General features: G+C 35.7%; 1 protein-coding gene across 3 annotated transcripts; it reads right to left on the minus strand.

Moving 5' to 3' along the window:
* Positions 1-5660: 5660 nt before the first annotated feature.
* LOC117204705 lies at positions 5661-46298 on the minus strand. 3 transcript variants are annotated; one of them, XM_033442342.1, is made up of 3 exons: positions 45947-46298; positions 10137-10225; positions 5661-6053 (listed from the first exon to the last, which is right to left on the minus strand). In XM_033442342.1, the coding sequence occupies exons 2-3, from the start codon at positions 10192-10194 to the stop codon at positions 5914-5916; spliced, it is 198 nt and encodes a 65-aa protein (XP_033298233.1). In that variant the 5' UTR covers positions 10195-10225; positions 45947-46298; the 3' UTR covers positions 5661-5913. The 3 variants fall into 3 exon arrangements, with proteins under 3 accessions (XP_033298233.1, XP_033298232.1, XP_033298231.1); XM_033442341.1 differs by lacking the exon at positions 45947-46298 and adding an exon at positions 16849-17022 and having other exon boundaries at positions 5661-6059; XM_033442340.1 differs by having other exon boundaries at positions 5662-6059.
* Positions 46299-72089: the final 25791 nt, after the last annotated feature.

Below are 72089 nucleotides of genomic sequence, written 5' to 3' on the forward strand. Positions count from 1 at the left end.
TCGATAATAAGAAAATGATTTTCTCGAAAGTTCTACTTTCGATGTTATTTTCGTGTCTCGTGTTCTTGAAACAGCTGAACTCGTACATGAGTCTATGCTATATATTCTGTACGTCCTAACGAACGATATTCACGAAGACACTATTGTACGCTAATGCAAACGCTTGCATTAGCTTATTCGTTAATTTCTATCCTAACAGGTTAATTTTCAAGTTCGTAAGTATGAGAAGTTGCAAGAACGTTGTTTCGGAGGAACGGATGACAGTAGATTGTGCGTCCAGTTTTCTTCGTTACCTTTGTTAGCGGAAAATTCGGTAATTATCACGAAGGTAATTATCTCGAAGCAAAAGGCGAACGTAATTAAATTTCTGAAGGTTTCCTCGACAGAAATATAAGCGTTTTGAACGAGTGGTAAATACAGATACCGACATATACCGACGCGGATGCTACCTTAGAATCGAAATTATCGTTCGTTGATGTCGCTTCTATGTGTTCCCAAAATTCAATCGTTTCAATCTTTTCGTCGATCGAACTTCGTTGAAAAATACCTTCGGTCTTCTGTCTTCTTCATCTTTCTTTTTTTCTCTTTTTTTTTTTTTTTAGCTATCGATAAACATTTAGACGTCGGTGCAGAAAGTATCGATTTGTCTGTGCTTTTGAAACCCGAACACCGATGATCGATCGTCGTTTTAATCCTCTTACATCGGAAGATACTCGATTTCACGCAGGATTAATCGAACGTTCGTAATTTATTATTACTTCGTATGAAATCAGCGATTTTGAAATCAGCTTCAGCGCCACGATTTATAGACGTTGTATTATCTTTTTTTTTTTTTATTATTAATTACCATCGTTTAACAACCATATCATCATCATGATACTTACGCAAATTAATATTTTCACGAATATGATTAAAGGAATGAAATGTGTGTAAAAATATATATCATCTGTTGAATGCTATCTAGGATGAATACTTGAGACGTTTTTCTACATTTTTACACGTTCTCTGCACTGCGCGTATTCTTTGATTTAAAGCATTTTTCCTAAACGCGTAAAAATTCGCAGCCTACTGGGTTGCTCGATAAATTCCTAACGTTTATGGCAGTAGGTGTATTACATTTCGTAATCTACGTATCTAATAAGATCGGAAGAGTGTTACACATTTGTCAAAATTAAGACTTTCCGGTGAAAACGACGTCTCTTCGAAAGAAATATTTCAAAGAAATAATCTTCGACAATATTCGCGTAACGTTAAGATATTTCTTTCGAAGTTACACGGTTCGCATCGGAGAGCTACTTTGGTAAATGTTACTTCTAGTTGGATCAATTAAACGCATCAGTCTATCAAGGGTCAAGCAGCGAAATAATGCGTAAACGTTGCGAAAGTTGCATTTACTGTACGATAAAACGCTAATTTCGTGCTAGTGTAGATACGATCTTCGAGTACTCTTTAAAATTCGCTACGAATTTCCCGAGCAGCCCAATAAAATTATACATGCCAGCAATTTATTTCGAACTTTTGATTTAATCTCGGATCGATCATCGTTGTTTCATACGCGCGTAAAAAAAGAATCGCGTATCGGCAGGTAGAGATTTTAATTTAAAGGAAGGAACGGTCGGTCGTGGTGTTTCTCGAAGCTTTAAAAAATCTCACGAAGGAATTTCACGATGCATTCAACGATTTAGCTGAAATTCTGCAGACAGATGGTACGTGGTATGCATAATGCATGTTCCGAGCGTAGGAAATGTTGTAGGAAGTTTGCTGTCGCAATTAGAATTCCAATCTGATATTCTAATAATCTAATAGTTTCACTCAGTTATCTCGAGTTAATAGAAACTTTCTTTTTATCTGTATTTCCGTTCAAAGTCAATTTCGATGTCAATCGTCCGAAAATATCTCAATTTGGATTCAAGTTGATCTATTGTTTCTTTAAATTTAAGAAACGCGAAGGAAATCTACGTAAAACCGATGCTTACGAAAACGAAACCTCGAACGAAGAGGTTGCATTCTACATTATCGACTTTTTCATTCATCACCATCAAGATTTATCCTTGTGCGACTGTACCGTTAATTACAAAACACATTGTATATCGTGCGAAAGAATAGTAAAGTAAAAGAAGAAAAAAGAACTCGACCGCTATTTATACGTGCAAGCGACCGAAATTGAGAGTGAAGTCTATTCCATCTTCTTAAATGCTTCTTATCGTTTTACCTGATATTAAAACTCTGGTAAACTACAGTTGATAAAGTGAATTTCTTATACCATTAAGCTTCTTCCACAAAGTCGAGCAACTTTCACGCGAAGAACTCTCTTCAATTTTGAATAATCAAAGAGCTAAGAAACTAGGAATATTTGGTCATCGAACATCGAACAGGATAAAAGCGTGGGGATATTTTCGTCGATCAACTGCACGTGATATTTAAATCAAATACATCGCGCACGCTGTACCAGTTACGCGTGAAATAGCCGAATCGATGATCCAAATCCTCCCTTTGACCACGAATCGACATTCGCGCGTTCGCAAATGAGCATTTTCCAGGTCTGAAATTTCCAGGGCCAACGGAGCTGAAAGGTAGCGGAATAAAAGCCCCGGAAACCAACGTTGCTGCAGCGACTGTCGCCGTTTGGCAAAGCTTTCTCAGTCGTAAATTTGACTGTCGCGTTCCTTGCCAAAAAAGGGGTTTGTCTAAAAATTGACGCGTGTGCGGACAACGGTGGATGAAAATTTGCGAATTTATTACAAATTGGTTAGTTCCGTGAGACTTTTTAACCTTGAACCGGAAGTTGTTGCTGTCCATCCGAGCGAATGGCGACAGGCGAGACTTTTTTTTTTCTTGAAAAATTGAGTCGTTTCGTGAAAGCACGAGAATGGATGAAACGTGGAAATGGAGAGACCAGCCTTTCCGCGGTTTGAATAGAATCGACGAGGTTTCTCGAAGACGAAACGACGTCCAGAAATGATTTGAGAAGATGAGAACATTCGTTTAAAAACTTTTTGCGACTGTTTCAGAATCGCTTCGACGACGTTCGATATTAAATTAAGAAGATGCTGGGCCCTCTTACGTAATAATCGAGAAGCTCTTTTGTTTAAAAAAAAAGAATCTATACATAAATACACTGTATGTAGGCGTCAAATGTATTTTCTAGTCAAATGGTGGTTCATATTTTTTGAAATTGTTATATTTTTGGATATCTCTTGACATTTTTATTTATCTCGTAAATATAAAAAGAATAACATTCCCGAAGAGTTATTGCAATTATCTATTGAAACGTAGTGGATATTGCAAAACGAGAATGGAAGTTTCGTTACAGTTTACTCCACTGAATTTCATTATTCTTCAATTTCTTCTATTTTCCTACTTGGATTTTTCCCAGTTACAAATTGTAGATTATAAATTGCTTCTTCTCAATTTTACGATATTAACATCGAGCTAGACAGGATAATCGACTGGCTTGTAATTTTGCAAAATACGAGCAAATTTCGGATATTAGAATTTACTTGAATCAGGCGAGAGGACCGTGGCAAAAGTCACGAAACATCTAAAGTCAGCTTCTACCATTTTTAGCTGAAAGATATTTATGTTATTCCTTGGAAGTACGACATGAAATTGATGAGATTTTTTTTCGAAATTTTCTTCTTTTAGGATTATGTTGACTCAACATATGTGAGATGTCTGATGTTCGTGCTGTACAATCACGAAACTCGATTACCTCAGCTTCACGATTCAGTGCGCTTATTTTTCTGGAAATTGTCTTTTATCTGTGTGCGTAGATGGCGAACGAATGACACGTTCTATCGAGCGAAATGCCGTTTCATTTGTCCAGCAATTTTAATGCAAATCGCATCGTTCTAAGCGCGATTTAACACATTTTCCTATTAGACCGGCACTGTCGTTAACTTTCTCGATTATCCGATTGACTTTACCACTTCAATGACATGGAAATGTTTTATTGCTTGGAATGCAATCAGCTCGAATGCACGATCAATCGACTCATACGTGGAATTAAAAGGATAGGGCAAGAAAGAGAAATAACGTTCGTTACATAGAATCTCTTGGAAAACGTCGGGATTTGGACAGCAATTTTGAGAAATTTCCCTTGAAATTGGACAACGATTTTATGCAATGAAATTATTCAACCTACTTTTAAGATATTTTGCAGATATTCAGCAAGGGAACAGCAAAGATATCGTTGAGCCATAAATTTAATCGGCAATGTTTCTTAAAGGTTTAAACAATGTCGAAAGAACGTTTCAGATATTCTCTATTTTCTATAAATACCCTAACACTTACGAACAGAAACGTATGTGAAGTCATGGATCTAATTTAAACTTGAAATAGTGGCAGACATATAATTAAATATACGTGATTTTTTTTTTTTTTTAGTCCCAGTCTTTAAATGAAACGGTAGTCCTTAAAAGTTGAAATAATTCTTTGATAACTCCTTAGATATTTCTCATTTTCCATAAGTACCCTAATCTCTATGAAGAAGAGCGTACGTCAATCGTACGTTACGTTACGTTTGATGAAAGAGCAACTGGCTTGAGAAATTAATATACGAGAGACACATTTTTGTACAGTAAATTCGATTATAAGGTATCAGACGTATTGTACAAACTTGATCGATTCTATATAATAAAATAGAATAATTAGAAAATTAACAGGTGAATAGCGTTTTACAGAATAGGTTTGATTACGAGATGTCGAATTTATCGTACGAATTCCCATCGTATTTAACGAAATAACGCTGCAAATATTCCTCGTGTTTCATAAATATCCTAGTAACTCACGAACAACGGTGCATGTCAATTATCCCCAAATCACATAGCAACCGATTTCGTAACAATCTCATTACGATCCAGTTTCAAAACCTGTTCTCGCAAACAAAGTCGAATTAATTTCGACGTCCGTTCTGTCGAATCAATTACCCAAAAAGCCTTGCATTTCCAATAAAGCATAGAAATCTGTGCTTAAAATTTGCCTGTAACAACGCCATCAACGGAAGGAATTCGGTTAATTATCCAGTCGATCAAACGGAATTACGCGAGCTTCCCTCCGATTTCTTCTTCTTTCGAGCGATTACTCCACACGCTCCATAAATCATGGTCGAGTTTCGACTCGATAAATTCGAGGATTCGGTAGGAGCAATCTGATGTTTATTCCGCGACGAACTAGCGCACAGACGGACCGAACGAAAAGTCGCAGCAGCAAGATACGATAACTTACATATCTTGGATTTCATACGCAGCGCGATATCGAAATTCGAAGTACGCTGTTTAATTAACCTTACACGAGCTCAACGTTATATTCTTACTTGGTTTTCAATTTCCATATCAAATCTACGACAAGCTTCTAATTTTCTTGGAAAATTCGCGGTTCGCTAGAATTTTGAGCGATCATGGAGATGTATTTCCTCCTTTGTTTTTTCTCTTCGAGAATACCATATCCGTAAGTATGAAATATTGCTTAGTTACGATTGAAAGTAAATTACTGGTAGAACAACGTGGACTTATCGTCTACGTATTTTCGAAAATACTTCTTTCTAGCCATTGAGTGGCACGAAGATTCGCAGGTGCACATTGATCGACTTGTTATGTTCTTTTCTTGTGTCTGTTAAATGGGATGAGACTAGTCGAAGGATACAGGAAAAGTAAAAAAAGAAAGGAAAGGGACGAATGGGGAGGGGAAAGATGAAAAAAGTCGAGGGATAAGAGAGTCGTCGTTCGATTTCTCGTTCATGGTGAAACGTCAGCTTGCTCGAGCCGAAAGCAAGGTATTAGTCACCAGATCTCGGCGTTATACGGTGATATAGTACGCCCTCGGTTTACCTCTCGACGTGGTCGGGCTGAAAAAGACGCCAGGTGTCGATGGTGAGAAGGACCAAGAGGCCCACGAGGGCGGCGGCAGCGTCCGTCAGGAAGCGTAGTAGCCCTCGTGTCGTTTCCGGCATTTCTCACGGGCGATGTAGCACAGAGCAATGGTGATCAGTACGGCGATCGTGATCCCCATCCCGATGCTGATCCACATGATCTCCTCGTTAATACCACTGTAGCCTTTTCCTGAAAGCATGCTGGATTTATCTTGTAATCGACACCTTGCACCAGGGTTTCGTTACTGTGGGATGACGTTCACGCTTTTAAAGCTCTTGATTCATTTATGAGTCACGTATGAGTCTCTCAGAAGCTAAACCTATGGATTCCATATTCCAATTTCAGCATATGGATGTGTATGTACAGAATATATGTTTAATTTTTTCAAAAATTCCTCAAATTACTCAAATTTTCACGAGTTCGTTTATTGCATGAAAATGATACACAGGGTGGTTGGTACCTGGTGGTACAAGCGGAAAGGGGGTGATTCTACGCGAAAAAAGAAGTCGAAAATATAGAATAAAAGTTTTTTTTTATTTAATTTTTCCATCGAGACAACGATCTACAATGAGATCCATTATAACGTACCGCACGCGTACCGAGCGAAAATTCAAAGTCGATTTTCTGGAAAACAATTCCTCAAACGAAAAATTTTTATTCCATATTTTCGACTTCTTTTTTCGCGTAGAATCACCCCCTTTCCGCTTGTACCATCAGTTACCAACCACCCTGTATAGAGATGATATGGCGATAAATTTTAAGACAGCGGTTCTTAACCCGTGGCCTGTGCATTTTTGAAAGACCATGAAACCCTCGCACACGCAAGTTATTTATTTATTTATTTATTTATTCATTTCGAGTAACGACGTTTGGTTTAGCTATAGTCAATATAAGCGCACATATTTGAACTATATTTTGATAATTATTTAAGAAAAATATTACCACACTAGCGAACATATTTCGACGTATAATAAAAGTATGACATTAATCGCGAGTCAATCGATCAAAAGTTAAACGATGCGGAAGTGGATGTGAATGTAAAGCGTTTTTGGAATGTTTTTTAAACGTGGGCAACGATTTGCAGAAAAAGTGTAACTGATGGGCGAGTGGGTTGGTCTGCTTATATATACGATTAATATAACTATTAGGGTCGTAGTTTGTCTTGGATATGTTTATTACATTGCGAATGTATGGAACAAAGGAGATCCGATTATTATATTATTATTATTGTACATAAAATATTTATATATAAAATATTTAACATTCGTGCTTGATTATTTCTAATGAAACTTTTCTCTCGAAAAAGGTTGTCGATGAGCAGTCGATCAATGTTTCAGATATACACACTTGGCACATAAGGATTTAACTTTTGAACCGAGTCATGGGGGTGTTCGTGACAACGATACGTTTATTTGATGGAGGTTCGTGGTAAACGAAAGATTAAGAACCGCTGTGTTAAGGTAAATTTAAAAAATAATGTGCAAATTCTGAGGCAGATTTAAGAAATAACGTGTACTGTATGCGAACGATTTATATGTAGAAGCGAAATCGAACAATTTTATGGTGGTTGATTATTCAGTGTTCGTGCAATTTGAAGTCGGACATTGGATAATTGTTCTATATATTCACGGGGAATTTAAAGGGTTTAAAAGTGTATAAAATCTTTATGGAAGATTTCAAGATACAAGAATGTATAAAATGTTTGTAGAATATTTAACGAGCTGGAAATCTATAGAATTAGTATAGTAGATGGAACGTATTCTATTCGTAAAAATATGAATTTATATAAATATTTGTAATCTATTGCTCGTGTGTTCTGCTATTAAACGACTTAATTTCCCACATATGGGTCAGTATAGTCCCCATTCCGATGGTCACTGGCCCATTAAAACCAAAAGTCTTGTATTAGGTCGTCCCAAAAGTTTCTTTCGTTTCATAAGCGAAATGATAGGTGCACAACATTTTTCATTTTATATTATTTTATAGATTTATGTATGATTCATTTTGTAGTAACAGAATAAAATGGATCAAACATAATTCAATAAAATAATATAAAACAAAAAATCCTGTGCATCTACTACTTCCTTATGAAACGAAAGAAACTTTTCGGACAACCTAATATTACTTTGACTTAAAAGGAACACTGTTTGTAAAGTTTTCTACAAATAATCAAATTATAGAGGGAGTAATTCAATTGAACGCTATAATTGATTGAATGAAATGTGCATAAAAATCAGGAAGAAACACACGAATGTTATAACAATACTTTGACGCCGTTATAAGATTATATTGAAGGAATTAAAGCCGTAATTATACCGTCAAAGAGACATTCTGTCGCATACTAATTGCATAATTACTTTTTGTCTGTATGCATGAGTTGATACAGTGTATGGGTTATTGAGTGCTATGGTGAAGCTTGTTACAACGTACAGAGCCGCATCGATGATATCTAAATCAAAGTTACGAAGGCTGTAACCAGTGTACTTCACATTTAAACTTAGTATTACGTATTCTATGCACAAACGCGTTTGCAAATCCTTTTTGATACTTGTTACTTGCTACTAGACCGTCTACGGTGGCCATCAGGGTTGTGGTTAAAGTTTCGATTGATGTACCGGCCATTCGGGTTGAAGTTGTTGAAATTGTACTTTTCGTCATATTGACTGTACAATATGGAAATTGTGGTCTTAGTGTACTGAACATTCGATTTCGAACTGTTGCAATGGTGTTTCAGTTATCTTTGTTGCAGTGCAAAGATATTGTTATCTTATTCTGTATCGAACGTGTATTGGACGTTAGAACGTTCGTATTGGTAGATTTATCCGTTTCGTGAATTTCGTTCGAGTTTGCTATTGAATTATTGCACGTCAAAGAAGTTTTACAAATTTTATAAATGGTACATGAAATAAGTAGATAATAGTTTACAAATAATACATCACAAAGAACGATAATAGTTATTTTTAATTAAAAAAATGATATACTTTTTTCTTTTAAATTAAATAACATCATTTTTATAAAAATCGAGTTTTACAGATAATAAATAATAACTTTTTATTCGTCTTTTTATTTCCGTCTGTCTTCCGGCTTTGTGCCGACTTCCGGTTACGCATACAAGATGAGTAATAAGTAATAATTGTCTTATTTAAGAAAATTTGATCTCAACCATTGAGATGACATTTCCTTCAGGAATATCACCTTTAAGCTTGCACAGTCTGAAATTTTTAACGATCCAAACTTCGACAGAGCGTTACAGCAGGAATTTTAATTAATAATTAAACGACTTCTACGTTTTACAGAATGCACGCGAAAGATAATAAAAGCAGAACGCTATAAGAGAGCGTTATGCAAAATATAAAATTTCTACTCTATTATCTACTTATTTTAACTTCGACATGTGCACGTTTATATGATAAAGATCGTCTATCAGAATGTAACGCTTGAATTCTAATCACGTTGCAACTAGACATCATTCTTTCACCGATACAAAGACTTATCTCATTTTCGATTTGCACGTAAATCGTTGAGTTTCTTTCCATTTTTAATCTGCATGTTATCAAAGTTGGCTCATCTGAAATATCGCATCTTCTTCGAAGTTTGAACTTAAAGTTAATCCATATTTGGATGGAAATTGGACCACGAATTGAGCAAACACATCATTGGCAAAGGTCAAGCAATTTGCAATACATTTTATAATACATCTCGTTACATTTAGAAAAATTTTCCGTCGTAAGTGTTCAAATAATTCGGCGAGTCACTGTATATCACGTTCCGAATAAGCCAAGTGTGGTTAAAGCTTCATTCCAAAAATGACACGACACGTGCACCGACCTGTTATTTCTACGAGATCACATACAACACAAAATGTAGGTGTAGAAAACAAGCTATGTACTTATTGGAAAGTCCATTTCAGAACTATATTAAAAATATACGCCCTATATTCTCGACGAAACCAATTAAAACGTGCAAAACGGAACGATCGTGCGTTGTGGGCGATGTATCGTTGAAATACATTTCGAATTGCCGTGTAATTTATTGTTCATCGAAGTCGATATATACTTCGAGACGAGCAAAGAGTTTTTCACGTCTCGTTTCGTTATTATCCGTATCATATCATCCGACTGTGGCGCGTACGCAAATATCGAACGATCGTCATTTATCGTTTATTAACGAATGTTAATAAATAACGTGAAAGCCTGCACGCCGGAAACGCAGATACATATCACGCGAGAGTAACACGTAACGATCCAATATCCCTGCTTACATTACCATTATAATGGGAGCTGTAAATCCCAACTTTGCCAGCGACTCGTCCTCCCACAGGCATTTTTCCGTTGTTTCACTTGTCGGCCAGAAACCTGCAAGAGAAAACGTCAACTCATGTTTTCTAGTTCTTCCGTGCTTTTAGAATTTTCTGACAAAAAATATAGTAGGACAGCGCGATAAATCGGTTCTTGTGCCAGCTGTTGCGGTTTCTAGGGGAAAAGACAAATGTCCCCAAACGTGATATACATAATTTTATAGCTGGGACTATTGGTAGCTGTGGCTTTTTTATTTATTTCGCTGTTCCATGGAAAAAGAGCGAAACGGAAATGTCGGATAGAGATTTTTAGTGGGGAATTTTTCAAGAAAATTGTATTCGCAAGCTTTTGCGTATGCGTCCATTGAAACCTAACGATGCCATCGTTTCTTATTTACTGCATTGCTTATGGGCGTTTTATTTACTTTCGTGCGTTGCGTAATACGCGAAAAAACGAGCCAAACATGTTTATATAATAAAATCTTTCGGTATGTTTTCAAACAAGTTCGAAGAAATTTGTTTTCTAAAAAATTACGTCTGGAGCTTCTTTGAGATCGTGTTTATTGAAATTTAATGATAGTTACGTTCTCTTCGAATTTGGTGGGTTGTTTATCGGTATTTTGTACTTCTACCCGCGTGTATTAGACCGATTATTAATAAAACACGAACAAATCGTATTTTTTTGAAAATGATGTCTGAATCGGAAAAATTGTATTCCACGTTTTTCGCCTATTTTCACAAGAAGAATAACCTCCTTTCGATTGTCTCGTGTTAATGCGTGCGTAATCGGTAACTAGGGAAATTCGCATTTCGTTGCTTGGCGTTGATTAGCGGCACGACTCAGCAAATTTTCAATTTTCTTTCATCGAATGGAAGGTATACGCTGTGTTTCTATTTTTATCATGTAAAAAATATCAAGATATATTTACAATTCCATCAGTTTTGTGTGAGAAAGCAAAATTATTATTTATGTTACTAGCCTTAGTTTTAGAAAAAAAAAAACACTAGCTTAAAATGTCTCTCCCTTAAAATTTACACTTGTTAAGTTATCAATGCCACTATCAATGCCAAGCAGTGACCTATCAAAGTTTCCAGTGTCAGTTTTTTTTGAAAACTAAGCAAGGAATCACTTGATGCTCGTTCGTACGTTGTGTTCGTATGTTGTTCGGCCACTCCCTGTATAAAGATCTATCTCAAGGACAATTGTTTCACTTTTACCATAAATTTCCTCCAACTTTCGTATCTCCTTTTTTTTCACGATCACCGTCTATCGTCGAAGCTTCTTCACTTAATGGATTGGCAATCTTAAGTAATGGGCAGCTACAACACGTCGATCGATCGGAGTCAAAACAACGGGCTGAGGCTATCGTTCGTTGCAAACGAGTGAAACAAAAGTCGATAATGGTAAGAAACGACACGTTGCGAGGCCTTTCTTCCGCATTAAATTCCGTTTTCACTTATATTAATGGACTGTTTCGATGTTACCGACGGACCTGACGGCCTGGGACGAATACATTTAAAGTGCAAGCAACGAGAACGAATACACATATCCGATCGGACTGACTTCCTGATTAAATGAATTGTTCGATCAAGTTTTCTCGCGTCGCGTTAAAATTCGTTTAATCACGAGGGGAATGTTTATTCGCTCGAATTATTAATTGTTAAATTAAGTGTAAACAAATAATCGGAACGTCGAATGGGCGAACATCTGTGAACGAGTTAATGCGATACGATTTTGAAATTGTTGTTTATTTTATTCTGTCGTTATCGTAGCGCATGCAGTGCCTCACTGTTACACAATTGAAGCATTTGATAAATGATTAAGTAGTGAGTTAGCAGCAAATGGAAGCGGTTAAATAATACAGAAGTTGGAGAAATACGTGTCGGACGAAAATTCTGGAAAATTCAGGAACACTGACGTTTATTAAAAACAGACAAATTTTATTCGGTAATATTTTCATCGATAATATTTTTCTTAAAAAAATATTTAGCAATTGTAAACGTTTGTTTGTCGTTTCTACGCGAATTTCATGTTCATAAATATTCGTGTTTCACGTTTAGAAATATTTATAAAAATTGGCATTGATTTTCTATTATACAAATAATGGAATATCAGTTATTTATAATTCTATATGTAGCTGTATTAATTAGTTCTACGAGTGGTATAACATAATAAACGTAGTTCTATCAATACAGTTGTATTCTATAATTAGCTCTATTCAGTATCACTCTATTTCATAATTATAAATACAGATAGCTATATGATTATCAAGTATACCAGGTGAACAATTTGTCATCAAGTACTTAAAACATTGTTAGTTTAATTTGTTATATATTATATCTTCTATATTAAGTTAAGTTAGTTTAATTTGTTATATATTATATCTTCTATATTAAAACTTTAAAATTAAGAAACGAGGTGGATAATATTAAATTTCCATTCTCGCGTGTGTGTATGTATGTGACCTAAATATTGGAAGTTTGAAGTTTCGGTGGCGAAAGTTCTCAATGATCTTCGTTTTAAACCATCTTTAATCAGGCAGACCATTTCATCATCCAAACGTTATAGTTGTAAAGTTTAAAAATCGCGTTACAAAGTCTTACAACGTATAACATTAAACGGATCAATGCAAAAAAGTTTACCGCCTCTCTCTATCTACTTGAAAATAGTGAACCAGCTACTTAAACGGTTTTTTCATTGCAAATAAAGTTGTCTTCTTTAACACGGCGCAAATTACTCGATTTAAATTCTTCCGTAACCGCAGAAAACAACGGGTCAATACATTTTCGCGTATATACATACAAACAAAGAGCGACCACTGTACACGTATACAATGTGTCCCAGAGTTTAATAACCAAATTTTATTAATACATTTTATAATACAGATGAGATCCTGTTGTACGATATAGATAGCTATAATCAAGAAAAAAATGTTATACAAACGGCGATTTAATGCTTTGATGGAAAGTTATATTAAAAACTCCTCTTTTCATTTTTCTTTTGAATATTTTAGATCTTTCTTTTTTGCGTTCCGGCATTATTTACACAATAGACGGAACGCGAAGATTATTTTTAGCATAATTAATGCTAAAAAAAAATTCGTTGACAATATTGAAAAAAAATTAACCAAGTCAAACCATGTTTGGCCAATTTTTAAACTCGATTTTCTCGAAAACGAGGCGTCGAAAATTCGGAAAAATATTCGTTTTACATCTTGGACTCACCGTTCATGAGAGATAAAAGGGTCACTTTAATTCCTTTCTCCGTACACGTAATTCGTCCGTTGATTTTGTCCCAACGCCGGTCTTTCTTCTGCTTTGCAAAATTCACGCGAATTTATTCGGGACAGTTAGTTGTTTAATGCGAGCTATATTTGCCAAATATTCAGACTCGATTCGCTCGATAATCGAAGCATCGGCTGAAAAAATATTTATTCTACATCTTCCATTTATTTTTTCACGTCGAATCGTCGTTTTGCCGACTATACCGTGATTACCGGCACAGTTTGTATATTTTCACAAAAGATAAGAGCGCCACTTCTCTCTGTGCATCTAATTCCTCCGTTGATCCTGTTCCAACGGTAGTCTGTCTGCTTTGCAAAATCACTCGAATTTATTCGAAACAGCAACGGTGTTTAATTCCAACTATTTGACAGATTTCTTCTACGAATTTTCACAGCCGATTCTCTCGAAAAAGAAAAAAGGAAGAAAAATGTATTCTATCATCTTGCTGATTATACCGTGATTACTAGGACACCCTGTACACTTCCACGTACAAGAGACAAGAGTGCCACTTTAACTCTTTTCTCTACGTCTAATCTCTCCGTTGAATCGATTCCAACGACAGTCTTTCCGCTTTGCAAAATTCACGCCATTCTATTCGAGAGACTGAGCTGTTTAATTTGAAGTTTAACTCGCGGCGTTAGCGCGAGCCAATTTTCTGGACAAAGCAGGAGATAGTGGCCGGGCCGGTGTGTATGCTTGGCACGAATCGATTTAACGAAACGCTCCCTTTCATAAGATGCCTTTCCTCCCTCCGAAAGCGTGTTATCGACGAGAACAGAGAAACAGTTGCTCTCATCGCCGATTGCACGAACATACACGGTGATCCTAGTTCCACGCGAATTACTTGGAAATTGTTGACCGTACCAGTCGGTTGATCGAAGAAAAATTGCCATCTAAAGAGAAGGAAGGCCGGATCGGTCGAATAGGCAGAAATTAAGCTTGTGAATTTGTAATTGAGAATCGTAATATGGGGGGATAAGGCGAAATTAATTGGGGATTCGCGGGACACTGTATGAAAAATCGAATAGGAAAAGATCAAGCGCTTTGTATAAATGAGAATTGTGGTATGACAGGACAAAAGACGTGGGATTAGTCGAAGATTCATGGAACATTGTGCCCAACGGGTAGAATAAGGGAAAATTTCTGGACTTCTTACACTTGTACTCTTCGTCTCGCCCGGGATATTAAAAAGATTCGGGAAATTTTTGATCAGGAAAGTTATCGTGAATTTATCGTCTACTTAAAAAGTTCTTGCATTTTGGTATCGACGTTGTTCTGCTTTTCAATTACGTTATATCAAGTTCCCCTTCTTGATGAAGGCGTTAAAGTCAGAGAACAATGTACAAAAGTCAACTTGGATCATATATTTCTTCCCTCTGATCTTCGTATCGTATTCAATATGTTTTTTATAGTCCATTCATATAACGTTATCCAATAAACTTTTGTAAAATAGCAAAATATGAAAATTAAGAAATAAAAGTATAGAAATATGAAAATTCATCTTCAATCGGATAATCTCCAATATTACAAATTCACTTTGAAGAAACGAATTATTTCAATAAAAATTCAGTGAATGTTCGAAACGTTGGCTTCAAAGTTTCCAATGTTCTTTTTCGCATTACGGTCAATGTACATTCATTTATGACGTATATGACACGTATGAGGTGCTTCTATTATTTCATCCAACCTCTCTATGTACACTGGAGCTCGTAACTTTGCAAACTTAATGGCTTGCATAGCTTACAAGGCTTCTTCTTGGAAGGCCCCCAATTAGATCTATGCAAGAGTTTCCCTCTTCGTTCCATTTATAGCGAGAACGGGTGATTTGTAAGTTCTACGAGAGGAAAGTTCAGCCAAATCGAACACAGAGTTTGCGAAAGAGTCGAAGATTAATTACGTAATGGCGAATGGAAACTTAGAAGAGAATTGGGGAATTCAAATGCATAAAACACGTGCAGGATCTGTACGACCTGACTTCTTCTACTCTTTCTCCAATGGCTTTTGTAATGACATATAAGCTGCTTTTTCCTTTTCTGTTTCTTTCGTTGAGTTACTAATAACATGAACGTTCAACTATAGGCCACTCGACTGTATTTTCAAGCGTGAATTTTTATTACCACGATCTATCGATGAATCTTCAACTGTAGAATACCCGAACGATTAAACACCGACAAATAACATTAACGTTTTTAACGATAACGTTTTGTCGATATTTTTTAAGATAAACACGAATTAAATGTTCTTTTTAAATTGGCCAGCAAATAAAATTATTCTATGAATTGGAAATTTTCCTTCTAAATCTCAAGAGACACGTTTTCAATCTTGTTTATCCAAAACAAAAAATTTTAATCTTCTCTTCAAGTATAAAACTCGGTCGATTTTCTGCGTTCTAGTTCTCTTTTTATTCTCGGGTTGCCATGAGAGCCAAAAATAACTTGAATACCATTTCCAATAAATACACTAGCTGCATGTGCAACCATATAAATTCTGATGACAGCGCTTTAAATCACAATTTGTAGCACAACATGTCAAAGTAGCATAATGTGCATTTGTCAAAGCAATCGGAAAAGTAACAAACACTCGACCAGATATCTACAACATTCCATGATTAATTATACTCATTTTTCACACGCAGCTACAACTTACGCTTCTACCAATAAACAACCCAAGCAAAAGTCCCCACTACCGAGTCGGGAAACTGCCAACCGCGATAACCAAATACCCAACACACAGCCACGTTCGTAAATATTGGGAGTACCTGGTGATCTCGTTCTGGGGAACGTGATAATTAACGCGAATTACCAGAGATGATGACTATTAATCGAAACTCCGCGTTTATACAAGTCGATATACTGCACATGAAAGCACACTTGTAAAAACTATTGCAAGAATTGCGGATGGAGGTGGTTTTATTTTGAAAATTATTCGTAGCCTCCTTATCGGTGACTTTGAACGATCGATATTTGTTTACGATAAAACATGCCGAATCCTTATCGACGAGAATATACGTTGGAAAAGAAACAACGAAGCTTTCGATTTTATCGTAAAATAACAATATCTTTCACATGGTGGTCTGCCATTCGTTGGAATAACTCTTGCACGTTTTTGCTGATAAATAAAAAAAAGTCCTCTTCGTTATTTCAACGATTATGACGCTCGTAAAAGAGAATGGGAAACCTCGTGGCGTTAAAAAGCAGATTCTTCGTTTCTAACGATCCGAAGGACAAAAGACCCACGACCCATCGTTTGGACCCTTTAATCCTTCAATTTCTTAAATTCCCAAACCTCTGGTCACCGCAACAATACATCCAATCAGATAGGGTGCTCCGCTACGACTTCAGCGATCCGAAGACCAAAAGAAAATCCCCCCTAACCATTTCCTCTTTCTTCACTCACCTCCACGACCAACGTTCTTTCGTAAAGCCTGGAGCGAGCAAGTTGGCGCTTTCACGGTGGCCAAGAATCCAATCAGTGCCTTAATCGAGTTCGATTCCGCTTCTCGTTCGTCGCCCAGTTTTCGAGGAAACAGCGAGCCGCTGGCAGCTACTCTCTGTCATCGGTGAGAAAAGAATACCACGCAGGCAGAAGCGTTGTCGGTACTGTACGTTCTGCGACTGGTACACCGACGCAACAAGTTACCCGAGTCCCTCGCTTTCTGTCCTCTTCACCCTGTGGAAGACCGTGCGGCGTGTGACGCGCGTGTACGATAGCCGCGTTTTCAACACGCGTTTAGCCGCCCTTTTGTTTTGTCGCAATTACGCGAGAAACTGGCGGTCGTCGCGGCGTTTTGCGAGTCGGACGTCTTCCTGGGTGGCGGCACGAGGCCTATTGTCGTGTCGGCAGGCGTCGATATCGTCGCCTGTTAGCGCGGCGCTCGTCATCTGTTTCGGCAGCAATGGAAATCGATAATGAGAAGCCGTTTCGAATCGAACGGGGGGAAATAAGGCGTTGTCGCTGCCTCGCGAGTATAATTATATACGCGTTGGAATAGAGTCGGCCGGAATTGGGGCGACGTTGGCACGGCGGATGCTGCACCGAGTCCTCAGAAAGGGAAATTGATTACGTGGATACAGAACCGACGAGAGTTTCGAAGCTCTCGTCAACACTTGGGGGGTCCATTTTCCTCACGAAATAGCTTTCGATGGTGGTGCTTGGCTCTTTTTAAGACCTTCGTGAGATGATTGATGGGTTAGGAGCGGAAAATCCTTGGAAAGGGGATTTGAGACCGCGTGGATCGAAATCCTATGGGATAAGTGTTTCGAGGAGTTTAGGAAAGTTTGCAGGTTTAGTTTTAAGTCCAGATTTTCTTCATAATAGTACTTAGTTCTTGGATGCTAAGTAGTTCGTAGATCTAAATACTGCGAGTGATAGGTCGAAAGCTCTTTAGCAAAGAAATTTGATTACGTGGATACAGATCCGATAAGAGTTTCGAAGCGTTTGCCAACATTGGCAGGTCTATTTTTCGAACGAAATAGCTTTCGACTGGTGCTGCTTGGATTTTCTTTTGAACCTGACCGAGATGATTTGTGAGTTAAGAGTGGAAATTCCTTGCAAAGGGGATTTGGGATAGCGTGGGTCGAAATCCTATGGGATAAGTGTTTTGAGGAGTTTAGGAAAGTTTGCAGGTTTAGTTTTAAGTGCAGATTCCATCGATGATGGTAGTCAATATTCTTAGACCTAAAAATAGTGCGAGTGATAGATTGGAAACTCTTTAGAAGGGAATTTGATTACGTGGATACAGATACAGACGAAAGTTTTGAAGGGTTTGGCACGAGTTGAGAGGTCTAGTTTTGTCTTCTTGTCTTTTTTTAAACCTCGGTGAGATGATTGATGGGTTGGGAGTGGAGAACCTTTGGAAACGAGGTTTCAGATTCCGTGGATCGAGATCCTACGGGGTTCTAGAAAAACTTTGGATATTTGCTTTTACGTGGAGATTTTTTTATGGTCGTTAGCCTTTTTTAACCTGAACGGTGTGACCGATAGGTTGGAAAACCTTCGTAGAGGAGGTTCGATTGCGTAGTCGGAAATCCTTAGAATAGCGTCTTTCCTAAGAAAAGAGTTTGGTTTTTAGGTTGAAGTAGTTTCTTTGAAATTGCTCTTTTTTTTAGAATTGATAGATTGGGTGAGTGGTAGATTAAGGTACATAATTTGCTGGTTTAGGTAAAGTTCGAGAACTAATTTGAGCTGAGATGATATTTTTGTTCCTGATTGATAATGTTTTTTGGATTTTGGACAGGCTGAGTGTACAGATTAGGGACGAGCAATGTCTAGGAAAATGGGTCAAACTTGGATCAGGTTCTTCAGATGGTATTTTAAGGATTTGAGAAAAGTTTCAAGATTTAGTTTTGGATTCAGTTCTTTTGGATTTTCGTTTGTGGAAATAATAGGTCAGAGGTAGAGAATGTTCGGAAATGGAGTTGGATCGCGTGAATCGGCATCCTTGGGGATTGCCCAATAGGCCAGTTTTTAGGCCATAGAATTTTATTTTTGGATCGAGGCAGCCTTTCTGCTGGCAATAATTCGTTTTTTTTTAGGTCTGCTTGGTATACCGACAGATTGATGGTATAAGAGATTATTGATGATCTATGTTTGAGCCCATATAATGGAGTTATGATGTAAAAAAATCTACATTTTCTGTATAACATATATCATCGAAGTATGACTCAAAAAAAAAAAAAAAAAAAAGAAAAAATATAAAGGTAAATATATTTACTAACAATTCATTGTATGACTCACTTTGTACGTAACTTTTAGTTTCTTAATTCTTATCTCTAGTGTATACGTGTTAGACCAGGCATTCTTTCATATTCGCAACTTCACACAGCGCATTATTTTTCCATACAGCATATAAGCTCATGTACCTCATTATCCCATACATCACAACATTTTCTACTTTTTTGAACATGCATGAACTGCACCTGTAGCACGTAAAAAATTTAAATTAAACAAAACACAAAGATGTAGTGCGTGATAAAATATAATAAAACCTTAGATCGTTAATACTCTGTAAAAAAAAAAAAAATGAAATTTAAACTTTTAATTGGTGAAACAATAAAAGTTTGAAATTATTTCAAATATCGATCCAACTACTACGTTCTACGAAATGTAGATTAACTCTAATATCAGATAACGATTTTCAGGCATCATTTAAATTCACGAAAGCGTAAACTTTCCAAGTAAAATTGGAGACCGTAGAATAATTTTTTAGAGATAGATTTGAAATGTTTGGGAAAATTTTCGGGCTCCTTGGAAAGCATCTGAAAGGAAGATATTTCATTTCCAACGTTATGTTACGCTAATTTTAAAAAGCTCGAGTATTTTTCAAGTGAAATTTCCACTGTTGGTGTTGCTATAACTTTGCAGTTTCCCTACTTTGAAACTAGAAACTATCCGAGCTTCACGAACTTTAACAGAACTTTCGATATTTCGAGCATTTTGAATGTAATTTATAGGTTTCCTTGGCGTTTCAAAAATTTTTACCTCTGCAGAGTGAATCCACCAGAAAATTCTTCCGGAGAAATGGTAAATTAAATACTCGGACTTGATTGAACTACTTTTAAATCCATTATTATTTGTAACATACCCCGATACAGAATATCTTCATAAATATTTCAAAGTATAAATCTGCATTTAAACCATGAATATGTATACTACAATTTACAATAAATAAATCAAAGCATAAATAATAATAAGCTGCAGTAATTAAAACCAAATGAAAATAACATTTTTCTCTCACAGTGGCGTCTTTCAATCTTTAGAATAAATTAAACGTATCACACTTGATATTATAAAAATGATCGTTTACTGTTCTCACAAAGAACAGTAAACGATAAACGTATGGACATGGTAATTGAACGAGCTCTTAATCCTTTAATTACAGGGACCTTTTCACCAATTATTCCCTTGAAACGCGAAAAAGTGAAAAACCTAACAGAATATCATTATCGATGAAGCACGTGTCAACGAGCGAACCTAATCTAAAATAAAATAAAGTTAACGTTTACGCGCAGACGCAAATATTTATTTGGTAGAAAAAAGCACAGGATAAACACGAAATTACAAATGTATCGTATAGTAAAATAAGCACAAAACGGATTGGTCGATAATTTCCTGAAGCTCGATTAAAAGCTTAATATCGCTCTTTGACGATGCAAAATGATTTACTACTATCAGTCAACGTCAGTCCAGTCGATATCCAAAGGATTAAACCGAGTATGTCAAACAGAATAACGAAATTTCGTGCAAGCTTCCTTTAAAGCATTAATTCTCTGCTGGAAAATAACGCACGTACGTGGAAAGTTTCAGAGACTTACAGCCTGTGTTGCATTATAATGCCAACCTGTGTCTGACAATAGACGATCCATTTCCTCTTTACCCTCGTATTTCACCAGTTTCTCAGTGAGACCGAGGTATAGTTCGTGTTGTATTGCTTCCAGGACGTGTCTGACAATACACGTTCCGTTTCTCCTTGTTCTTGTGCGTCACGTTATACATTTCTGTATCTTTGAATCTTTTCACCTTCGAACCGCGGATGCTTGTAATAATATGCTACGTGTTATTCCCTGTACATTGGATTTATTCTCGATTCTTGATCTCAGAAGAGAGACTGAAATAAATGGATAATCCTTTTACGTGTATACCGTGCGTTTCATTATTCTCTATATTTAGTTTTATCAGTTTCATAACGTCGAGTCTTGGAAACGAATAAAAATACATTTTCACGGTTAAGATAATATTTTATGTTATTCCCTGTGTTTTCGAATATTTTGCAAGCACGGCCATTCCTTTAGATATTCTCACAATTCTCTATATTTAGTTTTTACATTTGATTTTAAACAAAGAGTAGATGGACATTTTTCTTGGATTTCAAGTTTCTCATGGGTTAAACGGTTAACCGCGTTCTGATGTGTATACACGTCAAAGCAGTACTTCATTTCGGTGCGTTTGACGTGAAATAAAAAATGTATACTTTTATTATAAGAACTTAAAATTTGAGTAAAAAGCAATATAAATGACATTTAGTGGTATTTTTCTTTTATACCTCCGGTAAACCTATTACGTATTTTATAAAAAACAGTTTGACTATTTGATTATTCTCTTTGCTATGTCGATTATTCTCCGTATAATGTGCTGCTTTTTATAAGTTGAATTTATTGAGATTAGTTTATAAATTGAAATTAATTAGTTTTCTCGATCCATACCCATTTGTGTACTTCACTTTATTATTTTTTGGCAATTTTCCAGTCTTTAATAACAATATCTTCTTCAACAACGAATTGTTCATCGTTTTATTAAACAAAAATGTGATCCTTCTTCGGTTTGCTTTAATTTTTTTCGTAAAATTTACAATAAGAGCATTTACCCTGTGTTACGACCGTTCGCGGAGAGACGCGGTCGCGAGGAAAACGCGTCAGCGAGAGGCGTAAATTCTCGCTACGATTCGGTGAATCGACGCCGCGAAGTAGTCGTTCCCCTGTTTCGGTTAAGATAACAGAGGTGGTTGAATGAATATGACACAGTAGAGTAAGCTATATTTCACCGTTTATTCCAACAACTTATAACGAAGGCAATTACGCTGGTGCGTATGTACGAGATGAATGAGTGACTGATCTGCGGGTGTGTATACCCGGTGGAAGGATGTTGACCGTTCGAAGGATGTAAAATCAGTACTGTCTTGGGAGACGGCGCTGTGTCGGAGGAAAGCTAAGGATGGGTGTGTCTAGCGCACGGGACCATCGGATTTGTTGGTGCCGATGTTAGTTAAGAGAGTGAGGGAAATAGGCTTCGTTGTTAATTGGTTAAACGAAGGGTCTTAACTGCCCTCGAGAGAAAGTGGTTAGTGGGAGGAAAGTTGCAGCGTACGTGAGAAAAACTAACTTTCCCTAGTTAAGCCGTGGTAGACAATAGTCTTTGGAAATTCTTCGGAAACAGACGTTTGTTTGGTTTGAAGGACCTTTTCTAGAAAATCTATGAGATTTATGGAAGGTACTTGAAACTATGGAGGATACGCTGCGAGTATCCGAAGACATCTGGTTGCCATATTGCCCGCGGTGTGTGGCCTGGGCTAGGTAGAGTATTACGCGATGTAACACCCTGCCTCCGACGCGAGTATAAACTCCTCATTGCTTGATTTCAATTACGCACCTCGTAAGGGATTTTCGAAACTAAACTCCGCAGTTAACAGGTTAAAATAATACTCTATCTTATCTCATGTATTTATCTTGCAAGCCAACGGATTATTTCATATTCAAATTTTCGTCCCACCATTCTGTTTATTTATTTTCTATAGGTAAATATTTTATGGAAGGAAAGTTTCCATTTCTAAAGTGGTTTAATAAAATGGAATTAATCGTATGTTACGTGTTATCGTTTGAGTCTTTCAGTAAATTCCAGTGAAAAAAAATGAGAACTTCCCACGTTGAAAATTACATTTTCCATCATTTTGTGTATTCGTTTCTCATATTTAACGCTAAGAGGGGTTAAATGGAGCTTGAAACAAGCAGAAATCTTCAGTCATTTAATTTCACGCGAAAGCAAGGATGAAAATCCCCGGATATTAAATGTATGCATCATTTATTCCCCTATTTAACTTAATTTTAAAAAAGAAAATTGGCAATGTTTTCATTCGATAATTTTGTTGACATTTGTATACGATGTAATATACGTTTTCAATATTTTTCGTTTGAAATATCTCACGATAAAGCAAAATACCTGGATAGTGCTAAAAAATCACTCTTCACGAGCTTATCAACGACAGCGTTAAAAATTCGCAAACTCGTGACATTTTTTATCCCGTGAGAAAGATTTTAAGAGTCTTCTGCTTGCGTTTTAAATAAGCAGAGCATCGTAAGAATTTCTCGCGAAGCGGAATCACTTACCGAAACATCCTGCGTACGAAATAAAATGGCGAATAAATTCCTGCGAGGCTGAATCGCGTATTTCTACATAAATTCACGATCGTATCGCTATGTTGTTTACCTATACTACTTAATATTAGCGCCGATAAAACCATTTTCACGATCGTCGTATTTTACGAAATCGGGTGTTAAGCTCGAACGAAAACTACAAATTCGTTCGTTCCGAACGAATAACCGAGAATTATCTCGGTCGGATGCTATACTAATTTAAGTTAGCGAATAGTAAAGAAGATGAAAATTTATTCTTGTCTCTGTCATAGACGGTCTGCGTGTCTTATATTGAAACTACAATGTTTTAAGAGAAATACGAGTACTCGTACACTTTTAGACAGATTTCATGAATATATTACTCGTATTATACGAAATGTTTCGAAAGGATTTTCTCACAAACCACGTTCAAGATCGTTCAATATCTGAAGAAGAAGAAGAAGAAGAAGATGAAATATTATCACGAGTTAGGTGAGTTCGACCGCTGTCGTATTCACATGTTTCCATTCATTTTTAACAACATTATCTTTCGGCAAATTGACGATGTTTCGTTGTTTCCTGGCTGGCACTTTTAAAGATCCTACATGAATTTTTCAGTATCCGGCGATGCCAAAAATGGCCATCTTTAACACTCTCCGTCCACTAACGTTCAATGCACTCGACTCACGTGATTCTACGTTATTGAAGTGGTCACCACTTCTAAGAAAACTCTACGTCTGGTCTTTTTTAGTTTTCTCAAGCACCGAAGCCATCGACAGCGTGTAGACAAAAGACTGCGACGAAGACAGACCATAAACAGTAGACAGACGACGTTGGCTTCGGGGTTTTCAGTTATTGGGTAACACAGCTAGCGTGCGGATCTGGACCAGCTCAAATTGTATTCTTACTTATAATTACACTTCTATTTAAATATATTCTCTGCCTTACAATTTATCCACGAGTTTTCTCTGTTTACACATGGAATAAGCTCAACATACGTGTTGGTAAAGTTCACGACGAAACTAAAAATGTACATGGAAATTATAATAAATTTAGTATACGTTTCGTAGAGCTCACAAAATTCGAATAAATATTCAAACGGAACAAAATTTGTTCATCTGCGAATGATCGAATTATCATCATGTGCATGTGTTAATTATTAATGTACAATATATATATATATATATATATATATATATATATATATATATTTACTTATCTACTTTTCACCTGCATTTTTTAAATTATTCATTTCTTTTATCTTCTTACTTATTGAACATTCCAAGCTAGTGAATTTGTCTGTACGAAGAAAACTACCACATTAAGTTAATGTCCAATTCACTTAAACATATACAGGGTGGTTGGTAACTAGTGGTACAAGCGGAAAGGGGGTGATTCTACGCGAAAAAAGAAGTCGAAAATATAGAATAAAAATTTTTTTTTTTTAATTTTTCCATCGAGACAACGATCTACAGTGAGATTATAACGAGACGCGATAAAGTGCACGCGTACCGAGCGAAAATTCAAAGTCGATTTTCTCGAAAACAAAGCCTTCAACGAAAAATTTTTATTCTATATTTTCGACTTCTTTTTTCGCGTAGAATCACCCCCTTTCCGCTTGTTCCACCAGTTACCAACCACCCTGTATAACTCGTCATAGTGTTAACAATTGTCTGCACGAGACTTCCTATTCGAAATCGATTTCCTCCAAGCTTTACTTTCCCAACTTCTGTCGCTTTTCAAGTAATCCGAAGCCGAATTCGATGAATATGACAGAAAATTCGAACGAGACGGCAGTGAAACCCTTTAAACTTGATAATCGAGTACGCATCGTTGCATTCGAGCGACGATTCGCCTCGATGTAACTGGAAACCTGTGAAAACTTTGCAAATGAAATTCGCCGACGAATCGTAACGTCTATTGTACATCCTGAAGGAACCTGGCTAAAATTTCTTCACGCGGACGTGTCAACGCGATCGCAACCGCTTTGAGAAGCTTCTCGATTGTCGGCTCGGTATTTATCCTGGCGTCACTCGGAAAGAATTCTTCCAATATCACGGTTAACGCTGGTCGGCCGCTATTTCGTGTGCACGCCAATTAAAAGTTTTCCCGATAACGTGCACACAGCATACCGGGTAGCTGCGAAACACAGCCTCCATATTAAAGTTTCCGAACGTGAAGTATCGAATTTCAACTGATGAAACGTGTGCAAATTTGTTATTAAGTTTGGCTGGCGGAACGATGCGTATGAGTTAATTTCTACGTCGAAATTTCGAATTTCGTTAATGTACCGAGAATTCGAATTAATAGTTTCTAATTTACGTTAAACAGCAACAATTTCGAGCACGTTGGAATTTCAGAAGAAATATTTAATTTTCTCGAGTAGATAAATGTCCGTGATATTACTGTTTCGTTGTCTCAAAACTCTGATCAATTTTATGTAGAAACCACACTTGCGATTACGATGTTATTATTTCTCGGAAAACTGAGCGAGAAAGTTTGTCCGATCCAGAGGATAACATGCGCTTCGATCTTTCGAACGCGATAGATTTTGAAATTAGAACTGTAATTCATTTCCACGTCGAAATTTCGAATTTCGTTAATGTACCGAGAATTCGAATTAATAGTTTCTAATTTACGTTAAACAGCAACAATTTGGAGCACGTTGGAATTTCAGAAGAAATATTTAATTTTCTCGAGTAGATAAATGTCCGTGATATTACTGTTTCGTTGTCTCAAAACTCTGATCAATTTTATGTAGAAACCACACTTGCGATTACGATGTTATTATTTCTCGGAAAACTGAGCGAGAAAGTTTGTCCGATCCAGAGGGTAACATGCGCTTCGATCTTTCGAACGCGATGGATTTTGAAATTAAAACTTGAAGATTGAGAATTAAAGGGAGAATGTTGAGAAACGAGGATTAGGATTTTCAAATAAATCGTTCGGAAGTTACAATTTGGAGATTAGGAATCGGAGATGGAAGATCGAATATCCAAATTCGGAATCCGTAAACTGAGAAGTTTAAAAGCTCTATGATTCTACAGGGGAACGTAATAACGAACGAAAAAGGACGATAAGACACAAAATGAATGTTCTGTCATATACTTTCAAATTAGCATATCGATTTACGAGTCACTTTTCTTTATCGAATAATCATAAATCAATACCAACGCGAGTATGCAATCTAAGTACCACTATACTGACTTACTACGACTTGTATCGTTATTTTTCACATTAATAACCGCGTTCCATAAATACGGCCGTAATTATATTGTTATTTATCGCATGAATAACCGTGCTCCATAAATAATAAGAACTGAATCGATACAGTGCAATATATTGGTGGAGAAAATGAATTACAACCAGCAAACAATAACCTGCTAATCGATTCGATTGTACCGGCGGATCAATTAAAATGATCTTGAAGCCTGTACACGAACGTTTCGTCGCAGGGTTAATTGCAGCTGTACCACAATGTGGTTGACCGCATTCATACGTGTGACAACATGACGTTCGAATTGTTCTAATTAAGTAGAAACATTAATTTTTCCAATATCCATATAAACACCTGTGTTATTAGGTTGTAGCATAAACGAAGTATATTTTTGAATAAAATTTCAACTTCACCGTAACTTTCTCAAGGTATCGTGTTATTTAATCAAAGTAATTTCCACGCTAATAGGTCTCGTTATTTCAGATTTATGAAAATTACTTTTTATTAACTCTTTGAACGGAGCTGTTGCAGTTTCCTGCGAAATGACGAACTTAATAAAAACTTGTTTGGACGAAGCAGAGAATATTTTTTATCTGTTCGAAATGTTAAATTACACTGCCAGTCGTACCGATGCAATTATTTCCCGGTTTAAATTCACGTAAGATTAAAAAAAAATTCTTATTGTTCGGGGAACCTATCGCGGAGAATCTGTGTAAGAAAATGCGTAAATATTTCAGTTTTTGTAAATATCACAGAATTATAAGATTCAATTGGAAGAAGGTATAGGAATGTAAGAAAAGGCGTACAAAAATTCTCGCTATTCTTTATCATTATATTAAAATACAATCGAACGAATGCAATTAAAATGCAGTCACGTACGTTGATCGAGAAAAATGTGAATGAAATGTTGCATTAATGCGACATTTGATGACTAGAAGACTACAATGGAGGCTAATTTCATTAACATTATTTCGTCTATATCGTATGTATATGTAGGATATACAGGGTGGTTGGTAACTGGTGGTACAAGCGAAAAGGGGGTGATTCTACGCGAAAAAAGAAGTCGAAAATATAGAATAAAAATTTAAAAATTTAAAAATTTAAAGAATTAAAAAAATAACGTCAATCGAAACAACGGTCTACAGTGAGATCCGTTATAACGAGACGCGATAAAGTGCACGCGTACCGAGCGAAAATTCAAAGTCGATTTTCTCGAAAACGAAGCCTCGAACGAAAAATTTTTATTCTATATTTTCGACTTCTTTTTTCGCGTAGAATCACCCCCTTTCCGCTTGTATCACCAGTTACCAACCACCCTGTATAAGAAATTTTCAAAATCGATTTTCTCAGAAAGTAAACCTCGAACACAGAAACTTCCTCGTATACTTTTTCGTTTATTCCTGTGTGTAGTAACGCTTGTTGTATATTTTCTTACTCGCCTTGTACGTCAAACAATTAAATTTCCCATTACGATGTAATTAATCGTATGTATGCACGTAACAAAGAATAAATGGTGTGCCTGTTTTTATCAACAAGTTGAACTCTGTTCGCAATAAACCGGAGGAAACTCACAGTTTTCTCTGCTGTGAGAACGAGTCTGTGCTCTCGATTATATTTGAACGGGCTGAATAGCGAACTTAGTGTACTCGTTTAGCGTACAGAATACGGTAGCCTAGGGAAAGAGAGGGAGAGAAAGAGAGAGAGAGAGAGAGAGAGAGAGAGAGAGTTACAGTACACATGAACTACTGTATCTATACTATACACCACCCTTGGAGGTTCTAGATACGGAAATATTGTGAGGTTAAAATTTAATGTTACAGGAAACAAGAATATTGAATAACAGGGAAAATTGATATATTTGAGTCTAATGTTAAAATAAAATTAATTATCTGAAAGATGAATTTACTAAGACTAGAAAATTTGTTATAATTTTCGTTTTCTTGTATATTGTTTGTATTTGTTATAAATTTGATTGGTTTGGTTTCTTTTAATTGTTCAATTGGTTTCTAACCAGAAGATATATCGCAGGATGTTAAAAGAAATAATATGAAAAAATATTTTGTAACGCATACGTATTTTACTATGGAATTTTGTTTCAATAAAACACATATGCACATTGTACGGGCATACGAGTATTCGCCGAGAGAATAGAAGGAAATCGACAGTAACGATTTAAAGTTGAAGGAAATTGGAAGCAATATTTCAGGGGTTACGTCTTGTTGTTAAAAAAATGGAAGGCTATACGTCAAACTTGAATGCGTGGAATTGATATTTTGAATTCGGAAAAAGATCGAAGATCGTATCGTACGCAGAATAGGTACGATGTGAAAGTTTGGAAAGAAACTCTCGAAAATATTTCCAAAATGTACATCTTGGGGAAAAGGTTTATACTTGCTGTGAATTTTAAAGAAGTCGAATATTTGGAGATGGAACAGAAAGTGAAAATAATATGTGAAAAAGTTGCAAAGAAGATTCTGTTGCTAAAATAGAAATTGAAATAATATCGTAAAAGATTATCGCGTCTCGTAATGTTTCGAAATGAGTACCTTCGATTTAAAGAAAAGCTTTAAGAATTTTCTCAAAGAAACGTACAACTGGTTGAAATATTTTCTTTTCTTCGTTGAATATCAGCTCCATTTGTTCAATAATCCTTCTAAAATTTTGTCAACCAAAATTGCTGAATCGTATGAATCATCTAATGCAGAATACAAATGATCTGCGAATATTCTACAATTGCAATTTTTATAAAAAAGTATTGTTCGTTTTTCCATGATTTGTCTATGGTTTGTTCACGCTTGTTCACATTTGTCCAATCGAAATTTTGCTGTATTTACCTCTCAAGAAAAGTTATCAACAAATTAAAACATTTCTCATCAACAGCCCGTGAACATTTTTCGTTGAAATGGAATATGATCGTCCACGATTGATCGACGTTTGTGCAACCAAAATTTGTTGGTTACAACTTTATTCTGAAGATTGAAGAAACGAAAGTTTTAGTTGCACGAACATGGAAAAGCCGTGAACAATCGTGAAAAATATTCACGAGGACGCTGATGTTCAATTTTAACTACTTTAATTTTGTAATTTGGTCATAATTATTCTTCGAAAGGTGGACGATCGAAAATTTTGGCTACACGAAAAATTGGTGGAAAAAATGGCGAATAATCATGTCGTATTTAAAAATCAATGAAAAAGTACGCGAGACGCCGGTGTAGAATTTGTGGAAATTTACATTTGGCGATAATTCTTCTTTTCGATGAGTGGAGAAATGAAAATTCCGATTGGACAAATGTTGGCAAATCTTGCACGAACGGATATCGTCCATATTTTATAAAAACTTGCACTTAACGTTGTCAAATTTACCGACTTGAATATATAATATCGGATTCCATTCGTTTCCTCGCTGTAATTATGCGAACGTAAAGCTCTCCCCTATGAAAGTAATCAATTGTATTCCGTTGCGCTCTCGCGACCTCGCGTTTCGTTTATCAAATAAATTGATTGTTCAGTTTAATTAATCTACGGTTAATTGAAAACCAGGTATCGTTCCAAGCGCGCCAACTTTTTACGACCGTTATAAAATGAATTTTATTTGACTTTTGCGGATCAATTAATTAAAAGAAACATTTTTAAATGACATACACTAAATACTATAAAAATTCAAGCCTCGAACGAACCTTTTCAACGTGGAGATGACAAAGCGGCTGATATACAGGGTGGATCGTAATTCACGATATAATTGGAGTGAATAAGATGCACTAAAATATACGATACGTCATACTTATCCAAATAATATACAACGTAATACATAGAATTTATAACGTTTTACGCAATGTTTTAAATATATCTGAAGCATACAAACAAAAAAGTAATTTCATTTATTTTATACAGGGTGGTTGGTAACTGGTGGCACAAGCGGAAAGGGGGTGATTCTACGCGAAAAAAGGAGTCGAAAATATAGAATAAAAATTTAAAAATTTTAAAAAATTCAAAAAATAACGTCAATCGAGACAACGGTCTACAGTGAGATCCGTTATAACGAGACGTGATAAAGTGGACGCGTACCGAGCGAAAATTCAAAGTCGATTTTCTCGAAAACAAAGCCTCGAACGAAAAATTTTTATTCTATATTTTCCACTTCTTTTTTCGCGTAGAATCACCCCTTTCCGCTTGTGCCACCAGTTACCAACCACCCTGTATATTCACATATTGCGTTGGCAACTAAGTGATTGCGGATTTTGTCAATACTATCTGATGACCAAATCCGCAAGCACTTAGTTGCCAACTCAATAATATATATGTCGGAGATGTAGGGACAACGGGCCTTTCTTTTGGAATTTTGGGAAGATTGCCAATACTTTGGTCTAAACTATTCATTATAGCTGTACTTAAATAGTAGAACTTAGAAGTAGTTGTTGTGATACGTTCTGATTATGTTTGCCCAAGGTTTGTGACAGTGGGCTTGGGGTCGAGGTGACACAACTGGTTGCCGAACATGGCCACGGTCACGGGATGAACGTTTTTACTTAACAGTAGAAGTATAAATATTGAGGGCACACGCTGTGTTAACAAACAAGCCCCGAGGCAGGAGCAATGACGGCTCTACGCGGGTCTGCCTAGTAACGGCGCCTGGAATTTTGTTGATAACCCCGGCCAATACGCAATTGACAAATTTGATCGTGTCAGTCTTTTATTTTTATGATCTCCTTGTGGAGAGTTTACTCACAACGTCAGGTCAGTCAGTCTGAAAGATACCGTGCGTCACAGCTAACGTTACTTTGAGTTTCAAAACATATTCAATTGTACAAAGAGTTATCCCGTTGACTGATGGATTCGTTCGAACCTAAGAACATTGTCTTTACTTAAGAGTGTCTAATAAACACGTTAAATCATTAAACCCTGTTAAATCAACACTTGTACACATAATCGTAAATATAAACCTCATTGAACAACTACGACGGCTTGTCCTAATGAAGATACGCAACGCGTCCCTAAAAGTAGCGCCAACCCGACAAACCCGACATATAAATATGTTCATGAAAATTGTTTTTAATAAATGTTGAAATACTTTACTGAATCACTGTACGTTGTAAAACGATAACGTTCCTATTTATTTTGATCTGTAGCTAATTTAGCAGATATCTTGTTTTCTAATAAAAATAAAACGCTATAGAACGAACGTAATACTTTAACAAAAAAATAAATGGTTTGCAAATCTTCTTGTAGAGGCTTATTTTGTACTTTCGATTAATGTCGGTTATTTGGTCGTGAAACAGACACGTCGTTAGTTTCGTCGACAGGGTTTAAATAACGTAGCCGGTTTACTTGATCGAGAGTTATTTCGATTCGAGCTGCTTCATCTAAACGATCTGTAAACGCGCCGTGCCACGAATTTCATCAAGTATTTACCTTTTCCTCGACGACGACTCCGACGACGGAGATATGCGCAACGACGTGAGAATTTGTTAACTACAGGCAAGAGGATTGCGCCAGCGGGGAAAAATTCCAACGTGTTGCGAATTTTTATCCGCAGAACCGTTATCTAATATCAAAATCTGTTTTTAATATGTTGGAAAGACGATAACGTAGAGTGTTACTATAAAAATACTGAAAATACGATTGATTTATGATTATGAGAAAAATGTTAGGTTGCTGTGAAAATGGAGCTCTTTCAAATAAAATTCCCAATAATCAATCTACTCACGATACAGGATGTACCGGCTGACGAAAGTATTCGAACACTTGCAGCAGGAACTCTTTCCGAACGTATTATGTGCATTACGCGAAGCTTTCTGAAACTTCGTTTGCATTGTAATGAGACACGACTGTCGTGATTGTAATAATAAAATTTGCAATCAATCCGAAAACGTACAGGAGAAGTTACAAGACGCTTATTGCAAACATACGCTGGACGAAAGATTAAGCGTATTAGATAAATTAAATAAATTAATTGTATACACTATGAATTAATATTAAAAATAAAATATTAAAATTAGTGTTAAATAATGGCTTCGTTAAATATTCTGGTTTATCAATCAAAGCGAATAATTGACTGTTTAGATACTTTGATATACCTCGGAAGATTTATGCTTTCAACAATTATTTTGTATATGCATTGTAAGATCTGTTTACAGTTTTGCCAATATAATGAAAATATCTGTGTTTCGTTTAGAAGAAATTTCAAAATGTTTCTAAGAAGAGTGAATACTTTCGCGAATCGCTGTAGACGTATTTTTTTTCAAAGGAAGAGCCTTCTCAATCACTGGCTGGTCTAATTATTTCACAAGTTTTACTTTACTGCAGTCATCGGTAATTCTAACGCTAATGAAATTTAGCTGTCCGGTTCGAAGGAACAAGGGGTAAACTGATAAGGAGATCCTTTAAAGATGATTAAAAGCGACACTATAGAAGAGAGAGAGAGAGAGAGAGTGCTGCAACTGTAAAGGTTCTGGTGAATGACGAGCGTTTAAAGATTTATTCAGTCGTTAGGAAAATTTAGAGCTACTGACAGTTCTAAATTTTCGTTTCAAATCCTTGAATAATATTGATACGTATCGCTAATTCCTCGACACAGGGTGTGCAATCACCGCGTTTGTCGAAGCTTCGTGTTAAATTGAACACATCTGCCATGGAGACTCGACAAATATTGACGGACACACTATCTCTATCAGACATATCTGTATTTTTCATGATTAAAAGCCACTCGATGGGTAGCGTTTTTCCAACAATTTTTCATTATGAACTCCTCAGAGAGATTCATCAAATTGCAATTATTAAAATATTAAATTACACGAAGTTAGACTACATGGAAATTCTTTTTCTTCTACCGAACAACATTTTAAAATGAGATCTCTTAAATACAATAGTTTCTCCTTTTTCTCAGAAAGAGAGAGAGAGAGGAAGAATAAGATGCTACAAAAAGCGATATAACTTTCCGTCTGAAAAAAAGAGAAGAAGAAAACTAGCCTTGAGATAATCTCGAAAACGTTCAAGAGACGCAAAGCAAACAAGATCAACGCCTCTTTGAAATCGTAAAACTTTCGCTTCTCTGTTACTTTAGATTATCTCAGAAATATTAACAAATTTAACGTTTTTCTCTAAACAATGCGTCGTTTCCGAGATATTTCGATATATTTTTCGCGACACCCGGTTTGTTTTCGATATGCATACCATCAGCACCAGCCGACAGCGCAATCCACTCGAATACACGGTTAAATGCGTCCGCGATTCATCCTCGGGCCGCATTAGCTAACGAATCAATCGACCTGGCCACGCACGAGTAGCCAGCCTAGGATTATCCGACGCTTGTTTCCCCAAAAGAAAAATCACCGCGCACCTACCCCGTGGACCACGCCCTTTGGCCTTCCCCACGTTTTCTTCGCGTTTTCGACGAAAGTTTTATTCCCCAGCGGCACGTCGAGCCAAAAACCATTGAACCAGATTTCAGAGGTCCTCGCAACGAGGGCATTTTGAGAGCAATTAAGCTTAAACGAAATGTATAGATTCGTTGCGCGATCAATGGAAATTGGGAGCCCGTGTCTGCCATCGAAAGACCTTTCTACTTTAAACCGAGCGTCTAGTTTTCCCTCCTTGCATTCTCCGGGCATTAACACCTGCTTTTATGGCGTAGAGAAAACCGTGGCTGTTGCGTACGCACTTGTGTACGTAAAAAAGACATATCGACACTTGGAACGTTGCTGTTTTCTTTTTTTTAACGCAACCTAATTTAGCTGGAAAAAACGCAGGCGAAAAGAAAGAGTCGAGACGATCTTACGATCTATTAACGCTGATACTATTAGTGGGATAATAATATTCTATTGCGTAAAATTTATTTTTAAAGAACCGGCATTTGTGAATCTGAAACATTCGGACGTGACGCAATATCGTCGTTTAGGAAGTTGATTATTACACTGCGGATTTGTATACAGCTGAAATATATTCAAATATGCAAGCAATATGCAAATGATATGTTAAGAGTGCGTAACACGTATACAAATATTACATAAGCATCGAGTGTACATTTGCAATGTGTCAGCTATTTTATTTTACTTTCCATAATTCTCAGTACAACTGTATAACGATTGAGATTTTCTACCGTGAAATGGTATCGCTTAGGTGACGATAAATTAATTTGTAAGCTGGAAGAAGTTTTTAATTCAAATTACATCGGATAAGCTTACTATGAGACATAAACTGATAGTTAGATCGCGGATATTTGTGCGAGTTTCTATTTTTGTTGAGATAATTTGAAAAATGAAACGCAGAAAAAAAGATTTTTTTACGTACTAGATATTATAACGAGTATTACACTTTGCTATACATTTTGTATTTTACACCTGGGACTCTTTTTACACGGTACTTTCTCCTTCAGACGACTCATTTTCCCACAGTTTTCCCTTACTCGGTTTTTTTCAACACATATTATTAACTTTTAACACGGTTAACTTAACGCGTTTTGGTTACAGTTATGCGATATGTTTTAACACGTTTTATCGTTTCACTGTAAATGGTATCAATCTCGAACGTTCTACACGATTTCAAAGGGAATTGAGAAGTTGTACGGCTTGTTACGAAGAATTATTAGAAGAAAAGATAGAAAGTATCTCATCACAATCCGATACAGAAACGACCCGATATCGAGCAACGAAAGTGATTTTTTCCCAGTAATAGGAAAACGTATTTCCTGTAACATAATACAGAGTGATAAGTGAGGTGTCAATTTAAAAAAAAAAAATACTTTTCCTATTTTCCTTAACACGTTACCCTTTGCTCACTTGTTTACCGTATAAAATGTTCCATATTTTAAATTGTATTTTCTATCGTTTCCTGTATTTCAACGCAAGTTATTGTACTCTGTTGCAAATCAATTGTTGCACGACTTTGTTTACACGAAACGCATGCGCATATACATATTTTTCCATATTTTCTGCATTCTCTGTACTCTTGCAGCTTTACGTTTCTCGCAAATGCATAAAAATGCGCAGCCTATTGATCATGCGGGTTACAACAAGTTGCAACAACAAGGTGTTGCAAGGAAATGGCAAAAGTAAAGTATCTACGTAAAATATGTAGGGAATTTAAAATATATTCAGTCGTATGCCTTTTAAATGAAATACGCGAAACGTATGCAATATGAAAAATATGCATATTTGCATAAATATCCGCCGTCTATTTATGACCTTCAGCTGGTTTATAATTAACGTATGCAATATACGTGTACGCGTAACACAGAATTTGCCACTTGTCATGTTACCAATGTTATTAGTTAATAAATTATTGCAAAAGGACCCTGGCATCGCATATCGGTATATTACGGCTGACTTTACATTTTTATTTATATGAAAAAATTTGTTTGTATCTCTTTCTACGTTCTGTTTCTCTAATCTGAATAAAAAAAAAGAAAGAAAGTAGCATGTCAGCGGAATGTTTTCCTGTTAAACGAAGAAAAATCAGGTTACACGAGATTAATGAAACGTCCTTGTATTCTGTCTACCTTTGCCGCTCTCCTAGTGAATAAATAGGGTTGCTACCTCGAAATTTCAGTCGTATCGGTTCTATCGGCTACGAGTGCTCGGTCGTCGGAATGGAAATCCGCCGGAAATGCGATTAGAACCGATTAATCATTCGGCAGGCTGCTTCGTTACGGTGTTATGCGAGAGACTGTTCACGAAAGTGTGTTGTTCGCTTCATTACGCTGGAAGATTAGAAAATAGTTGTCGTTTTTTGCATTAGAAGCTTCGAAAATGTTTCTTCGAGTTGATTTACAGTCGCTTCATCGCTTTTTCGCAAGTATTGAGCTGCTGCTGTATTTCGAAATATTGTTAGAAATATTTTATGACTGTATTTTGTGTGTATGAAATAATTTGAAATTTCCTTAACATTGTAACGAGACTTGACCGTCATCGCTATATTCGTACAGTTTGAAAACAATCTGGAAAAAATGTATAAAAATTATAAGATATTTAGCATAAATATGTAGGGTGGTTGGTAACTGCTGGTACAAGCGGAAAGAGGCTGATTCTACGTTAAAAAAGAAGTCGAAAATATAGAATAAAAATTAAAAAAAAAATTTTTTTTTAATTTTTCCATCGAGACAACGAGACAAATCGAATTCAAAGTCGATTTTCTCGAAAACAAAGCCTCAAACGAAAAATTTTTATTCTATATTTTCGACTTCTTTTTTCGCGTAGAATCACCCCCTTTCCGCTTGTACCACCAGTTACCAACCACCCTGTATATTTTGCAGAGTTTAGAAAAATATTTAAACAGTCGATTATTCATTATGTTAATAAGACTCGATATTCATTGGGATCGTCTTTAACATTTATCGTATGTTTTACATAACTATTCATGTTGTATATTAATTTTTCACTAAATATACGTTCGCAGTAAATATCCTATAACTACTATGTACGTTTTCAAACTAAATTTCAAAGTTCGTTAACGCAATATGTAACAATCGTGCCTCGTTATAATGTTAATGAAATTGCAAAATGTTTTCCAAAACATATACAATATGTATAGTATGCATAAAGAATGCCTCCTAGTTTAAATGTTTTAATATAATTAATATAATGTTTAATATAATTTCCTACTCGTAAAGCTTACGTATTTATTATATTGCTTATATATACATATTTTATTTCATCAATTATTACATGGATTACTCCAAATATTATGTATTTTATTAATCATTAAGCAGATCATATAGATTAAAAAATATCAGATAATAAACTTTTGATCACAATGAAAGAAAAATTTCACAGAATAATTTACATGTTTCCCGGTAACGTTTTACTTTATATTTCCATCGTACACGTTTAATATCATTGATTTTCAAATAATTAGTTGTATTATTATTATTGAAATTCCGTCTCAAATCACATATTCGACTTTTTATAAATGCTTTTAACCAAGAGAATTAGTATTCCATGCTCCTATTAAGCAAACGTTATTTGCCTCTTTCGATGCGATTTATCGTGTACATCTATTTATACGGTACAATCGGAAAACGTCGAAGAACACTTTTAACGAAGCACACAGCAGAGCTGTCATTTGTCGTGATGTTTAATATCGGCGGTTTATTCGCGGCTTGCCTGTATGACACGATTTTTAGTAGAAAAAATATCAGAATAAAAAAAAATCGGATTGACAACACAAATTACCTATAGTCCCTGCTATTCCATCGAGAAATTATTTTCGCTCGAAACAAATACGATTCGCGGAAACTGTTGAGAGAAGCATCGACAAGCTGTTTACATATTCAGCTTTCACTCAAGCTTCGAAATATTCTCTAGTCAGAAACGTTGCATCGACATTTTCTTGCCGAGCTACGGCCTCACAGACCCCAACTCGCTATCTGAATTTTCACCGTCTAAATACATCGACAAACAACTTGTTTTTAACGGAAATTCTTCATATTACACCCTCGAGCGACGTTCGGCTCTCCGACTTCGTTTTTCAATTTCATCCACTCGTTGCTGTCTGTGCTTTCGACTCTTCGCTCTTTCTTCCTTTCCTTTTTTTTTTATTTTCGTTCCTTCTTCGGCAGCTTGTTTTTATACCTGGCATTACTCTTCGTAACGCCATTTTTGTAACTCAAGATGCTGGATACGCCGGTGGAGATAAATTAATGGCTCGGGGGCGATTTGTCAGACGACCAAGAAGGTACTCAGAATGATACACCGTAGGTCAAAAGTTTGGAATTGCTACGTGTTCCACAGAATTCCAGAGAATTTAATCCTGACGTGGACGACAAAACACTCGAGTATCATATAACGATGAGAATATCACTAACAGAAGGAACGTAAGTCTGATTAATTACAATTGGGGGCGGATTTTTACGTATCTATGAAGTTCGTAGATGCAGAAATAGGCGAAATTCATAGGAAATGGAAAAATACGTAATATATCCAAAATAGAGCGTCTGTTACGTTATGACGTTGTTCTACTATCATTGAAACGTTCTTATAGGTGAGAAGAATACTTGCTTAGATTTTATTTGTTTATTTATATTTGGATTAGAGAGATTGATAATATCAATATTGATTTATGTTAGTCCTTGACTGTGAATTTCGAGTAGGTGGATGAGGCTATGCATGACAGATGACTTTAAGGGTAAGACGATTACGAGAAGAATGAAGACGTGGGAGGATCGTTTAGGGTAGGGGGATTAGGGTGCAGGGTAACTTGCGATACGGAGGACACGTTAAAAATGATATAATGTTGCTTCGATACGTCTAATTTGCATCTTTTTTTCATATAATTTATCTCTGTATTTTAACGTTATGGTTATCAGAAAAAATCGCAAAGATGTGGCCAATATATATTTCCTCGCAGAATGGCTGCGAACCATAAGTTTAAAATTTATTTTATACGAAGTAACAATAAATTTCGAGTATTAAGTTAAGCTTATGAAAAAGTATCTTCTGCACTTCCATTAGCTTCCAATAACCAGTCGTATCATAAATATTTCATAACGATCATTAAACAACGGTAATTAATAAACCGTACTATTTGCGTGAAAATGATAAATCAGAGATTTTTTTATTTTTATAATTACCAAAAATATACAGGTGTTCTTAGCAAAATTTACAGTACATTTAGATTGATAGTTCTAGTGCTAACAGAGTAAATGCAGTAAATTGTAGAAATCCTGGAACATTTAAATTTACGGATTCATCCACGAAAAATATGTTTGTTCAATGAATAAAAAACCTTAAAGATGGTTCGTCGTACGTTAAATTGATCGACGTTCATTTCATTTTACTTTCTCAGCATTTTGACAGAGGCTATTCACCGTGACTGGAACGCGGTCTATCCATATACGTTGCTACATTTCCTTCGCTTCCTTCTTCACTTTCCCATTTTTTCTCTCGCTTTCGGTTTAAGGCAGTGACGAACGCGATCAAATTTCACGGAAGTCGATTCGAAAGCTTCGGCAGAGCTATCATATTTCTCGCCGTATCGGAATTCGAACGGAGATAACGGGCACCAAGTAAATTCGGTCGTCCTTTGATCAGGCGTGAGTAGCCAGCGAGATGTGAGTAGCTGGCGAGAGGTGAGTAGCTTGACCCGTGCACTGGCCGGACAAATGTAGTCGCACCGCTGGTTCAACTGGTCGCGAGAAGCACCGAATAACTTTCCAACATGCATCGCTGTCGCTTCCATTTCCATCGACGAAAAATTCTAACCTTCCGCCTATATTTTCGATACTCTTTGAATTAGCTTTTCCAATGCGAATTGTTTTTTCTTTCACGTATGTATTTCACCGTTTGAACGTTTAATACTGCAACTGACCAAATGGCCAAATCGTAACTTTTCATAGAAATATTTTGTTGTTGTTATCTCGTAGAAGCCATTTTTCGGAAGTCGAATAATTGTTTGTATGGATAAAAGCTTTTACTTTTTATACTATTTTCTCGGGTTTTAACATAAATTCGCCGTGTTTTTTCTTTTTATTTATTACACAGGCGCGAAAAAGCTTGTCGCGTCGGAACGAAACTCATACTACGCGTTAACGAGATCAAGTAGGTAAAAGGCTTCGTATAAACTTGCGAAAAGTTTAAAATGCTTTATCGAAGAGTTATAACCGTTCGAAGATTTTCGGGAAAGTTGTGCTTAACGATCACAGGAATATTCGAAAGAGTTCGACGATCATTAAGATCGATGAAAGTCTGCGTCCTTGGGGAAGCAAGGAATTTCCAACATTTTTGAACGCTGATAACTCTCAAATAAAACATTTTCGGACATCGATTTATACGATCTTCTTTTTACCTACTTGACCTGATTAACACGACGCGATATATGTTTTGTCCGATCGTTTCTTGTATAAACGGCGTGGAAGAGAACGAATACACGTTCGAATCTCATAATAACTTGAAATTATGGACGTTGATAGAATCGACAAGATTAAAGATATTTTCGAGACAATTGGAAGAATTTCCATCGGTGAGACAGAGACGTGTTTGAAGTTGTAAAAAGGAAAGGCAGAAGTCTTTTGTGACGAAGAATGGCCAAATCACTCGGGCATTCATTCGATTCCGAGATTCTGGGGTAAATACAGCACTGCTTACGGTTCTTTTGCTGCAAACTACACCTTTTTCCAGTTCGTGACCAAGTCTCTAGGAATAGCGTTTCTCTCTTTATTCCTATTTTCTTTTAATCTTGCCATTTCGCTGAAAAAATCGCGAAGCACAGGATGCTTTTAATTTTTCTCGTACAAGTTGCAGCAGCATAATAAACTGCTCATGGCAGCATTTGAATACTCGTACAAACTTTTTTATCGGCACATTATGTCTTACAGAATAGAAGATTTTATAGACAGAAATATAGCTTTGATATCATAAGTGTTCTCCTATGTACTATAGATTTTGAAATCTGCAATAAAAACGTTTTATACAACACGATATTCTCGTAGAAGGTTTTTAATTCATTGCGTATCGTAATAGTCTGTGAACAGAAAAAATGCAGTCCATTAAAATGTTTAAATATTCGTTTTGCATTATGGTCATGTCACGTTGACGTTACGTTATAGAGTCGTATCGACGTGATACGAAATTTATTACCTACATTCCGAATTTCCTGGCAAATTTTGTTGGATATCAGAAACTAAGTTATCAATTCTACATATGTTGCTATAATTCCGTACCGCAATCGACGTTTCATATTCTGTGATGCAGAATTTCTTGTTAAGCGCCATATTTCACGCCAAGTTCAAAATTCTCATAAAACTTAGCAATATAACAGCAAATAAAACTTCACGTAGCTGTTCTTCCTATTTTCATTTGTTTCGAAAAATTGCAAATACAATGTATGCTATTATTAAATTTATATATAGCGTGATTACGTATATTATCAATGTATTAATTAATTAATACGTAATTACCTATATCATTGCAATATTGTGATCCTATCAAATACAATCTGTGTACAATTGCTTTCGAATGACTTTTCAAAATAAAAAATGAATTAATACAGTGTTACTATGTTAGAAATTACCGGATTCTGGGAAAAAGGAAATTTTTATTAAAAATTTTTTTAATTAATTTAATTAATTTTTAATTTTTAGTAAAAGTAGTAATATAGCAATTTTGCCTTCAAGGCAAACATTAGAGCAGGTTAAAAATGACAAAATGTTGAGAAGACGTATTTTTATAGCAATATAAGGGAAAAACGCTATCACGCCAAGGATTCTTTCAAATATGCAAAGTTCGCAAAACATGGGAACAGATTTCACATGGAAATTTTTTGTTAGCACTTAGCACATAAGACAGGTATTGGAAATTCGATCAGCAGCGAAGGTTAAAGCAATCTATTCCTAAATTATCTCTCGTATCTTTCAAAAAAAACCAATCTTATGACACTTTATTGCTACGTGACTTCGAATCGTTAGCAGCCTTGTATATCTGGATTGCTCGTTCTCAACAAGCACTGGTACCAGCAATTAGACTAAAATCGTGGGGAAGTGAAGTAGCGCTAAGAAGGTAATTGCTTTCGACGTTCTTTCAAAATATACGTCGTCGCCAATATGCATTTGCAATTGGTACTCTAGCAACTAAAAGATTGTAATTATTGTGCGTTTTACAGAAACCAAGTTGCTAAAAAGCTGGTCAGCTTGTTTTGAAGAATCGAAGAAAAGACTTGAATAGTGATTTTCATCCTTCGAGTTCGTAGAAAACTTATATCCAACTAAGACATATTGCTATATATGTTCGAAGCATTGATTGCAAATTAATGATCAGATTGCGTGTGTTTATGCAAATTTATATTTTTATCAATACGATTGCAGAAATGAAAGCTAAGCAGAGATATGTTTTACTGGTCGAATAATTGAAAATATTTATTATTACAAATATATTAAATTATAAAGCATATTTTGCTTTGGATATTTGTTATATTCTGGACATTGTACGTATTTATGCATATTTAAATTTCCCATAAACGCGTAAATATCCACAGTTGATTAATAATAAAATAATTGAAAATATTTATTATTACAAATATATTAAATTATAAAGCATATTTTGCTTTGGATATTTGTTATATTCTGGATATTGTACATATTTATGCATATTTAAATTTCCCATAAACGCGTAAATATCCACGGTTGATTAATAATAAAATAATAAAATTAATACCTTTTGATAGAAACAATAAAGTTATGGTAAATGGGAAATGTGGTCTCGGATTTTCGTTTATTTTTAAAAATTAGTAATCCCCCTCAATGAAATATTATTTTCAAATGCATAAATGATATAATGTAATATAGCAATATTATGTTACGAGCAATAAAATGCCACTTTTCAGCTTCGTTTGTATTTTTCAAACAAAATTCGTGTTTTCCTGTGAGTTTCCATTTTAGATAAGTGGTTACGATGCTCGCCGGGATATTTGCTAATTTAGAGAACGAAAATCAAGATCAGTCGTTTGATACTGTGGCGAGTAAAAGGGAATTATGTGTTCGAATGAATGTGAACGAATTTCCTCGGTACCAGATACAAACGAGGGGGATTTAAAAAAGAATTGGAGATAATTGCGAGATACTTTACAGTTAATCGAGTTTACATAGAGCTTTTCCTTGTTCTATAAATCGCGGAAGCAGCAATTAAAAGGAATTAGTGGAGATTAACAAGGAATAATTATTAATAGACGTTAAAATCTATGAGAAAATATAATGAGAAAAATTCGATTTCTGTACTAAATTAAAGAGAAAAAAGAAAGTTAAGCGAGGAATTGCAAATGAAAAAGTACGATTTAATAAAAGAAAAAAAAAGAATTATTTAAAGTAAGACAGTAAGAAATTAGTTGAAATTCAACAAAGCTAATAATTAATTTTTTATTATAATTGAAAAGTTTTCAATTCTAATTTCCCAGATGTTTCAGTAATATCCGACAAATTTAATAAATTAAGAAGATGAAATATAAAGCAGCGGGAGAATATCCGGGCTATAAAACTGTCTAAAATCTCATTCTGTCACATAATTCACTATTAACCTCAAGAGAACACGTCTCAAAAAGTTTCTTAAACTATTTCTCTTCAACATACGCGAGTTTCACATCACTTTAACAACGTTAATCATTCCTACGTATACGTAAGAGGGGCAAGAAAATTACCTTTCCGAACTTGCATCATGGAACCGCAGTCAACTTTTCCAAAACTTTCTCTTTCTTACGGATTTCACGAACGTCCACCAGGTTGCAGAGTAACTCTTGCATAAAATCCACATGAAGTACGAAAAATGCTTAATTTTATCAAAATAGAGGCATCGTTCATCATTAAACAGAATCAAAAATATTCGTTTGCACGCTGGAATAAGCTGATTTATTTATTTTGACATATAACTTATTTAAATAAATAATGATGAATTATTTACATTAAATGACAATAATTAATGGATATGTAAGGTATTTAAAATATCCATCACAAATGATATTATTATACGTTAGAGGTAGAAAAATTTCTTCTGGTATTGTATTTCTAAGCCTCTTTTTTCCAACAAATATCTCTTTCTTGTAGAATATTTTGGTAATTGTTTTAGAACTGTGAATTTTATCTTTCACGGTGAACTTAGTTTTTTTAATTTTGTGTGAATGCACCTTTATTGAGATTTAGCGAAGCGCGACTAGCTGAATAACGGGTTCCGTATCGTATTTATGATTTAATAAAAAACACTCTTTGTCGAGAAAGTTTATTTTATATTTTCCTTTAACAACACTCATAAAGTCATTTCGCGTGTATTTCATATATTTAGATATAGTTAGCCTAGAAAGTTTTCAAATTAAACAAAATAATCCCAATAAAACATATCGCAAGTATACTTAAAACGTGACACAACTCAAACTATTCAAAACTATTTCAAACTTGGTCAAAATAATTATTTAAGGAAAGGAACGGCGATCAAATGTTACTTTTTGAAATTTTTAACCCTTTAACCCTTTTTAATCCTTGAAATTCTTCTTTGATGGCTGTAATGTTCTTCCAACATCGGGCTGAATCATTTTCAGCTGCTACACTTTCGAAATACACGTGCAATATACTTTTGTCTCTCAACAGCACAAGAATCGAGAAATCACACTGAGAACTCAAAGAACTGCTCTACGACATCCAGCTACATCTCAACTCCAGATCTGAACTTTCGTGACCATTGGTCATTCCCTCGTTCGTGCACACATTTACGCACTGGGGACAAACACCACGATATGTCATCGTATATCTCTCTATCCAGCATAAACATACTCGAGTAACTAGATACTGAATTTCCTACCACACCCTGGCACCCTGATTCGCCCTCTAAAATCCACATCCATTACAAACACGCACATTAATCGACATCCTCCGCTCCAAACCATAATTATTCCACCCAAACATCCTTTGTACATCGTACTAACCGTTATCCTATAATACAAATCTCAACGTCTCCAACAACAATCTCTTCTTCTCCATTTGCAATAATTAGCATTATCAGGATGAAGATCCCAAAACCATAATATCTATCGCAAATTATTTGGAATAATTATTTATTCTCTTTTCCCAATGGTTACGGTTTATCTCAAACTATAACCATTCACGTCTTAACCCATTAACAGACGCTGTACTTGGAGAAGTACAGAGATTTCAAACGAGCCTTAATGCGGCAATATATCACAGTAAGCCATCAGGTAATCGCCATCAACAACTATCCTTTCGTCTCCATTTCAAACGAGCATTATTCCCAAAATATTTATTACAAATTATTTCAGACAATTATTTATCCCAAACCATAACCATCCAACCAAAACCATCTACTCCTTTATACTATACACCATCTATCTTATTAAGCAATCAAGTAGTACACACCTCGGCGTCTTCAACAATAATCTCTTTCTCTCCGCTTGAAACGATTATTACATGCAAAATATTTATTACAGATTATTTAAGACAATTATTTCTAGCAAACCACGAACATCCAACCAAAACCATTCATTTCTTTATGCATACCATGCATCATATTAACCAAAATCATTCACTGTTTCATATACGATATACCACACTAAGCAATCAAGTAGTACACTCCTCGATGTCTCCAACAATAATCTCTTCCTCTCTGCTTGAAACAATTATCACATCCAAAATATTTGTTACAAATTTTCAAGACAATTATATATTTCAAACCACAGTCATGCAAGCAAAATCGTTCACTCCTTCATACACGATACATCACACCAAGCAATCAAGTAGTACACACCTCGGCGTCTCCAACAATAATCTCTGCCTCTCCGCTTGAAACAACTATAGTAGCCAGAGTGTTCCTTACGAATTCTCTAAAATCCAACTTTTTTTTTATTCCGAGCCACAACCATTCGTTCTCTCATGAACACCATACATTAAATTAAGCGGTCAGACAATACACACCTGGACGTCTGCTACAATAATCTCTTCCTCTCCACTTGAAACGCAGCCGTGAGTAGAATACAAGCAGGTCGAAGATCCAGAGAAGCGAGAGTTCACGACCCCTTCGTGTCACCTTTCTCTCACCCAGCACAAATTGTCCGACGCACCCTTAGTCAGCTTCAGGGTATTAATTCTCGTCGTAACGTAATGCGAATGATTACGAATAATTCCCGGCCGACGGAAGATAGATTTGGCCGGTTACGAACGCGGCTAGAACGCCGACTGAAACGTCCCCGGCGCGACGGCGTCCGGATGAATGTTGCCGCTCGTCTAACGACGGCTGCGGCGGCGGTAGCCTGCGCGGACCGGTTGCCACGGCTCGCGACAGAGAAACCGAGAGACCAAGGGGAATGCACGCAGGATCGAGCGCTAGGCCCGATAGAAGGGGTGGGGGGTGCGTAACGAGAGAAACAGGGATGAGGGTAAAGAGAAAGAGAAAGAGAAAGAGAGAGAGAGAGACAGAGAGAGAGATAGGGGTTAGGTCGTGACGCCCAGTGGCGTGTAGCGAAGGAAACCGCGAGAGAAACGAAGAAAGAGATGGTTTTATAGCGAAGGTAGTGATGGGATCAAGTTCACTATGAATGCTATATGAGTCGCTCGTTTGTCATGTCGATTAATTCCGTGAAACAAAATGTGCAGAAAATTGATGAAATTATGTGGGATATTCGTCGATCAAATGTTTTGGATCTAGAATTTTACAAGTTTTAAACGATAGATTATAACCACTCTGTGAACTTGGCTCATATAACAATGGATAAGCAGAAAAGAAGAAAGGGGTGGTTCTATGGTGAAGATAGCGATGGGATCATGTCCATCATGAACAGAGTACGGCTGCTGAGTAAAAACGAAGAAGACGGTGATTTTACAGTAGAATTCTGTTTATCTGATTTCCACTCATTGGAAATTTCAGTTAATGGCCGATGAACTGAACTCTTGCTAATTGAATTTGCTTATCTGAACGCGAGCTCCTCTTATGCAAACGAAAAATAATAGGCAATGGGGAAATTGGCGGGGTTCTGTTGTACGAACCTCGATTACGTAAACTGTTTTTCTTACCACAAGTTCAGATAAACGCAATGCTATTATATGGCGTATGACGCAGTTAGCGATGGATTAAGTTCACTATAAACACTGTATGAGTGATACGTAGAAACGAAGAAGGCGATGATTTTACGGTAGAACTGCATTTATCTGATCTCTACTGATTGAAAATTTTAGTTAACGTCCGATGAACTGAGCTTTCGTTAATCGAATTTTTATCTAATCTTATTCGAACGTGATTCTATTATGCAAACGAAAAGTAGTAGGCTGTGAGAAAAATTGACGAGTTCTTGTTACGTGAACTTCAATTATATAAACTGTCTTTGCCTGGACAAGTTCAGATTAATGAAACTTTATTACATTAGCTGTAGGATCAAGTTCAGAAACGAAGATTATACGGCTGATGAACGCAGAAAGGGATGTTTTTGTGGTGAAGGTAGCGATGGAATCAAGTTCAGTATAAAGACTGTGTGACTGATGAATAGACTATTGGTGTTTAAACAAAGTCATATATTTTTAGATATTATTAAGTATATGAAACCTAGAAATAAATGTTTACTTTATATAATTTACATATTTCATATTTTTAAATATTATATATACAGGGTGGTTGGTAACTGGTGGTACAAGCGGAAAGGGGGTGATTCTACGCGAAAAAAGAAGTCGAAAATATAGAATAAAAATTTTTCGTTTGAGGCTTTGTTTTCGAGAAAATCGACTTTGAATTTTCGCTCGGTACGCGTGCGATACGTTATAACGGATCTCACTGTAGATCGTTGTCTCGATGAAAAAATTAAAAAAAAAAAAAATTAAGAAAAAAATTTTATTCTATATTTCCGACTTCTTCTTTCGCGTAGAATCATCCCCTTTCCGCTTGTACCGCCAGTTACCAACCACCCTGTATATTACGTATCTTGAACATATTGAGGATGGTAAAATATAGTTTACCATAATAGGATGACTTATAAAGAGAAATAATCAGATTCCTAATGAAATGTTCGAAAGAAAACATACAAAAAGAATTTTTTCTATAAAGCTTAGAATTCTAAATGTATGGTAGGTTGATTCGTTTTTGTTGTTTTTTTCCTGGTCTTATTCAACTAATATCTTTAGCGTCTACAAAACGTCGATTATACTGATATCTATTCGATATTCATATATTCAATATGGTACATATTCATGTATATCTGTGAACATAACAGATGCTTTCCCATGTTAGCTATTTCGTATCAAAATATTCCTGTTTGATCACAATGCTACATTACAATAATAAAATCAACGAAAATGTATTTATTGCGCATTTCTTTCGTGATCTTCACATATTAATTCTCAAGTAATGACTCTACTCGATGCATGTTCGAACCTGTTTGCCACGCGTTTGAACCCATCGCTAACTGAGGCTGTTTTAGGCTGAAAAAGGAAAGGTGGTGAATGGGAGAGGAGATGGAGGAAGAGAGAAAGATGTAAGTCGGGATTATATGGGTTGGAAGAGATCTTGGAGGTTGGGCTGGGTTGTAAAGGAGAGAGAAACTGACACGAGGAAGAAACGAAAGGGGGTGAAGAAGGTGAAAGCTGAGAGTAAAAGTGAACGAGTAAGGGAGATGAAAATAGGGTGGCTTCGGATTTGGAGCAGAGCTTCGTCGTTTGGCAGAAAATTTCAAATAATATTATTCAAATCAACTGAAATTTCATCTCTTGGGTCTTCCTGCGAATTTTATTTCTTGCTGAAGAAAATATTGAATATTTTTTCTATGTATATGTATACATAATATACATACACTTTGATGATTGTATGATAGTGTGGATGTTGATAAATAGAGAAAAATTTGTTCAGATGTTTTAGAAACATGTAGAATAACAAAAAAATTTTTAATTGTATTATTTATTGTTTTGTATGTATTGTTTATATTCGAGAAATAATCTATTTTTGAAATTCTTCGCCGAAACGTTAAATTCATGTTTCCTTTCTCGAATAGCAAAATACACTTGTCATTGTATGAAATCGATTCTATACTTATGTCATGTCTTTATCCGTTATTTTCGGTTTGGTAGAAGTACAGAAGTATTACAACGCGGATGGTATTGTTTCTTATTATATCGTATCTTCAATTCGATGTTATCCAATCTCGTTATAATTCAAGCTGTACATCTCACCGAGATATGCTTTGTAAATCGTGAAACCGAAGCAAAGAAGAAATATAACGGTTCGATGAGACGAAGAGATTGAGATAGATTGATGATCGGTAAGAAAATATAGAGAGAGATAGAGGCAATGAAATGGAGGAGGGTGAGGTTGGATTTGTGGAAGCGAGGGATGACGAAGCTGGACGAATTACAGAGAGAAGTGCGACGAAGGGAAGAATATTGAGGGAACGTCTGTGGAATAATAACTACGCGCTGATGCTGAAGAAATGACAGTGCGTATTTAAGAAAGGAAGCAATGACGGTGCACATAGGGTAGGAATGTTATACTCGTGGGTGAGAATGTAAGAAGAAAAATAGAGGAATCGGTTAGTGTCGCGTGGGACGCGTATGACGCGGAAAAATAGAGTAAACTTGAAGAAGGTAATGTGAAAAATTGCTGTACTGGGAATGGGTAGGGGGAGGGGGCAATACGCGGGAACACAAACAAGAACACGGTGCGTATGTAAAGGATGTTGGATTTTAGTGAATTTACACAGCTATTTAGTGGTTGCAAAGAGTATTCGAACATAGCCATATATTTTCTAATGAAGCGTTCTTTTTATCAGCGTTCATTTTTATCATTTCAATTTGTGTAGTATCAAATTTTGATGGTCGTACGAGGATATTAACTGATACAAAATAATACAGAATTTAACATACTCAGGCCTAATTAATTAGAATGTAAAATGTAACGAAGATTCTTTTAGCCTTTTCGTGAATTCAACAGGAACTTCTGAACACCCTATATTATCAACAGTAGCAAACTTCACTACTATACTCCGCAACAAAGACAAGAAAAAGTAAGTACGAGCGAAATTCAAATATCAGAAGCTTTTTACTTTAAATTCGCAACAGGAGTAGTCGAGAGAAAATTACCAGGGCATAGAGAGAATTGCTTAACAAAAGAATAAGTAGATTATTAAAAAGGGATGAAGGAAGGAATGGGATCGCTTTTAACTTGCAGTATGCAGGAAATGTGGGAAAAAACTGTTACGAGAAGTTAGCCAACGCGAAAGAAAATAATTGGGTTGCTAATGAAGGGAGATCGTATGGAATAAAATAAAAATATCAATCACGTAATGCGAATACATTGTAACATAAGACTTCTACCACAAGAAGAAATTATCAAAAGTAAATTAAAGCAAAGTTAATGAAAAGTAAATTGAAATCATCTTAATAAAAGTTGTGTAAATATAATTTGTACATATTTATACATAATAGTGTTATTTTAACAAAGAAAATATGAGTAAGATTGAAACAAATTTTTTTATTTTTGATCCGTAAAAGTGATAAAGGAGAAAGATCTACTAATAAAGAAAATAATTAAATTTCTATGATGATGAGAGATCAAAAGGATACATATTAAACCTTCAATTATGAGTGCATAGCAAAGATGGAAAAGGAGAAATTTCTAGAGGATGAAGTTCATTAATAGGGAAGAGAAATACGTATATTGTTAAAGGCAGTGAATAGGATTAAAGCATCAAGAATATTAAATTCTGAATTCATAAAAAAAGTAAAGAACAGGTATTACAAAATACATGGAGATAACTTATAAAGAGAAATAATTGGATTCCTAATGAAATGTTCAGAAAAAAATATAAAAGAGGAATTTTTTATATAAAGCATAGAATTTTAAATGTATAGTAGGTTGATTCCTTCTTGTTGTTTTTTCTTCCTGGTCTTATTCAGCTAACTTGTGACATCTGGTGCAGATCGTGACGTGAAGTTAATGTCGGAGTATAATAATTCCTTAACAAAAGATGGAAAAAAATACATAACGTATTTTAGAAATATTAGAAAACTACTGAGAATGTTATCCAGGTGGAAGCAAATATAGTTTTACGAAAGATATTTCTTAACAAATATGTATCTCGGTCTGCAGAGTATTACTTTCACTATCATTTCTAATTCCGCTACGTATGATGTTTTATTCTGCCAGATCGATGGATCTTTTTCTAGGAAAATCGGAAATATGTTAAACCTATCGTGCAATTTTCTGGTTTCATTGAAAATGAAATTTATTATTCCTATATTCGTACAATCTACGATATTTTTCGGTGTAATAGCAATTTTCTTATGTGCGTTTCCTGTGTGAGTGTTATGTAAAGCTTCCGACATATGTTTCATCGTATTAGTATCTACATGTACTACATCGATAGTAAAAAGGATAGAAATTACCAAAGGTCTAGATAAAACGTTCGTTAATCAGAAAGATAAATACAATTGCTACCAGATGGAAAAGAAGAGAAATGGGATTAAAACATCAAAGGTTTCTGCCTTTGAATCTACAAGGAAAATGCAAGAGAAAAATTTATTACGAATTAGTTAACCAGTCAAAGTAAGTAAACCAGTAAAGAAGATAATTCTGTTGCTAACGAAGGTAAAGGAAAATAGATAAAAAATAGAAATACCAACCGATAGGTACAGACCCGATATAAAAATAGATGGCTGAACAAAGGACAGATATCAGACTAAGAGATTGCAACCTAATGCATTTCTATAAAGCGGACGAAACTAATTATTCCTTTCTAAAAATAAAGAAGAAAAATAAAATAACGAGAAAAGATCATTTCCAAGAAACTTATTCCCTTTCATATAATTCCTCAACGTTATAATATACAGGGTGGTTGGTAACTGGTGGTACAAGCGGAAAGGGGGTGATTCCACGCGAAAAAAGAAGTCGAAAATATAGAATAAAAATTTTTCGTTTGAGGCTTTGTTTTCGAGAAAATCGACTTTGAATTTTCGCTCGGTACGTGTGCACTTTATAACATCTCGTTATAACGGATCTCACTGTAGATCGTTGTCTCGATGGAAAAATTAAAAAAGAAAAAAAAAATTTTTTTATTCTATATTTTCGACTTCTTTTTTCGCGTAGAATCACCCCCTTTCCGCTTGTACCACCAGTTACCAACCACCTTGTATAATATATCGTGTCATTAACAGATATAAGCGTAGCCATTTTAATATTCGTCAAGATATGAACGATCAGATGTATCATATACAACCTGATAAATCTCTAGAAGTTAGACAAAATTAATCATACCTTATCATAAAGGAAAGGAAATGAAAGAAGGGGTTAAAGGACGAAGCGACAACTAAATTACAAGGAAAAGTAGAACAGAAAGAAGCAAGTCACGATATGGCCATGAAGAGATAAGGGCAGGAAAGTGTAGCATAAATTGAAGCGTGAGTCGAGGGAAGTAACGAAGAAATGGGTTTTGTCTTCATTCAGAGTAGCCGTTGAGCGAAAGAACAGCTATGCTGAGTGAACGGAAGTACAAAAAAACGAATGAGAATGATATCGAAGGGAAGGACGAGGATCATAGAGGAGAGAAATGTAACCTTCTAGATTGTCTTTACGATGGTATGGATTTTCCTAACGTTAGACACCGGAGCCAGCAGGTACTTTTAAACGAACCTTCTCGACTCTGCCAACTAGCGGTCTGTTACGCGTGACGTCAAGCCATCGGAGTTATAATAGAAAGGAGAAAAAAAAAAAAACGAAAGCATATACATATATGCTATGTACCGTGTATGTTCAGTCCTTTACAGATTGTGAAATTTTTACAAAATTTTTATTTCCACAATTTTCCACGTTTTCTTCTCTCTCTCTCTCTCTCTCTCTCTCTCGCTTTTCATCGTTATATCTTGTATGAAGTTTTACGATTCGACGAATCCCTTTTTTTTTTTAGTTCTCGTTCGCTGTTTCAGTATTCTTGCACTTTTTTGTTCAATTTTACGAGAAAGGTTGATCTTCCGGCACGAAACTCTGTTCGTATTTTATAGAAGAAAACGAGAACACCGGGAATTTTTCCGTTCGCGAATACTCATTATCGAGTGTTATTAGAAAACTTCGACTCTCGTCCGGTGAAATTCCTTTTGTTTCTCCCCTCCGCTCTTCGTTTTGCATTATTTGTGGTGTGTATTTGTCCTTGATTGCATCGCGAAACGACGGTAGCAGGATCGATGCGCGCCTCCCGATCCTGGAATACATCGTTTGTATAGGTCGCGTTAAAGTACGTGCTCTGGTTGTTGTGGCGAATTGTAAATCATGGCGCATTGAATTCTACCAACTGCATGTGCAATTCTACACGAACAAATAATGTTGATTTACATTGGTAACAGACTTCTAGAATTATTAGAAACGATAATAAAATGTCTCTTTCATATCTCGTCGTTAAGAAAACAAATAATCAACGTGGTTGATGTGATCAATTAATTTCCTACAGATCATTAAGGAAGATATTTACTTTGAATATTGCGATTAAAATCCTATGACACGGAAAACAAGAAATTCGTAGTATCTGTATAGCAAAGTGAAACGCAGAGCTGCATTTAGGGATGAAAATTTCGTCTCTCTATCTGTCAAAGGATTTCCAGGATGTTTCTGAAACTTCTCAGACAGGTCGACGAGTGATCGGTTTCGAACATGCACTCCTTTTCGTCGAGCTTTATGGAATTCGATCGGGAATTCTTATTAGAATCGTTTCGGGTGTGAAAGCAAGCCGTGCGCGATATAAATTCCGTCGCTTTGAGGCGAAGATTGCGCGTTACATCTTTTTCCTAGCGTCTCTATCCAAGCGTTGGAAACGTATCCATCGGCTGAAATTCGCCAGTGACACGAATTTCTTCGTCGAACGGATGGTTCGATGTTCTGACGATTTTCCGCGATTTTTTTAGACAAAGCGCCCCGTTTCCGGCGACACGACGTTTCCAATTCGCGTTAAAACGCGACCACACAGAAAGAATAGCGGCGAAAGATTGTTTCGATGGCAAAAAGGATTCTGAGGGATTTGATGGATATTGACATGGTTTTTAGAATACTCGAAAGTAGAGGATTTTTAGCGTTCAGATTTTTAATGAAAATTAATAATTAGAACGAAAATTCTGAGCAGCTACTAAGTCTTTCGTAATTTCCACATTTTTTTATCAACACGGTGTTGCTCGATGTTACGTTTTTTTAAATGTCAGCTTATCTCGAGCGTATCAGAAAGTTCGATAAATAATGAAAATCATAAACAGAGATGAAAGTTCCTTTTTTGACATTTTGAAAATTAACGCAATGTAGCTCGAAGTTATTAAGTTTCGGTTTATTTGGAATATTTTAAAAGCTTGCAAGGGCCGAAAAAAATTGTAAACAGCGATTAAAGTTCTTTCTTTCACGCTTTCAATTAACGCAGTGTCAAGTTAGTTGTTTCTTAAGTTTCAGCTCGTTTCGCATCTATTCAATGTTTGGTAAAAAGTGAAAATTGCAGATGGCGCTTAACGCTCGTTCGTACTTTTAACAGGATTTAATTAATATATCATATAACTCGAATTGCTACTTGTATTTTTCAAGTAACGAGAGTCTTTCACGTAAAAACCATCGACAATGTTCGTACTATCAAAACGTTGCTTAAAAGACAAAAATTGTAGGACATTTGAAAAATTACGATATTAATCAAACGCTTGAATATGTCCTGAAATTACGTGGTTGATTATAGTTTATTGTTAGAACGTGCGAGGTTAGGTTCATCGAGGTAACATTCTAATAAAGCGGAACAACTAACTTCGTTAACTGATGAATTGTTCAAAATGTCTCATTTATGGACGCGCACGGATTGGCTTCGTTGAATCAGATACGAGTATTATCTTGCGCGCTAATAATCCATCTCGCAAATATAATTTTCCAAGCGTCATCCAACCATCATTCTGGTTCTCCAACATGGCCGACAGTTTCTATAGGACTTTTTCATTAAACCGAAAAATAAATCGATTAGCGTATCGCTTATAATTTTATCTGTGAACTTTTGTGTATTTTACTAGAAACGTGTTAAATTCGTAACTATAGTATAGTCAAGTATATAACCTAAACTAAGAGTTTTAAACGTTTTCCAATATAGGGCGCGTTTCCAATGGACCGCGAATTTGTGGTATCCTTTGAACGTTTCAGCTATGTACAGGAAAATAAAAGTTTAAATCAAAGTTTAAATCAGTTTGAAGATTTCCTATTGGAGGATCGCGTAACGTGAAATTAAAGTTGAAGGTAAAATTACGATACAAAGCTCGGCAAAGTTGTGTTTAACGTTCTTTCGATCGAATATCGTGTATTCGTGTTTTAACAGGCAAACATTTGCTATTAGGTCGTCCGAAAAGATCACAACGTTCGACAGATTAGGTTTCATGTTTGTATAAAGAACGTAAAAATGTAAAAGAAGTGTCTGTAAATGAAAGACACCTTTCGGACAACTTAATACTATTATTTTGCTTGATAGTTCGTTATTATCGTGATTAATATAATGTTATACGTACCACTATCAAGCCGAATACGTTGGATTACTCGATTAAGAATCTGGCCTACGTTCTCTGGGTCATTCTCGACCGAATCCTCATCTTCAATTGTAGAAAAGTTTCTTAAATTTGAAGAGAATAACACGAAGAGATCAATAGCGATCTACACGGCACGTATCTTGTTTTGAATTCATGCCAAAGTTGTTCTTAGAACGTTAGAAGTCCTTCCGCTTGTTAAAGCAATAAGATTATGATATTAAAATTCATACGCTGCGATCGGGTTAATATAATCTTGCAAACACATTAATGTTATTATATTACATTAATAATTATTAGCTGGAAGGAGAGAATTCGTGATCCACTTACATCTGATAAATTTAATATAATTACTTAACTGCAGGAACCGAGTTGCTGAGAGAATTCTCGAGATCGAGAATAATCATCCTCCTCCATGGTATTCAACGTTGATTAAATTAATATTCATTTACTCTGCGTCGTACATTACGTTGATTCCATCAGTAGTCTCTGTTCCGGCTTTATCGTCGAGTTGTTTTAACAGTTTTATAGCGATAACCCGTAAAGCTTGATCTTATCGAGCCGTTCCATCACGAGATCCACTTCTTCTTGGCACGTTATCAACTGGCCAATTGTAATAACATTTTTATTTCTCGTCTATATTCTGCATACACGTGGAAGCCATACTTGTTCTCGAATTTATTAAACCTTGATGTATTCATTCCTGAAGTTTTCTCGTATTCCTATTATTGATGAATTCGTTCGTGAGTCTGGTGAATGATATTGGAATATGGAATATGAATAGTACGAATTGAAATATATAATTTACTTTTGCGTATCTATCTTTACGTCTTCGTTGCAGAAATGCGAGATTAGTATTTAATCAAATTTATTAGCAGAAAGAATAATATTCGTAAAATAAGATGGAGTGTCGTGTTAGTTATCTTCAATTTATTACTTCAAAGAATTTATCAACAGGGAGAATAATATTCGTAAGTAACGTAAAACTTTTGTTTTTGCTTCGTAATAATAAAAATTATCTACTGAAGAACTTATTTCCAACTGAAAATGTGAACGAAGAAAACTACGCCGTAAAAATAGACGCCGATCGTGTACTTTACTTTTTAAACGTTCAATAACAACTTGCTGGTTATATTTACGAAATAATCATTATATTTTACAAATACTAAATAAAAATCTCAATTATCCAATTATTTTAGTTCTACGAATATATTCGTTGTTCAACTATAAATTACTCAGCTAAATGTACATAATCGAACAATATTCCTCGAATCATCGATCATTCAGAAAAATATCCACTCTTTACTCTACAAATCGCTCGAACTATATTCAAAGTAATAGTCTGATCAATTTCCAAGAGCAACGCCATCTTCTGCAACCTATGGCACACCGTTTTGCCTCTTTATAGGCTCACTGGCGAGAACCGCCACAGTAACCGCTTTCTAATTGCACGTAATGTGACCTGAAATTCCCCCAAACTTCTTCGAAACGTATCCATCGATCCGCTAATGTCGTCAAATTCATTAAAATCACTTTAAGCTTACAACTTTTATCGGTTTTCCATCGACGAAGGAGGATACTTCGCTGGTTAGCGGCTCTCACGATCTTCCTTATCGAAATAATTAATCTGTAAGACCACTTTATCGTAGAGTCCGATCTGCCGGAAGGTAGTTAGCGTAAGCTCGTAAATTATAGCACGCCAACTGTCATGATTTTCGGTGGAATGTAGATGTGCCACTATGTCCGGGGAATATCCCGTAAGATAAACGCCGGAAGCATTAGCAATAAAGCGGACAGAGAAAGGGTTAACATGAACGAGATGGATACATCGGTTTGGCATTGTGTTCTATGGGAGTTGGAATAACGAGAGGTGCTATGGTTTATTAATAGCGACGATGTTCAAAGGAATGGAATACAATGGATTAAATGATCAATGCTAATGGCGGAATAATATGATTCTATTTTCTTAATTCTATTTGCGATCGCGTGGTGGCAAGGTAATTATATTTAATTATAATTTCGGTAATTTATTTGCGTCAATTATTTGCGTAATTCGTGTCAATCTACGGTAACGAATATATTTGGAAACTGATTTTCCTTTATACGAAATTTGAAATAATTTGAAGGTTTTTTCCAAGTAGAACTATAGCGTTATGAAGAATTATAGGTTTAACGAGCAGGTAGTAAGAATTTCGTTTTCTCCTATTATTTGTAGTCGCATTAGTCGTTTACAAAAAAAAAAAAAAGAAAAAAAGAAAGAAAAAGAAAAAGGGGAAAATGAAAAATTAAGATTGTAGATTGCTACATAATTTAAAGCATTTTAAGTAACAGCGTGATAGTTCTTATATATGAATCTCTGCATTGTGTTTTTATATCCGATTATTGCATCGAGCTACGACTTTCTTCATTGTCTTTTATAGTAATTTTCATATTAAATTGCTGCGTATAAATAGTAAGAAATCTTAAATTCATAAAGATCAGATACAAAAATAACGTGCGTCAATTGATCGAACGATTTCTTCGATACACGATTTATAAATAAACTGCAGCAACAGCCATCGACACCCGTTTCTACCGATGTTCGCAATTCCTTCATTTATCCCCTTTTCAACAATTAAAAAAAATATCCGCCTCATTGGTAAAGAAAATTAGTAAATAATCACCACATCGCTGAACATTTCGAATAAGTGAAGTTTCCCATTTACAACGAGCACCCTCGTGCACAGTTAGAACTTCATATTTCCTGCATCAATTTAAACATCGCGAATGCTCGCAAACATTTCTCGTTGATTAACATAGGATAAAAGACGAAATCGAAAAGCACGACGATTGTAACGTTCGACATTCGCCAATTGTATAAATTAAATGAGCAGAGGTAGAAAATGATGTTTGAGGTTAGGTGGCAGAGCAAGACAAAGATAGAAAGACTGTAATAGCGTATCGAATGCATTATTCAGATCGCATATATCGATTTATAAGTGTGTCCTGAAACTAATAGCTAAGTAGTAGTGGTAAGTAAATATAGCTGTAGCGAACTGACAAGCACAGCTTTCCGGCCGAGGAATATCGACGCGAAGTTTCACGATTATCGCCTAACCTCCTCCGGGGACGAGAACCAGGTCGTGGATATAACCCTTTACCTTTGGTCTCATGATATTCGTCTAATTTAATTCCGCATGGATCAATTACGGGTTAAACGCGGTGGGAATCATTGCTCTTAACGTTATTCTACCTCGATAATCTCCGTGGAAACTGGCGGTGATCTAATACCATCGAATGGTAACTGCTCGATAAATAAGCTTCCGCGAAATTTTTTTGTTCCTCCTTGGTAAGTTTCGTCGTCTTTTGGTTGAGAGTCATTCTCTTATCGTTGGATCGCGTGTAATTCGCCTTTCCCACTTGTCAATTTTATTTTATTGAGCGTTTTCCTAGCGAAATTATTTCGTAATTTTCTTTACGTTTCGATTCGAACGTAGGACAAAAGGGAAGTTTCGTATATCATTAACGTTATGAATAAAACACAATGAATGAAGATTCGGATACAAAATATTCAGAATTTAACATAAAATTACTCGAGAGCAAATACGCTTTGATTTATGGAATTATGTACATACATACAGAGCTTTATCATTTTCTTTTTTTATTCTGCTATTCTGTTAATCTTCAAGTTAGAGCTACGTTATACTTTCAGTTCTTTCAACTTTCTATGAAATCTTGTGAAAAATTAATATTCGTGTCGATATATTTATCGATAAATTTAGAGATATCGTATGGAGCTTCAACGCAGAAGCAACATGTTAATAATTTTCTTTCCTGTAATCAATTTTATTGATTGTCTTCTTAACATTAGAACTATCGATAGTTAACACGAAGCTATTTCTACTAAAACCAGTCAAAATGACTGGTCTTTAAAACATACGAAATAATAGAATATTTTTATATTTATTGATTTATTACTTTTTTACAGAAGGAATTCCATGTTATGTAGTAGATTTTTGGTATTATTAATCCATCTGGGACCATCATCCCTAAACGAGGGTTGACATATTTAGAAAATTGTAGAACCAGTCATTTTGACTGCTGTGGTATTTCCAGTGTTAGTATCTAACGATCTAGCGATCGATCCGGAATTTTCCTGATAAGCGATATCATCGTATTGAATGATACGCAGTAAAAATTTTAAAAACGTGTGGGAAGTTGTACAAAAGGAGAAAACTGGTTAATTGGGGTTCGATAAACAGATTGCAGGATTCTTTTACACTTTGGCAAGTATCAGTTATTTTTAAATAGCCAGTTAAACATTTGTCTCTATATGCTATTATGTTAATACTTCTAAACTAATATTCTAATGTGAGTTTTTCAATTAGCTGAGAATTTTTCAGTTCAGGTCAAATTTTACAAATTACGTGCAAAAAAAATCCGTCCATTCTCTAACAATCTATTCATCAACTTAACATTGAACTCGTTATCTTTTTGAAAAACTCTATTTCATCCATGTTTTTCACGAAATGTCGTCGCAAAAGCGTATTAATTAAATATTCTCCTTCAGAAAGCTAGATTACTCTTAGTAAAAGCTATTTAATTTCTTTAATCTTTTAATATTTGTGCATTGTGCGATGCTGTTCGTAGTGTATTTGAGCGCGTGCGAACACAGGGACCGTGTAATCTCATTTCGTTGGTTAATTAACGTAGCTAAATGCGTAGTAAGGCAGAGGATAGTTGATGTATCATAATCGCGTTAAATCTATTATTATTTCCTCTACTTTGTACAACGTATGGCGTTGATTATTCGATTGACGTCGTTAAGTCTTTCTTTCAAGGGTAGCTAACGTAATTCTCGTCCCCTTTTATAAAGCTCGAACGTTATAACGTTTCCTTTGAGACGCTTTCGCCTTCATTTACTTATCTGTGCTTTTATTTTTAGTCGCGTCTTTAAGTATCTTATCGGATATATTCCATTTTGATAGCAGTTGGCTACTGTAACCTGTTAACCGGGTCAGTTCTTAATCGGAAGCCTTTCCGGGCATCGAACGAAACATTTATGAAACAAGGTTTAGTCTATTTTAAATTTCCTGAATTGAGATATACCATAACGAGTTTGTAATAGTAGAAATATAATGACGTATTTTCATCCTAGTGAATGGACGTATATGATATATTGATAATTACAACATGTGACGTATGAAAAATATCAACGAGTAGATATATATATAGAAAAATGGTGTAAGCGACAAAACCTTTAATTTTGAAAATATATAAATTTTATTTTTTATTTTTAATTGCAAACTAACATCCATATCATATCACCAGTGATTATGAGTATACAAAATTGTTAACACAGCGTTGAAATCCACAGATATGAAAGTCTTAAAAGAATTCCGTACAATTAATAAGAAAATTTTCTATTCAACTTACATCACAGTAGTTGACGAATGAATAGTATTTTACCGTGGTATCTTATCAGACGTACTACCTTGTTCCCGAATACTGTACAAAAGATTTAAAAGAATTCCAGCGCATCAGTTAGAAAAAGGAAAGAAGCCTCGAAGATCATCCATTCAATCTCCAGACATAAAACCAGGCGAATGAATTTCAAATGTAACACCTACTTCACGCCAGGGAAATTAATTACACGAGGACGATTACGGGATCGGCGGTGAATTTATCAAGCCATCTCGAAACGTCGCTGACACTCCGGTGAAAAACGTTTCTGTCGGGTGCAACTTGCTCAATTATCGCCGGTGGCCACGGAATGGGGCCAAGTGCATAACCCCGCCACGTAATTTTATTTTTTGCCAGCCGAGTCGCGTATTAGCCGATGTCGAAAAGTTGAAGAGGCGCTGCTCGTCCTTCACTGGCAGCTTCAGCCACAAACTTTCCAGTTGAATTTATCGCCACCATTCGATCTTCGTGGCAAAATTCCATGTCGTCTAACAATCATTTTTCTCTTCCTTCTCCTTTTCTTTCTTTCACTTCTACTCCCTTTGCTTTTTTGTATTTCGTTTTGCAACAGCATGTTGTTTGCAGCGCACTGCGACAGCCAGCGTATATGATAGCCGAAGATTTGTATCGGCGGCGTCTCTGGGGCCTTTTGTCGTTGGGGACGTTTTGCACGCGCGGAGAAGAAACGTCGACGTGGGGATTTCCAAATGTAAAATGGAGCTATTTTTATCTGGCTCGTATGTGCGCATCCCATTTAGTTTGTTTTATATTCTAAATATGATCGTCTCTCGATGTGGTTTTGCTGTTTCTCTTTCATATGGAAATGCAGGTCCAATAAGAATATTTTATCGTTTATTATTTAAGTTTAGATAATATTCAAATCTTCTATCGATCTTTAGCTGAAATGATTAGTGACTCATACTAAATATACATAGATATATGTTTTGTCATTAATTCATTACTAATTTATTATTATTTAGTATATGAGAAATAAAAGTAAAAATCGGAGAATTCAATTACATCGCGTTTAAGTTATTTCGTTACTCTGAATATGATATTTTTCGTGTATTTTTGAAATAGCAATGCGAGCTTGATAAGGATAGTTATATGTGTACTTTTAACATGTACCTCTGGGCTTTCTTTTTTATTGATATTTTGCGTTTAACATTTATCGGCCGTGAAATTACACATTTTATGATATTTACACTATGGAAAATACAAATAAAAATTCGTTCCCATTGCCTCGCGTTTACTTTACAGGTTTCTCTAGATTTATAGAATCATGATAACTCTCGCACAATGCAAAACCATGTTTTCCTACAAAAATGAATCTATAGAAATATACCAGTTAACTGCGGAATTTAGTTTTAGAAATCTCTCATGGGATTAGGTCGTGGAGTGCGTAAGTACAAACGACGACGAGTATAAAGGTCAAACGCACCGAAATAAAGTTTTTGTTTATATGTTCGCCAAACGTAATTCATTGAATAAGACAAATATCGAAATAATTCTACAAACGATCATGTTATCGACATGTGTGTGATAGTTTGCGTTGTTGGGACATTTCAGAAGCCATACTGGTCTTGCGGTGAACGATCAGTGTCCGAAACATTTAACCTTTAGATCGACTACGCGATTAAGTTCGATTTACGATCTCCATTGGACAGACAATTACAACCTTGTTGAGACGCGATTACGCCAAGAACAAGGCTAAAAGCATTCAGTCGTACGGTATAAGCTCGTTTAGTATAAACGGTCATCGAACAATTTGTTCGTAATTTGGTCAAAGGGTTTCTTCATGACGAACCCGAGCGGACGTTCCCCAATGCTTATTTTCAACTCAGTTTTCACTCGATTTCGTGACAACGATGTTCTACTATTTCAACTATTTCTTAGTTTTATTATCTAAGTACAGCTGTAATAAAAAGACTGGACTAAAGTATTGGGGACCTTCCCAAACATTCCAAAAGAGAGGCCCCCATGTCCTTTCATCTCCGACATATACAGGGTGGTACAAGCGGAAAGGGGGTGATTCTACGCGAAAAAAGAAGATGAAAATATAGAATAAAAGTTTTTCGTTTGAGGCTTTGTTTTCGAGAAAATCGACTTTGAATTTTGGCTCGGTACGCGCGCGGTACGTTATAACGGATCTCACTGTAGATCGTTGTCTCGATGGAAAAATAAAAAAGAAATTTTTATTCTATATTTTCGACTTCTTTTATCACGTAGAATCACCCCCTTTCCGCTTGTACCACCAGTTACCAACCACCCTGTATATAAATGAACGTCCGGATGTTCGATTCCCAATTCGGTGAACGATCGTCAAAATGCGAAAGAACGGATAGTGGGGATATTGAAGGGTGACAAAGGAAAAGAATTGGATCCGATTGAAAGTCAAGTTGTAAGAGCTTCAGTCTTGGTAAGTCACGGCTGGAGTTCGGAAGTAAATTTTAATTAGTGTAAACAAAGTGTTAAGAAATAAATTCTCTCTTTATTATTATTATTATTTTTCATCTTCGATTTCCTTTTTTTTATTTTACGTGACAAGTGCCGCCACACTAACATCACATTTTACTTTTATACAACAAGTGTAAATACAGTGCTAGATTACTCTGACGCTCGATCTATTCTTCCTCCTTCACCTTGGGCGTTAAGCCATTCGACGTACGCGATATCGACCGATCGGTTTGACCTGACCGGTTGCTCTTTAGTCGAGAATTCGCACCAATCATGGTAAAGCAAACGCGTGTCACCGATGGCAACCCGTGGCAGTCAGAGCGTTAATTTTACTAGTCACAATTAGTCTAGACGCAGTTTTAAGCACCGAAACGAGCTATAACTATCTCGTTCGCTGCTTGCTGAATTTACGATCGTTTTCTGTCTTTTCCATTCACGTGTATAGCGTGAATATACGAAATACCGGCTGTATTTTACTATGAAAAATACCGAAATTCTCTAGGTTACTGTTAGAATCTGGGATTTCAGGTAGCTGTAGAACGACAGAGGTGAACAGCGGCGTAGTAAAAGTGCATGAATATTCATGACGTCAAAAGCAGCGTGCATCGTAAAGTCGATCCACGTCCTGTCTGTCTTGCGAGGTCTACGTTCGTAAAATGTACACGTGATGCTCGAACGTAATACGATAGCTGGATTCTTAAAAATTTGTTGTACAATGAATTCGTGCTATATCGATTGAATAATCGATGGCGAAGTGAAGATAAAGATTGCGAATAAAATCTGGTGTGTGTGTGTGTATCATTGTGTACAGTAGCGTATACATATAGGGGTGGATTTAAGGTTTTTCGTTCGACTCCTATAATTTTTAATATCAATGCATTTAATATATTTCTAACATAATTAATATTTCTTTTTATACAGAGTCCTTCGATAGGACGAGATTTTTTTTTAATGACTGGATAAGTGATTTTACGCGTTGTGAACGACCGGTGGAAATTCCAGGAACGTAATTATTCGTGGAGGATTCTCGCGAGCTCTAATTGTTACTCTAGGGATTGAGCAATCTATCTTCTGATTATATTAGAGGTCGGAGAACCCTGCCAGTTATGAGAGCCAAGGCTGTCTCAAAACTCGAGGTATTTGCATTTAAAAGATACGGAAGCGAAACTCTGTAGATTGATATAATTATTCACGTGATTTTAATGATATAATCGTTGCGTAAGATTAGAATCGTAGAAAATCTTTTCCTATGATTCAGTAGTACCTTCATACGATTACGAACATTTAATGCTACGAGAATGAGATGTAACATAGAATCTGATAAGAAAATTGAATTGGAAAGTGAAGTTGGGAATATGTTGTGGCTAACGCAAGTATCAATACTTTCAACCACTGTATATCTTAAAATTACCGGTTTGTAAGATGTATCTAAATGCACTATGCACAGATCGGTATAATTCAAATGATATTAATCAAACTAAATAGATCTACATAATTGTGACAATCTAAATAAAAATCAATATCGATTTTTGCAAAAATTACTTGGAAGTCTACAGCAACGATGCAAGCAGAAAAATCCAAAATCGGTCACTTCCATGAATTTTGACAGTCCTATTACTAAACAACAAGCAATTTTTAACAGCAATATCAACGCGATTAAACTAAATTTTTATAACCATAAAGACGAACCAAGACCTGCAAAAGAACATCCTATTCGCTGCGCTATTCTCTCCCTTCCATCGCCACAAGCTGTTCACTTGACAAAAATCTAACTGACAATTTAGATTGCCCGTATTCGAGTAATTAAATTTGCCCCATTAAAACTGTCTGGCTCCACCGATGTGAGTAGCCTCCTCCAAAATCTCGGTCTTTCATCTTCATCGCATCGAACATAACAGACACAAAGCAAGCACAACCCGTTCCACCCATTGTGTAATGGCTTGAAGCAACTGCGAGATAAACGCAATTATCTGCTAATAAGAAGCCAGCTCGATGTCAAAGCAGATTCGAAACGAAGCAGAACGTGGCAAGGCCGAGGGGAATGAAACTGTCAAACTGAAAAAAAATACGAAGATTAGAAAAAGGTTGGAAAGCGAATAATCGTTTGAAATTGGTTGCATAAGGTCGTGTGACGGATCCCGAGCACGAAGAAATCGATACACAACTCTTCCTGCCGGTGCTAATGCGATTTGTACGCCGACCAATCAACGGATTAACCGTGTTTAAGGGATTTTCGCTCGGACGATGGAACTGGAAATTACTGGCGGAATATCGATTTTCATGTTCGACGCGAGATCCTTCTTCAATCTTTTATCACGATAGGTTGCCGATTGATCTGTTCTTTTTAATATTCATAGACATCGATCGGTGTCATCTTGATTGGAGGAGATGGTCGTTTTTGTTTAAAAATTATTTTGTAGAAATAGTTTCTTTCTCTAAGCCTGGAAATTGTATTATTTTGTTAAAAGATTTAAAAGATCAAAAGTAGTTTAAGAAAGATTTGCAGACAATGTGGTTTTTCTAGAATTATGTAAAACATTGTTTGATTATATTGTTAGGTATTTGATATTTACGTGTATATATTTTTTAATAGTTTGAATTTTTGATATTGAAATGATATTGTTAATCAAACTTGAGTCTTTACCTTCAATTCTCTGTAGTATTTTACTGGAAATAGTAATTGCTCGAATTTTATTATTATTGTTACTAACTGATAGAAGTTCATGGCAGAGAATTTTCTTCCAATCAGTTCTAAATTCAAGGAAAAGTTTATCGATTTTCAGAGATATTTTAGATCTTCCAAACTAACTTGTTTTTTTTTAAGTTCTCAAACAACCGGTTAGTTACAGTTTTCTGTTTTGGTCTCTTTTTCATTTTTTCCTTCTATTATTCCTAGTCTTCTAATTTCTCTAAAATGTTACCCGTTGCAATTTAACCGATATATTAAAAAAGAGACACATTTTTGTTGCAGCTTGTATCGTGTATTTCGTTCAAAAACAAATATTTATTTTTAGTAAAATGTCCTTTTCATGAATATAGATGGCAAATTTTATTAAACGATATTTTTACATCGTTTTAATCGTAAATACCTTTATTCGATGTCGAATAAAATATATCGGATCCTTGATGAATTGAAACGAAGAACATGAGAAAAGTATTCCGTACACATACGTGGCATGTTGAAATTAATTTTTCATTTACGCCATTTTTATCTATCTTTCTTGAATCAAATTTATTGACTTTTTGGTCACGTCACGAATACCAGTCATCTTTATTTTCTCCTGTCTCTCTCTCTCTCTTTACTTCTTTTTTTCGTCGCTTTTTTACTGCCCGCTAAATTGAAATTAAAAATGAAGGTAAGAATCGTGAAAACAGTGGACGGGCTGAGATTAATTTTCCGCGTTCGCTTTCCTCCTTTTCACTAGACATGAAATGTATCGTGTCTTTTGATAAATTGAAACTGAGCGCGGGAAAAAGAGAGAACCGGCAGAACGCGGAATGATATTGAAATTAACTTTTTACATTTGCTCTGCGTTTCAAACTACGCTGCTCTCGGGTGTATCGAATTCGTTTATTTTTCCAACGAAGATACGAAACGTTCTTTGTTCCTCGGAAACGTTAAAGCAGTGTTCGGACGATCGATAATATTGTCAACTATTCTACCTTTTAGTTGCGACCTGGCCCATTGATATACGCAACGATTTTTAAGCAGATGAATTTTTATGAATTTCTGCATAACTTTTATGTCAACAGTCAGATTATTCTCCGTAATAAAAGATATTAAATTAGGAGACGGTTCGATTTCGGAACAAACACGATGTAAACAATAAGCATTGTTGTTTCACTTCTATCAAACACGAAAAAGCATACAACTCAGATTTCTTAACTTATACGATACGGATCGAGATGAGACATATCTTATTTTCTTTTCCGGATACTAACATACTATACGCTATAGACATCATCATACAGCAAAGGAAACTTCAGTAATCTTTTCGTGATGCGAGTACAAACAGGCAAACAAACGGACAGACACAAGTTCCATAAAAATTAGTTTCTCGGACTCTATAGCTTATGGATCGTTCCTGAACGATTGTTTCATTTCTTTTTCTTATTCAACGTACAGACGCAACTCTCCTACTGTTTTATTATGTGTATGGATATTATTGTCCAGTTGGACAAATTGTAAAGTACAAATTAAATGATAAAAAAAATTTAAGGTAATTGCATATTGACAATAAGCAATTGATCGTCTAGAGAGTCTCACGTACGATAATTTTGAGAAGCTTAAGCTCCTTTTAATTAAATATTGTTTTAATTGAATATTGGAAATAACATCGACAATAATATTGATCGTCTGAACGCTCTCTGATAAATCCAGGAAATTTTTTAAATGCATTTGCTTCACGTTTTGTTTCTTTTCGAAGAGAAATAAAAATACCGCAAGTAGAGAATAATAACGTGTGTCAGTAGTTGCCGAACATTGTCATGAAATTTTGGACAATTCTTTATCGGAGAAAATATTTATTTGTGTGTACATAATTTCTGTATATATACGATATATATATATATATATATATATATGTATATATAATCTCTGATTTTTATATCGTAATATTTAATATCTGAAGCGTTATTGCTTACATGTAAATTATTTGAAATTTCCACTGAAAGTAGAAAGTTCGGAATTTGTGGAATCTTGCCACAAGGTCTCGAACGTTCTTTACCTCGAATATCAGCTCCTTCATTGGACAAAGAGGCCCGATATTGATTTAATTATTTAATAAAAATTCGCCCGATATTGATTTATTCGTTCAAAAGAAACCATGCAATATCGTAAAATTTCTGAATAGAAGAATCGTTTGGTAGAAAATTATATTCGAGCGATTTTAAAATTGCGAAAGGTGTTGTTCGTGCCCCAGTCGATGACAATTCTTTTTTCCATTTATATTCCTACGATTCGATATAGAAAATGACGACCTACACATATATACGATAGGCTTTCGAATAAATTATTTATTCATTTTACGTGTGCGCAAATAAAACAGAATATCGACGCGTTGATTAATTGGCGTATTGCGATTTTCAACGAATTAAAACAGATACGATGCACACGCTAAAAGTGCAACATTAATGCACGTTAAAATATGCAACAATGTTGTAATTCATTTGGTAATTTGCACCGGCTGGTCGGGCACATCAGCACCCACGGTTTTTGTTAAGTAAATTTTCCATTTTACGCGTTATTTGGCTCGCATTACCGCGTCGCGGATCACTTTAACACCGGTAACATCTTCAAACGCATTAGCACGTGCAAATATTATGCGACCAGAGTTGCAAACGAATAGCCAGTCGATTTCGGCATTCGGGTGTTTGCAATTCACTTCAATGTTGCTAGTCAAACAGTTGGTCTTAGTTGCGGCCTCTCTACTAAATTAACAAATAACCCCCGAGTCTGTTATCGATCGTTTTCAAATTACGTGCCAAACTTCAACGTTCACTGGAATCGGCCAAGTGAAATTTGGATGGATCGCGAAATATCTGAATTCCCGCAGCTTCCACCTACGCATCGTGTAATTCCTCGTTTTCACCAAGTATGTAATTATCGTAACCATTGTTTCATACATGGTTTTGTTCATAAGTATTGAAAAATGGCGAAATAGAAAATATACTGTATACTGTTCCCAGTACAACTTAAAAACTGGAGCGCAAATAGAGATTTCTTCTAACTTGTAAACAATATCATGTTAGTGTAAAATATTAGATTGTCCTGAAAGTTTCTTTCGTTCTGTAAGAAAACAATAGATAGGCAAAGTATTTTCTTTTATATTATTTTATTTACATATGTACTGTTCTGTTTTTGTTCTCCTACTACAAAATGGATCACACGAAGTATAATAAAATAGTATAAAACAACAAATGTTGCTCAACTATTATTTCCTTACAAAACGAAAGAAACTTTTGGGACAACCTGATACTATCGTTAAACGGTATGTCAACGATGTACTGTATCATCCTTCTGTTAGGTTGTCTGAAAAGTTTCTTTCGTTGTATAAGGAAATAACAGACGCGCAATGTTTTTTGTTTTATATTAGTTTATTGAATTATGCACGAACATAACAATAGAAATCGAACGAAATGAATCACACCTAATTCAATAAAATAATATAGAACAGAAATTGTCGTTCATCTATTATCACTTTATGAAACGAAAGAAACTTTTCGGACAACCTAATATTTACTTTGTTTCATGATTTTCTACAATGGACGAGGTAAATTACTAACAAATTGTTTAATAACGTTCTCTATTACAAATGATACGTTAACATTATTTTTTATACGTACAGTGTGTATAAAGAATATACTGCATGTATACTCGCTGCTTACGATATTACTCATTACACAGTAGTATAATGAAAAATCAATTAATATTCTTCTGATTTTATCATCTTTTACCTACGTCATAATAAACCTTTCTATCAAAAGAGATAAACGATTGATCAAGAGCATACTCGAAATAGGACGAAGGAAAAAAGGGAGAAAGAGGCGTGAAAAGGCAGTGAAAGGACACAGAAGAGTCGATGGAGGGCCGCTGCTCAAGACACTGGCCCCACTTGGAATACGTAATTTCGGTGAAAGACACTGCTGAGCGTGGCGATTTTCGCGGCCGGATTATCATAGAAAACAAGAAACGCGAAGGAAAAAGGGTTCTGCTACGTCGCCCCCTTTGAATTTGCTGGGTCGAGTAATGAAAAATGCAAACACCGGCGGCCTCGTGTCAAAGCGGGGCACGCGTTTCTGCCAAACAAAAAGCGACAAAACCTATCCAGTGATACTTTTGTCCGACGTGGTCGTTCGAACGAACAAAAGCTGTAGAGCATGATTTGGTGTCACGCGTGCTTCATGCGAATTTAGAGTAACACGGCGATACACGCGGGCAAAGTTTCTTTGAAGTTCTTGTTTTCGTTTCGTCGCGTACGAAAGGGACGATTTTCAATTGTCTGTCTGGGAAGTGGCCAGTGAAATTTGATATATTCATTGGAATCGTTTGCCTTTGACGGTGCTTTTAGAAACGCGATTATCATCGCGTGCTACGTGTACTGCAATTCTTTGTCATCTCTTTAGCTCGGTAGAGCTTCTCTAGTCTATGTAGATTTGATATTTTATGCTGAAATTTGAATATCTATTTGCACCGGCTCGACGAATGTGAAATTTACACGTTCGTGTTAAGATCTTTCAATTCTATTATTTTCTTGTCGCAACAATGAGAATGGAAAAAGTAACATAGAAGCAACTGATTTTTTTTCTATACTTTTACGTACTTTCTTTTATTATGTACAGTTTCTCGTTCCATTAAAATACTCGTAAAACAAGTCGGATTATTAAAGATCCGCTTGAAAATTACGAAAGAAGATAATCGTGATTCGATCGATATTAACAAGAATTTCTAGCCGATAGCGAGGATGGTAGTCGTTGCGAATTCAAATAAAATAAACAATATTAACGATATCTGGTAGCAAAGATTTCCACGACAGGGTACAGGCTCGGAAAATATCCGCAACCGAACTCATCCATTAAAAAATTCCACGAACAGAGTAGAGAATAAAATTCTACGAATCGAATAAAACGAGAAAGAATTTCAAATATATAAAGAACGCTGCGATGTTCTCTGCATTGTATTCATGGGAAACTCTTTTCCACTATTTTTCCATACGTTCGTGTAGCAGTTTCGATTTACGTCCGGCTGCGTGCAGCCAGGGTAGGTTACAGGTACATCCTAAACGCATCTGTATTTTGGCATAAGCAAACAGCCAAATAGAATTTCCAGGTAGGTAGAAGGACAAGAGGAACGGAATATCGAGTATCGAAACGCGTCTATCAGGAACGCCTCTCGAAGCTGGGAAACGAGGCTGAGAGGGGTCGCATTATTATCGGAGTGGCGCTGTTGACCCGCCAACACCGTAATTATTATTCGAAAAGGTTCGATCGCGTGCACGTTCGTCGATCCTTCCACGCGTCGGACGAAAATTCGGCTGCCAATGTCGTTAACGTGGAACGGTATTTTTAAATAGCCACGTTCGATCGCGTTTCTATCGGAATAATTGAAAGCATCGTTGGAATTTATCGTAAAGTATCGGTATGATGGGTAGGGAATTTATTAGAAGAGTATCCGTGTAAGCTGATTCATTCGTTCTGCATATTTGCTCTCGTTTTATCGATTTTACAGATACCGTTTGTTCGAATGGAATTAACGTTATTTTCAAGAGACTATTATACTAAGAATAGTTCAAGAATATTTGCACTGAAGTACACGGGGTTGTAGCACGGTATAGTAGTTTCTAGTTACGATTTACGCGAAAGTATTCGAAAGTATTGGAACATTAAAACATGTAGTTTCTATCGGAATAATTGAAAGCATCGTTGGAATTTATCGTAAAGTATCGGTATGATGGGTAGGGAATTTATTAGAAGAGTATCCGTGTAAGCTGATTCATTCGTTCTGCATATTTGCTCTCGTTTTATCGATTTTACAGATACCGTTTGTTCGAATGGAATTAACGTTATTTTCAAGAGACTATTATACTAAGAATAGTTCAAGAATATTTGCACTGAAGTACACGGGGTTGTAGCACGGTATAGTAGTTTCTAGTTACGATTTACGCGAAAG

The sequence above is a fragment of the Bombus bifarius genome, unplaced genomic scaffold (assembly GCF_011952205.1).
Source record: "Bombus bifarius isolate JDL3187 unplaced genomic scaffold, Bbif_JDL3187 scf7180000007979, whole genome shotgun sequence".
Lineage (NCBI taxonomy): Eukaryota > Metazoa > Arthropoda > Insecta > Hymenoptera > Apidae > Bombus > Bombus bifarius.

Excerpts from the sequence above, each read along its gene's own strand:
- LOC117204705 (XM_033442341.1), bottom strand. The coding sequence starts at position 10,194 with ATGCCTGTGGGAGGACGAGTCGCTGGCAAAGTTGGGATTTACAGCTCC. Across the intron at positions 6,060-10,136 it reads TTACAGCTCCCATTATAATG|GAAAAGGCTACAGTGGTATT; the intron begins GTAATGTAAGCA and ends GCATGCTTTCAG.